We start from the raw sequence: 72089 nt of genomic DNA on the forward strand, positions 1-72089 counted from the left end.
TCAGCTGCACAAGACCTCTTTAGAGTACTGAAGAGCAGAGATGTTACTTTGAGGACTAAGGTGCACTTGACCCAAGCCATAGTGTTTTAAAATGCCTCCTAGCCAGATGAAAGTTGGGCACTGAATAAGTAAGACCAAAGAAATATGCGTACATTTGAACTATGGTGTTATCAAAGTAAATGGAAAGTACCATGACCTGCCTGAAGAGCAATAGATCTGTCTTGGAAGAAGTTTAACCAAAATGTTCCTTAGTGGCAAGGATGGCTCTGTCTCAAGTACTTTGGACACATTATCAGGCGATACTAGTCCCTGGGGAAGGCGATCACACTTGGTCAAGTGCAGGAGCTGTGAAAGAGGAGAGGATCCTTGATAGGACTCATTGACATGGTGGCTGCAGCCATGGGCTCCCACAGAAATGGTTATGGGTATGGCACCGGAGCAGGTGGTGTTTTGTTGTGCTGCACATGGGGTTGCTATGGGTCAGAGCCAATTCAACAGCATCTGACAGCAAAAACACAAACAATTCATCATAGTAGATTACACAATGGGCTGCTAATTGCCAGGTTTGCAGTTTGAAACCACCAGTCCAGAGAAAGATGAGGCTTGCTATGCCGTGAAGAAGTGACAATCTCAGAAACCCACAGGGACAGTTCTACCCTGTCCTACAGGGTCACTGAGTCACAGCTGACTCAATGTAGTTAGATGTCGTCGAGTCGGTCAGACACATAGCTACTCTGTGTCGGCACCATCACAACTGCTCAACTGCTCACCTTCTCCTGTCCACACTTGATTGGTGGCTGACCGAAGATCCAATCACAGAATCCACGGTATTCTGTTCGAGCACATCCTGAGAGAATCCTGGTCCAGCAGAGTTGACATAAAATCTAAAGATCACAGTGACCTTTGAGTCGGTTCCAACTCTTGGCGACCCCTTGTGTGCGCAGCAGAGCTCTGCTCTGTGGGATTTTCTAGGCTCTGTGATCCCTCCAACGGAGATTATTTGTGCCATCCTTCTGAGGTAGTTCTGGTTGGGTTTGATCCATCAACCTTTTGACTAATAGTCCAGCCATCAGCACCACCCAAGGACTCCTCCCAAACAGCTATGATTTGCTTAAAGTTATGTCTTCTACGGCCGAGTGAATGACTGGTCCCAAGCAGCATCATGGCCCCAAACCAGAGCAGAGAATAGGCTACCCTGTAACAACATATACACATGAAATCCAACTTGCTGTGCTTCGTTTGGAGGTGATAGCATTCCCCTTGTTTCTTGTTATTGATTTGTGGCCCGAGTTAAGCAAAGCGCTCTTGACAGCAAGCGCAGTTTGCAGCGCCAACCACAAGAAGGGAAACATGTAAATGCGACGCCTTCGGAAGTCCACAAGGATGTGGACCGTGTTGATGGATCGAGATGTGGCTCATGTTAAGCGAAACAGCCTGTACACGTTGATTGCCACCCGGCCAGAACCCAGTCTGTACATCAGCCAGGATCATACTTGAACTTGGGGTGATTCAAATAGCATTGAATGTGCACTGGGTTCTTGGTCTCCACATTTTTTCCAGTAGAGTTGTTTAAGCTCACAATACAAAGACATGAGCTCTGCTTCCCAGCCTTTGTAGGAATGAAACACATACCTACCGAAATCTGAGCCCGGAAGGATGACAGAGGAGCGAGCACAGCCAAGCAAGGGAGCTGCCCAAAGGCATGATCGGGAGGCTGTGGTCACCTAAAGTGGAGGGTCAGTGACACGGTCAAGGAGCTGGTCACTCGGGGCAGTGAACCTTCTGTTGGGATGGGAATTCCAGTCCCAGATTGGGACGGGGTGGGGTGGGGGTCTTCCTTTTCCTGTGCCTGTATGTCTCAGCACTTGTGGAGAGAGCAGCACTTTCCAAGGGACCAGAGGTGGAATAAGGATGGTCAGAGATGTCTCATCAAAATCCCAACGCTTGGCTTTGTCTCTGGAGTTCCTGGGTAGTGGCCATGGTTAAGTACTCAGCTACTAACTGAAAGGTTGAGGGTTCAAATCCACGCAGGGAGTACCTTCAAAGGCCCAGTAACAATCTACTTCTGAAAAATCTGACATGGATAACGGATGTGTCCGCATGGGGGTGGGGGGAGTGCCCCATGGAACATATTTGTACTCTGACGCACATGAGGTCACCATGAATTTTCATTGCCTACCCTGGTGGCATCATGTTTAGTCATTGGGCTGTTAACTTCGAGGTCAGCAGTTGGAAACCACCAGCCACTCCAAGTGGAAAAGACAGGGCATTCTACTCCCCCAAAGAATGACAGTCTTGGAAACCCTCAGGGACTGTTCTACCCTGTCCTGTAAGGGCATCAACTTGATGTCTGTGAGTTTGTTTTGTTGTGTTTTTCGTATGATGGATGCTGAGGTTGGCCCTGAGTTGTACTAACAGTGAATGCTGTGAGCTGCTAACCCAAAGGTGGGAGGAGAGAGTCCACCCATAGGGGTCTGAGGAAAAAAAGACCTAGTGATCTTCTTCCCCAAACTCCAGCCCTATGGGACACTGTTCTTCTTTGACCTACAGGGGCTCTAAAGAGCGGGTGAGGACCAGACACTGCCCACCTAGACTTTCTTACCCAGGCAGCCAGGGAATGTGGCCTATGCTGCTAGGGCCTGTCTGTCTTTCCTCCAAAGAATGCAGGCTAACATGCAGCTGTGTCTGTTAGGGGTCAGGCAGCTCTTGCTTGCTCCTTCCCTCCCAGAGTGCAGTTTCGAACTGCTAACCCACTATGCCAAGTAGTCACGAACGAGTAAGGTCAGTACGGTTTCTTAGGGCCCTCCAGCGGTGGTTCAAATGATTTTCAGGCCCATATTAACATAAAGGTTGTCGGTTGGATTCGATCCAGAAAAACTTTGGAAGGGCTGTCAAGCGATCTGTTTCCTTAAAGATTCCAGCCAGAGAAACTCTATGGAGCAGTTCTGCTCTACACCACATGGGGGCACTGTGAAGCAGAAACGAAAAGTTTGGCAATGGATGTGTGGCTTCTCCAGGGCAGGACTGGCCAGCCAGGTTTGATCTGAAGGTTGAGTCTTTGCTAGTTAAATGGAGGGTGTAGATCAGTGTGGCTAGTTCATGATAAATTTGTATCCCCGTATGGCTAGTTCATGTTAAATTTGTATCCCCGTATTAGTAGGCTCCGTGGTGGAGTAGTAGTTACGCGTTTAGCCATGATTCCCAAAGGTCAATAGTAGAGACCACCAGCAGCTCCCAGCGAGAACTCACTGCCATGGAATCGATGCCAATTCAGAGGGACTTCCCTCATGGGTTTCCGAAGGGGAATAGAAAGCCAGGTCTTCCTCCTGCTGAGCTGCTGGTGGTTTCCAACTGCTGACCCTGCAGATCTCGGCTTAACACATAACCACCACCCCACACCACCACGGCTTTCTACTTCCATAAAGAGTTAGTTTGGAAGACCCACAGGCAGTGGTAGGATTCAAATAATTTAACAACTGATTCGCTGCCCTAATGATCGTTTGAAGTGTAATATATATATATATATATATATATATATGCCAAAGGTAGTTTATTGATTCAGATAGTTAATACTTAAGGAAGAATCAAAGAGGTACACATAACAAGATAATGGTATAAGAGTTTTAAAAGATTACTGAAAAATATTGCATAGTACCTGACACAAACAATTCAATGGTTCAAGATATTTCCCTCTTACTTCTTGATGGGCATCCCCGCTTGCAATATTCTTCGCTTTAATTGGACCATCATTAGCTGTGCGATAAATGCTTAAACATCTGCACACTATCGCAGTAAGCTCCCATTCCTGCAGTGGCTCTCAACCTTCCTCCTGCCTCGACCCTTTCATCCAGTTCCTCATGTGGTGGTGACCCCGCAATCACCAAATTATTTTTGTTGCTACTTCATCACTGTCATTTTGCTGCTGTTATGAATCGGGCGACCCCTGGGAAAGGGTCGTTCGACCCCCAAAGGGCTGGCGATCCACAGGCTGTGCGAAACAGACAATAGTCATTGTGTTTGATAGATCAAAAACAGGCGACTGCTCTTCTCTGACTATAGCACGCTCATCTTGGAAAACCCCCCTCCACTTCTGCTGAAATCACAGCACGTGTTCTGACAATATTTTTAGCTCTTTAACACTTTCAAGGATCGCATTATTCTGGGAATTATTTTTAACTTTTACCATGAAATCCAGATTGTCATTCAGATCGATTTGGTCATGTAAATTGGCATTAAATATGAGCAATTGTTCTCTAGCTGCTTTCCATTGAGCTAGCACTTCTTCAATATTCCAGTAATCTGGCTTCAAAAAGATGACACATTGTAACCTATCCCTATCTTGAAAATGACTACAACTTGCTGTTAAATGTTCACAATCCACTGGTCTGTTTTGTCAAACTGTTTACGATGCTTTCCAGACATTTTTCCTAAGAAAACCTAACAAATCGATGGTTTTCTGCAAGTTATATATTTTTGAATGTTTCTGAAGGAATTAATTCATCAACTTATTTTTTGCATGACTCTTTTCCTTTCCAAGCCTTTGACCTGCTGGAATAGATCTCATTACAACTTTATAGGCTTTCTTATGTTTACATTTCTCGATTTCCGTGCATTTGAAAGAAGACACATTTTGTTTAAAGTGTCAATCATCAATACCGAATCAGTTATAAAGATATATATTTTTTCAAAACAGGCAGCTATACTGATGTACTTTGTATTTGAATGAAAATTGTGACGCAGCTCTGCATACGTAAGCCACACAGCTGGGGTGGACCGTAAACTGCAGGCAGCCCATCTTAGTCTCCAAGCGCTACTGGTCTGTATCATTTCAATTCCAAGTTGTTCAGATATTTTAGAAAGTGCAATTTGGTTCTTTTTTTAAACAGTTTTATTAGCACTTCATCCACATGCCATCCAATTCAATAATTCAATCATCTCAAGAAGAGTTGTATCAATTTGCTTCTTATGGGACTGATGAAAATAGTAGATAACTTGCCCGTGAATGGATGAAAAATAGTATATATCTTGCCCGTGAATATTTTAAAATGATTTACTTGCTCAATTTCCTTAATCAAATAATCTGAAACAAGAGGGTGGCGGTGGTTTCAACAGTGCCATATGATTAGGTTATTATGTTTGAAAACCCTTTTGCACTCCTAGTGCTCACTGCAGATCCCCCCACCCCCCAGCCTCCCACCTTAGAGAGCACCCTGGTTACAAATGCCATTTTAACAACCTGGTCATGGAACTCAACAAACAATTAGGTATCGGTTTTGCCGAAGCAATGCAAACCGGCTGAATCCCATGCCCACCCACAGGGGTAGTTCTTCGTGGACGCCATGGCAGTGGGTTCAGTTTGGGGTTTGTTCCCCTGATTCATGCTTAGATCATCTGTCTCCTTATTTATTTCCTCTCCATTTTCCCTAATAAAGAGCTATGGGAGCATCACACCTTGGTCTGTTAACCACGGAGTCAGCAGTTCAAAACCGCCAGTTGCTGTGCAGGGGAATGATGAGCTTTCTGCTCCAACAAAGATTTTCCCTTTGGAAATTCATAGGGGGAGGGACAGTTCGACTGTGCTATGCATCACAATGGTCTCTATGGTGACAAGTTTTCCATCGTACTTCAAGGCCACTGAACTCTGTTTAAATGAAAAATGACAACGGTATAGGTGAAGCACTGATAGGCAAGCAGGCATCTGTCTGGATCAAGGTACAGGCAGTGTTATGCGCACGCCTCCTGGGTGACTGGGAAGAATTGGTGGGGCTTTGTAGAGCACTCTTTGCGTCCTGCACAAACTGCCAGATAGATCAGAGGCACTGCTGGTCTTGGCACAGCACCTTTAGTGGTGCAACTGGCCATGATGGGAGAGGGGACCAAAAGGTGATTTTTGGCAACTTTAGGGGTGGAAGACTCCTGGTGCGGCAGCTCTGCCAGGGCCATGAATGATGCCTTTCTGCCCCATAACCCTCTCAGAACAATTGTCTCCACTGACTGCTTGCCACAGAATTAAAATCACTCTGGGGAGGCCCCCATTGGGCCACTCAGTGGTACTGCCCTGAATTCCTCGAACGGCGGCCCTGGTCCATTCTGTCTCGAGCCGCATGTGACTGGGAGAAGGCACCAAGAGAGCCTTCACCAAGGTCCATGCTTGATAGTCTGCAAGTTCAGGGAGCCGCTGACCTGCCCTAATCCAAAGGCAAACACAACAACTGAAATGGAAACACAGTCACTTAGGACGAATGCGCACAGACTGCTCATTGAAGTCCCTGAACTAGATGCACAGTGATGGGCCCAGACCAAAGGGACAACGGCAGGGAGAAATCGTGTGGAATAACTAACTGGCCAGCATAGCGGGGCCAGCTTGGTAGGCAGGGTGATCGCGCTGTCTCCCCTGCGGACCCTACAGTTCGCAGCACAGCTGCTGGCAGAGGTGAGAGGAGTGCGCTGAGTTGCACTGACACCCAGGCTAACCTAGGGCCTGTGGGCAGGGGACGTTGCCCTGGGAGAACTCCTTTAGGCCGCCTAGTAGAAGGGCTAATGCTAACTGAGCACTTGCTTTGCTTTATATTGAGGCAACTTTCGGATTATGAAAAAGGACAAAGAAATGTCCAGAATCCTATCACTGTGACAAGACACTGCCCTCTTTCAGTCAGGCGGGGCCCCGGCCCTGAAGCCAGACGGGGCTCTTTGGAGTCCCAGCTCTATATTCTGTCTCATTGCTATCGAACCTTTCTCACCAGCCTGGGTCAAATGAGCATCACATAAAGTCACGCCCGGACTCAATGAAGACCTTGTGAATGTTGGGCTCTGCATCGTCCACAGAGCAGGCCCTTGGTAACTCTGCTAGATAGTTTGTTTCCTTCCTGTCTTTTGCTAAGCAAATGCTTAGACTTAGACTGATAATCATGTATGCGATTTTAAACCTTAGTTTCCATGGCGCTTCCTAATCCCAGTGGCCATAGTTTTTGGACCTTCAAGTGGATGGACCCTAATTTATCGTAAAAAAAAAAACAAAAAGAAAAAGCATACACACCAATGTAAGGGGAAAAAAGAGCTCACTGCCATCTAGTTGACTGATTGTGACTCATCATGATCCTATACAACAGAACTGTCCGTCTGGGTTTCTGAAGCTGCACCTCTTTCAGGGAGTTGGAAGCCCCATCTTTCTCCCAGAGAGCAGCTAGTGGCTTCCAACTGCTGACCTTGAAGTTAGCAGCCCAACTCGTTACCATGAGTCCACCGGGGTACTCTATGATGTCTCCCTTCCCTTACCGGAGAGCAAGGCATCCCTGGGTGACACAAATGTATAAGCACTGGGCACTAACAAAAAAAAACTTGGGTAGTGTAAACCCACCCAGAGGCATCTTAAATTACAGCCTGGGCAATCAGCTTCTGCCAGGTCAGGGCTCAGAAAAGCCTATGAAGCACAGTCCTGCTCATTACACAGGCCATTGCCTTGAGCTGGAACCAACTGGGTAGCCACTGGTTTTATTGTCTGTTTTGGTTTGGCTCGACTTGTTTTCAGTAGGTAGGGTGGTTGCCTGGACGGGACTGAAAATCGACCAGGGGAAATTAGACAAGAAAATTGTCTAACGTAAGACAGAGTATGCTACGGGTCACAAAGGATGTCCACTCTAAGGCTTGTGAAGAGGGAGGAGCTGCAGTAGGTTCGTCGGCCAGGAAGGTTTCTCAAAAGAATGGCTGTGACAAGGGAACAGGGTATCCGAAGAAGGTGGACCCTGTGATAGCAATATAAAGGGACCCGAGAGAGAGGAGGCAGCAAGGCGGCAGGAAAACTGGCAATGCCCTCCTCTCTGAATTCATCTTTTCTGATGATGTGTCCGCAGCTAGGGAGTCAGAGAACATTCTGTTGTAATCCATAGGATTTCACTGGCATAGTGCTTGCAAGTTGGTCTGCTAACTATAGGGTCAGCAGTTCGAAACCACCAGCCACTCCATGAGAGCAAGCAGAGGCCTTCTACTCCTGTAGAGTTACAGTCTCAGAAACTCTGAGGGGGTAGTTCTCATTTGCTCTAAACTAAAGAGTAGCTTTGAGTCAGAATCGACTCCGTGGCAGTGCATTTTGCTTTGGAATCTCCAGGCCTCTCTTCCAAGTCTGTCTTAGTCTAGAAGCTCTGCTGAAACCTGACCACTGGGGGTGATTTTGCTGGTGTTTGAAATACCGGAGGCCGAGCGCAGGCCAGGCTGAGTAAGAAGGGCGAGAGAGAGTATTTCTTTGGGGCATGGCTCAAAAGAAGCTTATGAAGACAGGTCTATTCAGACATACCTGGAGTCCCTATGGGGGGCAGCTGGTTTGGCTTTCTGTGTGCCTCTGAGTGAGCCCTTCCCCCGGCTCCAAACTCTCAGGGGGTTCTAGAATAGAGACTCCGTTCAGCTCTTTGTACTTAGGAGAAATCTGGAGCCCTTCTCGAGAGGGAAATGAACAAAATAATGAGGAAAACCAAAACAGACTCAGGGCCGTGGAGTCGATTCTGACTCAGAGAGCCTATAGAAACAGGCTCAAGCAAGCCAGGAGGGGGGCGTGTCCAAGACGGCAACTGTTTACAGGAGAAGAAGAAGGCCCCCTGTGTCTCCCACCAACCCATCACCATGATCTACATGGAGCCCCTCCCAGGGGGACGGGCAACAGAAATGTGGGTGAAGAGAGACATTGGTCAGTGTAAGACAGGAAAAAGTAAAAGTAATTTATAAATTATCCAGGGAGGGAGGGTTAAAAATGAGGAGCCGATACCAAGGGCTCAAGTAGAAGAAAATGTTTTGACGATGGTGGTGGCAACAAATGTACAAATGGGCTTGACACAACGGATGGATGGATTGTGGTAAGAGCTGTGCTAGCCCCCAATACAATGATTAAAAAAATAAAAATCATTACATTTTTAAAAAGAAACAGATCACCAGGCCTTTCTTCCCCAGGCACCGCTGGGTGGCTTAGAATGCCAACCTTCCAGGTAGGAGTTGAGTGCGGAACCATGTGGGCATCCAAGGATGCCTCTCCAGCAGAACCCAACCCCGTAATCCACATGGCTGGACTCCGTCCCACCCTCTCCAGCCAGCTTTGAGAACAGCATCCCCTCCCCCTCCTCCAGTGATTTCCTAAAGCCAAGAAAGACCTTTGCCCCAGCAAGCCCTAAGAACGTATTTGGAAGATGCCCTTCAAGTACCCCCCTTTGTTCCATGGCAAAGCCCTGTGTAAGCTTTCGCAGTTTCAACACCCATCGGAACACACTCTTTCCTCACTTTTCTGTTCTGCTCTCGCTGCAGGGGCTTCTCTTAAGCACAATTTAATCACATTGCTGGGAACTACAATTATTTTGCATCTCCCGGAGGCTCCAGAGAGACAATGGTAAATAATGGCTTACTCTCTTCACCAAACAAGAAGGCAATTGATTCCCACAATTGCCCGAAGCCCGGGCCTGGGAATGCGCCCATTTGGTTCCCCAGGGATGCACTTAAAGGGGCTGGAAATCCACTGGGAAACTCCCCGGACGGAGGCTAGCCGGACCTTCTGCAGCCTTCGGTTCCTTTGGCTGGCTCCTAATTTGAATTTGCCTGCAATGCCTTCCACTCTGGCTTTCAAAGTCTCTTCTCAGGATGCTTTTCCTTGCTTGTCAGAAGGAGGAGAATGCTTCCAGTTGCCTGGGGGTCGCTGAGGGACAGGGTCCCTCTCTGAAACCCACCAAATTCAAAATAATCCAGGGAGACCTGCGAGCTGCCAGTTTACAAAACAGACCCAAAGGGAATAAGCTTGGGTGACTTCTCTCACCACGCTAGCAGTCAACTGGATGTTTGTTGAGGAGCTTCTTGGACTCTGCTCAAAGGCATCTTTTCTCCGTGCTTGTCTTTGGTTCTGGGCCTGAGAAAGGGGCACTAGAAGATTCTCTGCTCCCTATGAATACTCTTACCCCCGATCACTGCATTCCGAGGGTAAAGCTGCGATCGGTAGAGATTAACCACCAACAGGTGAGGCCTGCAGAGTTTTCCAGCTTGTCTGAATTCTGATCTAAAGCAGGGCAGACGGTCTGGATTTCATTCAAGCATGGCCTCACAGCCTGAAATATCGCCATGGATGCCCAAGGGAGTCGACCCACAGAGGGGTGGCTGCCTTTGCCAAAGTCCTGGAGAGGTGCATTCTGGGGGTGGGGGTGGGGACAGGGGCAGGAGAGAGCCCCGGGGGTGCAGTTACAGGGCTAGAAATGGTTCCAAATTCTCTCTTCCACTTCTCGGCTGCTTTGCAGGGCTCCCAACTCCAATCCCCTCCCGTCTACATGCTCTGAGACTCATCCTCCCAGCTTAGAAATGCCATTAGGAATTCCGACCTAGTGGAGGGGCGTCTCGGGTGGCTCACCAGCTCCTACACAAAGGTACTTTCCCTGAGTAGGATACGTGAGAAGGCGCCCCGGGCACGTCCTGGTTATGCTTTGAGCAGTGATTCCAGTGGTTGACAGTTTGAAACCACCAGCAGCTCCCTGGGAGAAAGACTAGGCTTTTTACTTCCCCAAACATTTATAATCTGGGACATCCATGGAGTGGTTGCTGCATCGGCACTGCCTCTATGGCAGTGAGAGAGTGGGGGTGGCATGGAAAAGTTGCCTTCTAAGGTGTAAACAGAACCAGAAGTTAGAGGTCCTAAGGAGACTCTTGAGAAGCACTCAGTTTCCATGGTCAAAAGGAGAAGGGACAGGATAGGGCCGAAGATGAGGGCTGAGGGCATGGATGCCGATGGGAAGAGGCTAATGGCTCAAGAAAAGCCTGAGCTTTGGAAACAGCCTTGGACTTTCAAGAACCGGATGCATTTCAAAGCCCCTACCTTGGGGAGAGTCAGTGTGCCCATGAATATGTAGAGTTGACAGAGGATATTTGTACACATGTATTTACTTGTGCTGTAAATATGTCCAGGAATGTGGTCAAGCATACAGGGCCAAATTAGACAGCAGGAAACACCTTGAGGGAATGTGTCTCTGGGCCTGGGAGATCTGGACACTAGTCTCAGGGACAACAAGATCAACTGATATAACAGAGTTCACAGTATTCTTTCTAACTTGGTGAGTAGGGACTGGGCACTTAAAAGCCCATACGCGGCTACCTAGGTGCAACTATTTGTTTCTCTCTCTCCAGGGGAAATGAAAACAATTATTATAGAAGACTATTGGACCACACAAACATCAGTCTTCATGACCCTGAGACCAGAAGAACTAGATGGTGCCCAGCTCCCACTACCAACCACTCTGAAAAGGATCCCATTCAGAAGTTCTACATAGAGTGGCAGAAACATGTGGAACAACACTCAAAATGATAAGCTACCAGGCTTACTGGTTGGATAGAGACTGGGTACACCAAAGACTATAGCCATTACCTCTCAGATTTTGGAATTGAACTCATCTCTGTGTTAGAAAAATTAACCGTGTCAGATCAAACGGGCAACATTACCCAAGGACAACGTTCAGAGGGTTAGGAGAGAGGAAGTGGAAACAAGACACACAGGGAGGGCACGGGATACATGATAGTGCATTGAGGGGATTGCGATGGATAGCTTGAACCAGAATGTGTGTGAATGGCTGAATGTGAAATTGTGATTTGCTCTGGAAACCACCAATGCACAATACAAAGATTGTTTAAGCCACCTCCTTGGCATACCTTCTCTTGCCTTGCATCCATCAGCCTCTCTACTTCACCTCTCCCCTCTACCACCTGTGAGCCAGGGACCATTCCCACCCCCAGCCCTGTATTCATGAGGAAATACCCATACTTTGGCGGTTTCTTTCTGGGCTCCACCCTTTGTCCCTTTGGAACATTTGACTTCCATTTCCTAGCACATTTTCCAGTTCCTTAGCCAGCTCCTTGCCAAAGGCAACTTTTCTTCCCAGGGATGAGCAGCAGATGGGGCTGGTAAAGTAGCTATGAGCCCAATTTACATTCTGAGGCTGGCATGTACAGGTGCCAATCAGAGGGTGGCCACCACATCTCATCCCCTTTGGACAGATTGCCCAGTGGGCACCTCCAACCCGCCTTGCCACCAAGAACACGTCCTGCAAAGGAACATTCAGTTGCTGCTGAGATCCAAGATTCGAGAAGTCTTTGGGTAGAATACAATGAGCAGAGAAGAAGATGTGTTAATGATGTCAAAAGAATGGGCTCCAAACAAAGCCCACATGGAAGAAGCACACCAGCCTGTGTGACCACGAGGTGTATAAGGGACCAGGTATCAGTCATGAAGAAACAAAAAATCATATCAGTGTGTGGCCACCTTCCCGATATGCTCACTGAAGATAAATGTGTGCATAAGCAAATGTGGTGAAGAAAGCTGATGGTGCCCGGGTATCAAAAGGTATAGCGTCTGGGATCTTGAAGGCTCGAAGGTAAACAAGCAGGCTTGTAGCTCAGAAGCAACAAAGACCGTATGGAAGAAGCACACCAGCCTGTGTGATCATGAGGTGTCGAAGGGATCAGGTATCAGGCAGCAAAGAACAAAAAATCATATCATTGTGAATGAGGGGGTGGAGTGCAGGGTGGGGACCGAAAGCCCATCTGTAGGCAATAGGCAACTGGACATCCCCTTATGGAAGGGTCGCGAGGAGGAGACAAGCCAGTCAGGGTGCAGTATAGCAACGATGAAACATACAACTTTCCTCTAGTTCTTAAATGTTTCCTCCCCACACTATCATGGTCCCAATTCTACCTTGAAAGTCTGGTTAGACCAGAGGATGTGCATTGGTACAGATAAGAACTGGAAATACAGGGAATCGAGGACAGATGACCCTTTCAGGAACAGTGGTGAGAGTCGCAATACTGGGAGGTTGGAGGGAAGGTGGGGTAGAAAGGGGAAACTTATTATAACAATCTACATATAACCTCCCTGGGGGATGGACAACAGAAAAGTGGGTGAAGGGAGACGTTGGACAGTGTGAAATATGACAAAATAATAAATTATGATGGGTTCATGAGCGAGGGGGTAGTGGGGAGGGAGGGGTAAAATGAGGAGCTGATACAAAGGGCTCATATGGAGAGCAAATGTTTTGAAAATGATAATGGCAACAAAAGTATAAATGTGCTTGACACAGTGGATGGATGTATGGATTGTGATAAGAGTTGTATGAGCCCCCAATAAAATGATTAAATAAAAAGAACAGGCTGCAAAATGGCTGGGGAAGAAAGAAACTGCGCATGCACGCACCTTACTGGCCTTTCCAGCCTGCCCTTTCCTCCTAAAGCATGTGAACCCCTTGTCATATTGCCGGGAAGGAAAGGGAAGGGAATTCACTGGCAAGGAGGGACGACGGGCTTCATGAGTGTTTGTGTTTCTGCACAGGGCAGTGCTTCTCTCCGGGAAAGTGCAGCCATCTGTGGGGGAGGTGAGGAAGGAGACGTTCGCTGGGTGGCTCAGAGCTCACCAGGTTTGTCTTCCTGGGGTTCCTCTTCCTGAATCTCGAAGTCACCGTTCCCATGCTCCTCCTTGAGCCCCAGGGGAGAGCTGATCTTCCCCTCCGAGCTGCCCTTCTGGAAGCCCTTCCCTTGAGAACACCCAATTATGGCCTCGTTGCAAAACCACAACACTGGCTACTCATTCTCTGGCCCCAGCAAATGTTCCTCTGAAACCCACAAATTGGATTGCTCATTGAACGCTCTATTTTCACTAGGAAGGGAAAGATGTTATCCCACTGTTGTTCGCTCAAGGTTGCTGAGCACAACACAGCATTGTTCGGTCCTCTCACCATTTGGGGGCTTAGGACACTTCTATTACCAAGTTGCCTCTCTGGTGAGTTCTGTTGCATCAGTGTTTCCAAATCTCTTAATCACTCCGCCAGCGATTATATCGAAGGATGGCAAATTCATTGGAGGGGAAACATCTCCGCCTTCAGTAAGACGTCAATGACCCCACACCACCTGCTACACCTGTGTGGAGTTATGTAAGGGGTCAGGAGTTGTGCAGCGAGAGATGGTAGGGAGAGATGGGCAGGAAATGTCATCCCCCACCCCTTTCTTACTCACACTCCATTAAAAAAAATTTGTTTTGCCTTGTTAAGATCATAATGATGCTTTCTTTACTTATTTATTTATTCATTTAAAAAATCATTTTATTGGGGTCGCATACAACTCTTATCACAATCCATACATACATCAATTGTGCAAACACATTTGTGCATTCGTTGCCCTCATCATCCTCAAAATATTTGCTCTCCATATAAGCCCCTGGCATCAGCTCCTCATTTTTCCCCTCCCTCCTTGCTCCCTCCTCTCTCATGAACCCTTGAAAATGTATAAATTATTGTCATATCTTATACTGTCCGACATCTCCCTTCACCCACTTTTCTGTTGTCCGTCCCCCAGGGAGAAGGTCACATGTAGATTCCTGTAATTGGTTCCCCATTTCCAACCCACCCTCCCTTCACTCTCCCGGTATCACCACTCTCACCACTGGTCCTGAAGGAATCATCCTCCCTGGATTCCCTGTGTTTCCAGTTCATATCTGTACCAGTGTACATCCTCTGGTCTAGCCAGATTTGTAAGGTAGAATTGGGATCATAATAGTGGGAGGGGATGAGGAAGCATTTAAGAACTAGAAGAAAGTGGTATGTTTCATTGGTGCTATACTGCACCCTGACTGGCTTGTCTCCTCCTTGCTACCCTTCCATAAGGGGATGTCCAGTTGCCTACAGATGGCCTTTCGGTCCTCACCCTGCACTCCCCCCACCCCGTTCAAAATGATATGATTTTTTGTTCTTTGCTACCTGATACCTCATCCCTTAGACACCTCGTGATCACACAAGTTGGTGTGCTTCTTCCATTTGGGCTTTGTTGCTTCTGAGCTAGATGGCCTCTTGTTTACCTTCAAGTCTTTAAGACCCCAGATGCTATACCTTTTGATAGCCGGGCACCATCAGCTTTCTTCACCACATTGGTTTATGCACCTGCTTTGTCTTCAGTGATTGTGCCTGGAAGGCGAGTATCATGGAATGCCAGTTTAATAGAACAAAGTATTATTGCATTGAGGGAGTACTTGCCTACTCGCACTTCAAATGCACCAGATAGGACATCATACTGAAGAGTGAAGGGATTTGAGGTCAGATACTGCTGAACTCAAATTCAACTACATATTTCAAGACAAAAGATATTACTAAGTTGCCCAAGGAAACTGAAGATGATATTAAAAGGGTAACTCCAAACCTTGCACCTCAGACTCTGGGGAAGCGGGGGCAGTATGAAGGAAAACCTGTGGTATGGAACCACTTCCAGAAGGATTCAACAGCAGTATATTGTCGATTCTAGACGAGTGGGGATTTTGAGCAAAATCTGGGGAAACTTTTCAAACATTTTGTTTTATTTAATCCTCACAATAACCCCTGTCATACTTGGTTCACCTGGAGATAAGGATACGGAGGGTCATAGGAAGTTGCGGACATGGTTAGGGTCACACACCCACTGCAGGTGGAATGAGACCTTGAATCAGTCTGGCTTTTCACCAAATCACACTGGAAGCCCATCAGTTACAGGCGTATGTTGTGTATGGATTAGATTCTCTTCGTTTAAAAAAGAGTTACATGCAAGCACTTGTGGTAAACAGTATGTCTCTTCCTCAAAAAGTTAGAAAGAGACATATCATGTGATCCAGCAATCCTACTTCCAGATATATTTCCTAGAGAAAGAAGAGCCAGGACACCAATGGAGGAGCGCCCCCTCGTGTGCAGCATCGTTCACAGTAGCAAAATGACGGAAACCACACAGCAACACACGAATGCATAAGCAAGCTATGTTTACAGACAGAATGGAATCCTACGAAACACTGAATAATCATGAAGCATTTACAAAGCACCTCATAATGTGGATGATCCCAGAGTGTACTGTGCTGAGCAAAATAACAAAGGGACGAATATTATATATGAGACCAATATACGAAAAAGTCACGGAAAGGTTTACACCGAGAAAGAAATGGGATGGAAAATCTGGAACTCTATAGCCAGATTCAAATCCACTGCTATCAGACCTATGCCAACTCATAGTGACCCTATAAGACAGGGTAGAACTGTTCCTGTGAATTACTGAGAGTATAGCTTATTTCCCCCCTCACCATTAAGGGGGTATATTAGGGAAGTCAATAAGTTACTACAATTCAGGATTAGAAAACAGTATGGATGTAGTCACTGGGCTCCTCAGCAGGCAACAAAGTCTCTCTCCAGTTTTCAACCTCTTACACACATGGGGCCTTGGCCTTTGCCTACATGGGACATGAAGGGAGCCCACCTGTTGCTCTGTCACAAAGTGTCGTAGTCTCAGGCCACATGAGGAGAAGGTACTCCACAGTTGACACTGCACTGTGTCCTGTCCTGTTGCCAAACTCTCTGATGTATCTGGTCTCAGTGGCCACTTCAGACATTGATCTTGAACATGTTCTTCCATAGTCCTTGGGTTTCTCTGGGACTGTATCTCAATGTGGAAGTAGAAAACTTCACTGTTCTCCCTGGGAGCAGCTTGTGGATTCAAACTGTTGACCTTGAAGTTAGCGGCCCAATAAATAACCAGGATACCACCAGGATGAATGCAGTGGCAAAATACAATAAGGAAGAGGGCCACACAAGCTTTCAGTAAGGCATGCTTCATAGGTTTAATTAGTCACATAGGACTATAACCTTGACCAAACATAGGTTTGGCAGATGATATTCCAAAACACACATAGAGGTACGTGCTGCAAATATATCTAGGAATGTAGTAGCGCAAACAGTGGCAAAACTATGAAAACTTATTAGCTATAACCAAACACCTTGATGAAATGAGTCACAGGGCTTGGAGGCTGAGGACCACAGTCTTAAGAGGACAGCTAAGTCAATTGATCTACCATAACCAAAGTCCAAAATCACTGCCATCTCATAGTAGAACTGCTCTTGTGACTTTCCAAGACTATAACTCTTTGGGGGAGCAGAAAGTTCCCACCATTTCCCCAGAGATAGACTGGTGGGTTTCAACTGCTGACCTTGCAGTTAACAGCACAAAGCATAAGACCATCAGGGCTCCATCGTTTAGAAAACCAATGTTGGATGGGAGTCTCTCACCATCCAGAGGAAAGAAGAGGGAAAATTAATTGTGGTGATGATGATACAACTCTTCTTGATATGATTGAACTGTTGAATGGTGGATTATTTCCCAATAAAACCATTTTTTAAATAAAGTTAAAAATTAAAAATAAAACTAATTTGGACTAATTAAACATGCGAGCCACAGCCTCCACCACCCTGAGACCAGAAGAATTACATATGCCCCGCTACCACCACCAATCTGATAAAGGTCACAAAAGGCCTTGGACAGAGAGGGAGAAAAAATATATGTAGAACAAAATTCAAAATAATAAAAAAGACCAGACTTACTGATCTGATAGACACAGATGGAAGCCTTTAGACTGTGTACACATCCTTCTAACCTGTAACTGAACTCATCCATGGGGGGTCACCTTGCAGCCAAACAACAGACAGACCTATAATGTGAACAGCAGCACTTTCCCCAGAGCTCAGAGGTAAGAAGGGGCAGATAGAGGAGGGTTGGATAAGGGGAACCCAGGGGAAAAGACGGGAAGGCGCTGCAATATTGATGGGATTTTCAATAAATATCACAAAACAAAATGTGTATCCAAAAGAAAACTAACTTGCTCTGTAAACTTTCACCCAAACCACAATAAAATAAAATAAAAAGTTACAGAACGGGGTTTTAAAATTCTGCATCTGATTAGTCACACGAAACTCACGTAATGTCAAAGAAAAAATTAGCAACAATTAAACAAAAGAGGTAGTCATAGGTCTGTCATTCTTATTCAAATACAAATAAAAGCAGATTAATAAATATAAGACAAAATCAAATGCACAGCAGATAATAAGTAAGGGAAGTGTTCTGAATTGAGTTGTGTCCTCCAAAAGGATATGTTGAAATTCTAACTCCTTGAACCTGTGGATTAAATGAGGTCATAACAAAGTTTAGTGAGTCCTAATCCCAATCCCTTCTGGGGAGTATTTTATAACATTAAAAACCCTCGGGGCTACAGAAAGTGAAAAGGAGAAAGGAGGAGCATCCTTGGAGATGTCAAGGAGAGAGAACATATGCCTGTCAATGCTAAATTCAAATTTCTAGCCTCCAAAACTGTGAGAAAACTAGTCTGTTTTTAAAATCACTTCCTTTCTGGAATTTTGTTACTGCAATTCTAGGAAGCCAAGACTGAGATAATGGTAAAGAATTAATCTAGCATTCTGAAGATATATGGACCAAACAACAAAGCAACAACATGAGTGTAAAAGTAAAACTGACTCAAAAATATCAGAAGAAAAAGTCACATTTAATTTAATTGGTGAGCTTAATAACTGCGATAAGATGGTTCAAACAGTATATTATTTGGGGCAATGTTAACTGCTGTAGAAAAAAGGACGTTCCAGCATTTCAGTGAGTTCACATAAGAGTTTTAATTCTCACTGATGTAATAGAATGTGAATGTTCTTGGTGGTGACCAGCTTCCTTTCCTTTGGCAATTAAGGGACCACGATGTCCTCTGCTTTGGGCCATCAGAAGGGAAAAGAAAGAGTGGAGGAGCCACATCACTTCTTAAAGACCCCAATCTGGAGGTGACACAGACCCTATCAGCTCCTGCTCCACTGGAGGGAACCTGGCCATGGTTGGATGCCAAGAAAAGTAGGAAATGCAGTTTCTGGATTTGCAGCCACTTCTCGGGAATCATTTCACAGTAGACAACAGGAGCAAGAATATTTTTGATGGACCAACAAGTCAAACATTATAGGAGACATTATCTGACCACATCAAACATGAGAGAAGATCAGGTTGCATTTGTCCATGAATACATTGGAAAATTGGTGAGCAGAGCAAACCAGCAGCTACATGACCCTAAGTGACCTAAAGGTGAGATAGAGTGTTTGCAGAGCAGCTGGAATTGTGAGGAGAGAAAGAAACATTCATGCATTCATCCACTCATTCATTCCCAAAGACATAATAAAGAAATAATGACTAACTCAGTGGCTAGGATAGTGCACATAAACAAATAAGCAACACATCCCAACGGGGAAAAGCAAAATCAGGACCAAGTGGAGTTCAAGTCAGACTCTTTGTTGATCGGTTTGTTCAGAAGAGGGGAGTATGGCCCTGGGAGTCCCTGTTCAGTGGTGAGGGAAGCAGGTCCGACCTTGACTGGGTGAAGGAACCTCACAGGGCCGGGCCGCACGACCAGCTGCAGACAACGTAAACTATCTTTGCTCAACCGAGAAATGCAACCAAAATATCTGTACTGTACGAAGAAGACATATTCTATAGAGATAATAAAAGCCACAGAGCACATTCTCAGACTACAGTGAAATGATATTAAAACTAGATTACAAGAATGGGATGAAATAATAAACAAGTGTTGCATTAAAATACACACATACCCCCCCCCCGCCCCGCCCAAACAAACCTCTCTACTGCTATTCCTAGGTCAGGGAGGAAATGCAGATCAAAATGACAGAACTGCTCCTTAAGTGAACATGTAAATACAGCATTTCATAATCTATGGGCGGATGCCAATGCAGTACTTAAGAGAAATTATCACCCGAAATGCCTCCAGTAATAAGTAAGAAAGAGCCACCAAGAGAGACATAATGAACTCAATCTCTAACTCCCTTTCAAAGGGAAGAAAACAGTGCCGCCCCTAAATAAGAAACAGACAAAAACAAGGGAAGGGCACAGGAGGAAAAGGTACACAAGATGAAAGCAACACACAAACCATTTGGCAACCCAACCAATAGTTGTTTCTTTGAAAGATTTTCAAAAGTTAGACCCGCTGACAAATGATGCGCAGCAGAGGAAAACAGCACAGTTTCACCAGTCGGAGACAACAGACTGAACGACGAACAGGAGAGAAACTCAGAATACTTGGAGCGAATGGAGGGCTGCATCCCTCCTCTCTATTTCTCCCGCACCCTGTGCCTATCTCTATTAAAACATTCATCACACTATACTTTAATCATATGTTTATTTCTCTGTCTCCTTGTATTCAGCAAGCTTCTGGCAGGAAGCAGATGGTGTGCTCCAAAATGTTTCACTCGTGATTTTAAAGGGATTGCTTGTGAGAGGGCAGAAAGAGCTAAGGGAACACTGCAGCACTACTGAAGCCCCCTGGGCTAGCAAGAGCGCCAAGCCCTCTGCGCCATAAAGCAGAAATGGCATTTTGGGAAGATGGCAGTAACTGAGAGGGGTCCATGAGAGGGGCTGTCTGACCAGAGTGATGATAATACATAAAAGAATTCAAGCCACACTAAATCTATGCTGTCAAGTCCATCTTGACTCATGGAGACCCCATGAATTACAAAGTCGAATGCAGCTCCACATTTTGTCTTGGCTGTAAGTTTTACGGGTGGGGATAGCCAGGTCTTTCTTTCGCTGCACCGCTGGGGGGGTTCAAACTACCAACCTATCACTTAGGAGTCAAAAACAAACCCATTTGGGCCATCCACATACCTTTTAGAAGAGTGTAGTCACTTCCCAGATATAGCCTGACTGTCAGGCAGCCAGCAACATTAATTTTTTTTAATCCTAAAATGTAAATTCACTGTCACTGAGTCAATTTTGGCTCATAGCAATGCTGTAGGGCAGGGTAGAATTGCTCCTGTGGGTTTCCGAGACTGTAACACTTTATGGGAGTAGAAAGCTTCCTCTTTCTCCTGCAGAGTTGCTGGTGGTTTCGAACTGCTGACCTTGAAGTTAGCAGCCCAACATGTAATCACTATACCTCCAAGGCTCCAGAACATAAATAAGTCCATCTTTTACCTCTCCTTCCCTGTCATTCCTCCCCCAAGCTGGAATCCCACCTGAAGTCAGAGAGCAAGAATCCACGGAGGTCACCTCCCAGGGCACAGGGAACAAAAGGACTAGTCACCAGAGAAGCCAGTACACACTAACCAGTACACAGCATGAGAGCGTCCACTCTGTGTGACTCATTTTTGTGTCACCAGCCCCAAGGAACCATCAATAACGATGATTCGCATTCTCAGCTATATGTCAATGAAAGTGATAACGGAGTGCACAAGAATGTTTCAAAAAGTTTGCAGGGACAAAAATCCATTACTTTTAATTCCACTGTTCCATACACTTTTGAAGCGCTCTTGTATATGAATATATACATATATGACCTCCCAAACTGAGCGATACCGCCCCCTTGTGGGTGCCAGAATGACCCAAGGGGCTGTAAAAGCAGAGACTTCTACATTATCGTGGATTGTGGGCTACAGTACAAAAGTCTTGCATAGCGGAGGGGACACTCTGTCATGTTTTGTTTTCTGAAAAGGGGGCAGTAGTCCAAATAAGTTTGGAAACCTATGAGTGTAGGAACAATGATAATGCAGGAACAAATATAGAATAAGCTATTCATAAAGGAATGGATAGAAAAAGTAATCGTAAAAAAAAAAAGGGGGTAAACCTACAGCCATCGACCTGACTGACTCAGAGCAACTCTTTGTCGGGTTTCCGTGGCTTTGCCGAGCTTTAGGGGCTCAGACACCTCGGCTTTCCCCTGCCGAGGAGCTGGCAGGTTTGAAGCACAGCTCCTGCAGGTAGCCATCCACTGCTTACCAGCCAGCACCACCGGGGCCGTCCTCAAGGACCAGGTTCACATCCATTCCCTGGAGAATTTTCCCAAGAAGCAATCCTCCGCTTCAATGATGTGCCCCCAAATATACAGCCAAGTACCCTGTCAAATTTGTTTCATGAGACCAATATGGGTCATGTTTCGATGCTGTGCAATAACAGTGCCAATAAAGAAAATGATGGGCCCGTTTTCGGAATTAAATAAAACAGCAACACAACCAAAACTAAACAGGACAGTTGTGGTTGAGTCAGCTGTTGAGTCAAGGAATCCAACTCCTGACGGCTCCATGTGTGTCAGGGTAGAAGTGTGCTTTGTAGAGTTTTCTTAGCTGATTTTTGGGGGAAGTAGATCACCAGGCCTTTCTTCTGAGGCACCTCTGGGTGACCTCCAACCTCCCACCTTTTGGGTAGCAGTCAAGCACATGAACTGTTAGCACCACCCACGGGTTCCAGTTGTATGAATACAGACATAACAATGCTAACCATGGAGAAGGCAACAATATCCCACACTGCTAAGGCCCTCGGAGAAGCCTCCTCACCCAGACAAACTGCCATCACCCTCGCTGAAACCGAACTCATTGACATCAAGTTCATGACAAGTCATAGCGGCCCTTTAGGGCAGGGTGGAACTGCCCCCATGGTTCTCCACGACTGGCACTCTTTACGGGAGCAGAACGCCCGTCGTCATCCAAGAAACCCTTTTCACAGCAGGCCTTATGTGAAAGGCAACAGATTCCTGGAGGTGGGCAACAGAGCAGGCACCATTTTCGGCCCTGGAGACCCAACAGTGCGGAAGGCAGACAAAGGCTCTGCTCTATGGGCGCTGCCGTTCTCATGAGGGAGTGAGGCAAGGAAGCGGACTTTCATCTGGTGACACGTGCGCAGGGAGGGAAGAAGGCAGGACGATGTGCTAGAGTGTGGCTGGAGGTGGTCGTTTCACTAGATGCTGAGCAGGCATTTCCCTTAAGGAAACAAACCGAAAAGGCCCAGAAGGCATCTGCCTTCCCAGAATCGTCGTGCATGCCCCAAATCAGGATGCTCTGTTATGAACAATGGAACACGCCACCTAGCTCATCGGTCTTAGTTACCCCCGTACTAAAATAAAACTGAAAAAGGAAGCCCGCATGACTTCAGAAGATGTGTGTGAAGGGGGAAATAGAAAAAAAAATCAGTCCTCTCGAATGACAGGATTACAGAAGAAGGAAGTTCCCAAATCCATGCAAAGCAATACATATGCTCAGTAAAGTAATAATCTGACAAAAGTCAATCGTAGTCCTAGTAAGAGTGACCTAAAGCTTGACAATATGATGAAAATAGCATTTTTGCACAAAAAATACGCAATAATAAATATCACTTAATTTTACACTATTTGTTGACATAAAAAAGGATAAGAACCCAATGGGAGAAGTAAAGAAAGACATAAATAAATGCTGTTATTTACCAAGAAGATATCGCATTGTAGAGACCAGATATCAGAGAGAAAGCTAGGTTTGTATATAATTGAATGTGATACATATGAGAACCACAGAGAGAAGCTATATTGAATGTGGCAGGTTGCTGGAAATTGTTTTTTCTAGAAAGAATACAAGAAAGGAGATCAAAGAATAATGTTTAAGGTAATGACTGTAGGCTTATCTTTTAAGATCTCAAACAAATTAAAAATGAAAACTTACCAAAAATGATAGATTGTTTGGTCTTTCAATGCTCAAGAAAATATCAATATTCTAGAAATAGATATAGTCTTTAGGAACTCCTGTTTGACCAAGCAGGAAAAACAGAGTAAGATGAGAAAAAGAGGTGACTCTTTAATGAATGCCTCTCCCTGTGGAGCAAATGTAACTTAGATCTGTAGCTTTAAAACATGTAGCACAATATACCCTAGATGGTTCAAAGAGTTGGCTATCATAAATACAGTAAGAAAAATGCACTCACAGTTTTAATCCCAGAGGCAGAAGAGGAACTCTTTTTGTAATCAAGTAAATATATGGGGGTGGATACCCATCACATTTTAATGTATATGGCTTATGCTGACAAATGCTTTAGGGTGGGAAAGGCATGTAGAAACATCATCGATTGGCATATACCATTAAAATGCACTTCACTCACCCACTCATTGCTGTGGAGTCAAGTTCGACTCATATCCATTGATAGGACAGAGGAGAACTGCAACGGCTGTAAGTCTTTACAGGAAGAGAAAGCCTCCTCGTTCTCCCAATAATTTCCTTAGAGTAAATCTGTAAAATCAACGCCCAGGTGCCCCTAGAAAAGTGGTCACGGGTGATGAGCAGCTTACCTTGGAGGACCACAGTCCATATGCTACCCACAGAAAGATGCATAGTCTCCAAAGACATGACAAATGTCTTATAAATGTGGGGCAGACAGGTAAAGTGGTAAAATCTTATGTTTAACAATTATATTGATTTAAATGATGGAGGTCAGAGTGGAGACCCAAAGCCCATCGGTAGGCAAGTGGACATCCCCTCACAGAAGGGTCACAAGGAGGGGACGAGACAGCCAGGGTGCAGCAGAGCACCGATGAAACTTACACCTTTCCCCACGTTCTTTAATGCTTCCCCCCCACACACACACTATTATGACCCCCATTCTACCTTACAAATACGTCTGACACTCGTACATATAAGAGCTCTCAACATACGGAATCCAGGACAGATAACCCCTCAGGAACAGTAATGGGAGCAGCAATACCATGAGGGAAGGGGGAAGGTGGGGAGAGAAGGGGGAGAAAGGGGCAACCGACTATAATGATCGACATATAAACACAACACCCCCCCTGCCCCATGGTGGGGATGAACAAAAAAAATGGGTGAAGGAAGATAGCGGATGGTGTAAGATATGAAAATAATAATAATTTATCAGGTGTCCACGAGGTTGGGAGGGGAGGGAGGGGAAAAAGAGGAGCTGATACCAAGGGCTCAAGTAGAAAGAACATCTTTTGAAAATGATAATGGCAACATATTCACAATGTGCTGGATACAATTGATGTAGGGATTGTTATAAGAGCTGTAGGAGCCCCCAATACAATGATGTATTACTAAAAGAAATCTTTTATTTGCGAAGCTATGGTGAATTATATACACTTACACGTTGCCAGCAGGGTCACTCTAAATGGACCGTTTTCGGCAGCATGTTCTGACTAGGAAGAAAGGCCTGGGAATCTTCTGACCGTTAATCAATGGAAACCCCATGAGTGGACCCCATCGGAACAGTGTATAATACAGTGCTCGACGAGCTCCTACAACAAGGAGCATGAGCAGCTCAAGTGCAGGGAAGATGTCCTGTTCTAATCCAACCATCATGAGCTGACTTAAATGCCAAGCATATAACAAGAGCAATGGCAAGGAGGGAGCGAGGGAGGAAGGGGAGGGGACAAATAGAAGAAACACCTTTATGAGGTTAATACTGCTAGGACGAGATGGGCCATGCAATTACACCGAATATGTTTTTCTTTTTAAAAAAATAAGTAAATAAAGTTAAATTTTAAAAAATCAATTCAAGGGGGGAAAAAAAAGAATGCTGGCTTACAGCCTTAAAAACCCTCTGACTCCTTACCCTTCGGATCTAAACTTTGTTCTGAGTGGCTATCAGAGGAGGGGAAAAAAACCCGAAGGGGCAAGATCAAGGCTGCACAATGAATGACTTCTCATTGGACAGTCCTTGCCGCCCTGAAAGAATGAGCAACATTCCTCCCCTCCGTCTCACCCGTGCTGTTGTCCATTTTCTTCAAGTCTCTTCCTGATAAGCCTCCTTGATTATCCTGTGTCCATTGAAAAGAAATTCGATCAAAACAACTTCTTTGGAATCCAAAAACCAATCACCTTCACCTACTGAGCTAACCCCTCTGATGTGAATTGAACTGGCCCCCACAGATGCCTTCAGATGTCAGCATTTGCATTAGACCTGGCTCTTTGGCTCCTATTGCTAAATCCAAGACTTGTCCCAGTGACAATGCATTCCACACAATGATCCTCATTAGCTTTGATCTTGCTTCGAAGACAGATGGAAAGATCAGGTCTTTGAGCGAGCTGATGATTCTGGCATTTCTTGAGCCAAAGAGTTACTGAAACCAAGATGTTCACTTAAAATTGAAAATGCCCAATGATGTGAGAACCCAGCTTCAGTAGCTGTTACATCAGTGGTGATTCTATGGTGTTTCCCAACCAGTGTCTGAATTTCTACATTCATTAAGACAATGAGCTTCCCTCTCAACTCATCTGTGAGGTCTTGCCAGCCCTCCCCCAAACACTTCTTTCATCTAAAAACTGTTGTTTATGGGAAGTATTGGTTGCAAAGTTTCATTTGTTTGAGAAAGGTCCACTTGAGTTGTGTAAAAATTTGGTATTGACCATGACTTCAAAAGGGTTTTTCCCATGGCACAAAGTATAATTTGAGGGGAAGCCACCCTAATGAGACTCAGGCAGGTGTATTACTGAAAGAACTTGTTTTCATCCAACAAGTGATCACAGAGACAAGTTTAACACGTATTTTTTAATCAATCCACGCATGTATGAACTAAAATCCTAGAAGTAAAACTTCGTGGCTTACTCTCACATATAATGAGGGAGCTTTAAAAAGTTCAAGGAAAAATGAAAATCAAAGACAATGCGATATTTACCATGAACTTTTTGAAGACCCATCATATATTTACATAAAGGTTAAAATGGATATGTACATAATATATGTAATTTAGTATATAATGTAATGGTATTGCATACTTTGGGCAGGCTGTCAGGAGAGAACTGGGCCTAGAGAAGGACATCATGTTTGGTAACATGGAGAAAGGCACTCAGGGCGAGAGCCTCACACGGAACCAGGCAGGATTTCACTCTGTTGTACACAGGGTTACTATGAATTGGAATCAACTCAATGGCAATAACAACAACATATATAAAACTTCAATAAAATTTTTATTTTTAAAATGAGAAACACGTGAACTAAGTTCATAAGCACTTGAAAATGTGTGTGAAATGATGGCAAAGAAGTATAACATAAAATATTGCATTCTCCCTGATTATTGTGGTTTCCTGTGGCTGTGGAGTCAATTCTGAGTCATAGTGACCCCGCCCATGCAGAAAAGGACTGCCTATAAACTTAATGGAAGCGGACAGCCAGACCTATCTTCCATGGCGCCGCTGGCTGGGTTTAAAATGTCAATTTTTGGTTAGCACTCAAGCATAAACTGTTTATACCCCTCAAAAACTAAACTCACTGTCATCAAGTCAATTCTGAGTCAGGGCGACCCTAGTGTAGAACTGCCCCCACTGGGTTTCTGAGACTATAAATGTCTACAGCAGTAAATAGCCTCATCTTTCTCCTGAGAAGGGCCCAGTGATTTTGAACTGACCACCTTGTGGTTAGCAGCCTGACGTGGAAGCACTAAGCCACCAGGACACCTTTGTATCCTCTGATTGCAGGTCATGGCCACTCTGTGTGTACAGAGCAGCGCTCCCTCAGGCTTTTAAGATTGCGACTTTTCAGAAGCAAATCACCGGCTCTGACTTCTGAGGTACCGCTAGGCAGGTTTCGACCATCAACTATTTGGTCGTACTCACTGACTACAGCTCTAGGAAAATACGTATATGTGTAAGCATTGATAAGGACTCGACTGGGATGATATTTAGACATTTATGTTCATTTATCTTTTATAATAACAGCTTACTAAGATATAATTCCTATCCCACAATATAAACCTTTTTTTCAAGTGTACCATTCAGTGGTTTTAGTATATTTGTACCACATCTATATTAGAATATTTTAATCACGCCAGAAGAACCTCTGTATCAACTAGCTTTCATTCTGTAACTCCACAAAAGAGAACAATGACAGTGTAAGATATGAAAAAATAATAATAATTTATAAATTTTGAAGGGTTCATGAGGGAGGGGGGTACGAGGAGGGAGGGGGAAAATGAGGAGCTGATATCAAAGGTTCCAGTGGAAAGCAAATATTTTGAGAATGATGATGGCAACAAATGTACAAATGTGGTTGACACATGGATGTATATATGGATTTTGATAAGAGTTGTACGAGCCCCCAATAAAATGATTTAAAATAAATAAATAAATATTTTTAAATGAGAGAATAAGGAAATACAGAGGGCACGGTGCAGCATCAGGAAAGGTACAACTCAAGGTTGTATCTTTTCAACCTGCACACTGAAGAGAGAGTCTAAGATGCTCAACTCTGCGAAGAAGAGTCTGACGCCGGGCTTAGAGGAGGGTTCACTAGCAAGTTGCAATATGCAGAAGACACGGCCCTGCTTGATGAAAATGAGGAGGACCGGAAGCACTTGCTGAGGAAGAGCAATGACTCCAGCTTCGGTGGACTTCTACTCAATGGTAAAAAAAAACAAAACACCAAACCCTCCCAACTGGACTGATACGCATCAGCATCATAATGAGAAAAGACTGAAGCTGTCAAGGATTTCCTTTTCCTTGGATCCACATCCATGCCCACGGAAGCAGCAGTCAAGGAATCAAATGGCAAATTGCACCGGAAAAGCTTACAGCACCAAGATCTTGTTAAAGCCTTGAAGAACAGAGATGTCCCTTTGGGGACGACACTGCACCTGCCCCAATCTTGGCATTTCCAGTCACTTCATAGGCCATTCAACAAGTTGGACAATGAATAAGAAAGACAGAAGAATTGTGGTGTCGGTGAAGACAACTGGTAAGTACTAGGTACTATTGTACATAGAATCATTGAGTTGGAATCAACTCCAAGGCACCTGACCACCACCAGCACCACCACCACAATTCCACCCTCCCCCAATTCTGGGTCACCATGAGTCTATTCTCTATTTGTATGGATTTTCTTTTGAGGAATTTGATATGGAAGACTTTAATATGTGGCCTTTTATGACTTCCTTTTTTTAATTTAGCATGACGTTCTCAAGGTTCAGCCAGTACTTCATTTTCTTTTGCTAGTTTGTTCTACCATTACAAACACACACATATACATACATAACTTTTTACTGTGAATTGTGTTAGGTGAAGATTGACAGAGCACATCAGCTTTCCATTCAGTAATCCATACACATATTGTTTCATGTCATTGATCACAATCCTCACATTGTAACATCACTGACCCCATTTTTAAGGACAACTATTCCATTGCAGAGCTACACCTTATTTTGGCTCATCCATTCATCAGTTGATAAACATTTACGTGTTTTCTACCTTTGTGCTATTATGAATAATACTATTCCTGGAGAAGGACATCATCCTGAGTAAAATAGAGAGGCAGCATTAAAAAAAGCAAGCCCCTCAACGAGGTGGATTGACACAGTGGCTGAAACCTTGGACTCTAACCTAAGAACAATTGTGAGGTTCCTTCTGTTGTCCACAGGGGTGCTAGGAATCAGAGCAGACTAGATGGCACATAACACCACCAACTCTGCATGTTCATGCACATGTCTGTGCGTGGACATGCTTTCAATACTCTTGTGTTTATGACGTTTCCAAAGTGCTCATACCATTTCACAGTATCTGCAATAGTGGATGAGAATTCTGGTTTCTCCAGAACCTCACCAACGCTTTTTATTATATTTCCTTTTTTTAAAAATCTATCTTTTTTTTTGTACACACCCTAATGGATATGAAATGATATCTCATTGTGGTTTTCATTTGCATTTCCCTGTTGACTAATGATGTAGAACATTTTTTTATGTGTGTGTTGGCCATTTGTATGCCTTCTTTGAAGAAATATCTGTTTGAATCCGTTGGCCTTAAAGAAAAGTAAGTCACGCTGTTTAAAGTGTTTGTTGTTGAGTTTCGAGAATTCTTTATAGACAAGTATTATGGATACTAGACACTTTCCAGATAGATGATTTCCAACAATTTTTTCCCGTTCTGTGAGTTCTCTCGTCACTTTCTTGATTGTGTCTTTCACAACACACATGTTTTTCATTTCGAAGAGTTCCAATTGATCTAAGTTCAATTTTTTTATCCAATTGTTTTAGGTTCTAATTAAATAAATGTGGACTGTGCAAAACACTTAGAAGGTGGGGCCAGGGAACAGCGGAATATAAACCTGTACCCTTCATTAGGAGTTATGTAGTCCTTAATGGAATCATATAGTATGTGGCCTTTCATGTCTGCCTTTTTAAATTTAGCATGACATCTTCAAGGTTGTAGTATGTACCGTGTTGTAGTATGTACCACTATTTAATTTTAAGCATTGGACTGCTAACAACCAGGTCAGTGGTTCCAACCCACCAGCTGCTCCTGGTGAGAAAGATGAGACTGTCTGTGCCTGTAAAGATTGACGGTTTCCAAAGCCTTACCCAGGGTTGCTAGGCATTGGAATCATAGCCATGGGTTGGGTTATTTGGTTGATTCAACAAATGTGCCCTGGTTACTACGACACGTTAAGCATTTTTCTAGAAGCTGCGGCTTCTAACTTCGGGCTGAGTGCAAGAAGCTTGCAACTACGTACACGACTCAGACTTCAAGGAGCTGACAAAGTAGGGGGAAGACAAGATGTACAACCTCATAATTACAACCCAAAGTATTGTGAGGAGACTCGGGGGCTTAGAGAAGAGTTCTGATTATGATCGAACACATCTGGTTGGAGGTTGTTCCTACATTTTATTTTCAACCAAAGGGGAAAACCCAACCACCACTAAATCCAGAAGAAAACCATAGCCACTGAGTAAACATCGGTTAAAGGAATGTTGCACCGGGGGAGATTTTCCTAGATGTGCCATCTCAATTCAAATGACGCAGGTTTCTCTTCTGGAGTACACCCTTTGCATGTTGATCTGCGTGACTGATTTGGAGTAGCTAGGTAAATTTCATTATGCACTGCTGATGAACGATTAAGAAACACACAAACCCTGCCATCTCATCTATTCTGATTCCATGTGGTTGTGGTGAGGTACCCTCGCATCCATTCCAACACACAGTGACCCTAGGGACAACAGAACACAACGCCGCCAGTCCTGGGCCGTCCCCACAATGGCTCTTAAGTTGGAGCCCATGGGTGTGGCTACTGTATCACTCCATCACCTTGAGGACCTTCATCTCTTTTGTTTTCCCTCTACTTTACCAAGCATGTGATCTCCCAGGGACTGGTCTCTCCTGACAGCATGTCCAAAGTCTGTGAGATGAAGTCTTGCCATCCTTGCCTGAAAGGAGCATTCTGGATGCATTTCTTCCAAGGCAGAACCGTTTGTTCCTCTGGTCGTCCGTGGTGTTTTCAATATTCTTCACCAGCACCAGAGTTGTTTCTCTTGAAGGGGGGGGGGGGGCAAATATTAGAGTAGAACTGCTCCAGAGAGTTTTCGTGCCTGTGATCTTTATGCAAGCAGAGTGCCAGTCCTTTGTTCTGTGGCACTGTTGCGTGGGTTTGAATAGCCAATCATCTGGTGAGCAAATGAATGCAAATTGTTTTCACCATGCAGGGACCATGGCTGAAAGACAGCCAATTTTGGGGGGAGGGGCACATGGAGTCTTTATGAGTATAAATTGACAACACCTAACAATAACAATAGCATCATTTTTGCAACAAATAAAAAGTTGTACAATAATCATCAGCAATTTTACAAGAGGATGAGTTTTCATAATTTCAAATTTAAAAACATGCGTTTTTTTTGTGTTGATACATTCAATCATTCATCCAAAATTACTTTTTGAACAACGGTTTTGTGCCAGACGCTATAAATTTATTTTATTTTATTGGGGACTCTTACAGCTCTTATCACAATCCATACATATATCCATTGTGTCAAACACATCTGTACATATGTTATCATCTTTTTCAAACCATTTTCTTTCTACTTGAGCCCTTGGTATCAGCTCCTCATATCTTTCCCTTCCCTCCCCAGCCAATTCTAAAAAAACAAAAAGTTTCCCAGATTATGAAGGTCCTTGGAAACATCTGAATTTGTGTGAAAAAGCTCTCCTTAAATGAGAGCTGTGGAGCTACAAAAACAAACAAACAACACATTCTCATCAAATTGATTTGAACTGAAAGCCACCTCAGGCTGTAAACCTTCTGGGAGCAGACAGTCTTTTCTCCTGCAGTGTGACTGGGGTTTGAACCAGAGACCTTGTTGTTTGATGGCCTGGTAGTTAGAAGCCCAATTCATATTCCATATTCCACCAAAGCTCCCTATTGAATCTTGGGGAAGTTTTATTGAGGTACTCACTCAACAAATAGTTTCTGTATCCTACTATGTATCAGGCACTGCGAGAACAGTGGACGAGGGGGATAACCATGAATAGAGTCGGCATTCGTTCTTCGCTCAGAGAGCTCACAGTCTAGGCAGTGGTTCTCAACCTGTGGGTCACGACCCCTTGGGGGGTTGAACAACCCTTTCACAGGTGTGGCCTAAGACCATCGGAAAACACCTATTTCCTATGGTCTTAGGAACAGAGACACCGCTCCTCTCCATTTCCAGGTGGGTCTGCCCACATGCAGATACGCCCACATATGAGTACCCGGAGTGATGACTGTTACCCATGCTATACCATGCTCCAAGACGAAATTTCATTTATTTGTCATTAGAGATAAATATTTTGCAATATATAATTACATATTATTTTGTAATGAATCACGATGCTTTAGTTATGTTCGATTTGTAACAATGAAAATACATCCTGCAGATCAGATGTCTACATGATGATTCGTAACAGTAGCAAAATGACAGTGATGAAGTAGCAACGAAAATAATTTTATGGTTAGGGGGTCACCACCACATGAGGAACTGTTTTAAAAGGTCACAGCATGAGGAAGGTTGAGAACCGCCGGTCTAGGGGAAGAGCCAGATACAGAATGGGCAATTGCAGTGTGGTGTGACAGCAAAAGTACAGGGTACGGCAAATGACCGTTGAGCCTGAACTGGGAATGGATTAGAGACTCTAGAGAAGGCAAGACTTGTAAGATGAGTAAGCATTATGAAGCTAAAGCCATCATCTGTCCATCTGTCATACTCTGGCTGGCATGTCACTGTGATATCTGAAGCTATGCCACTGCGATTTCAAATTACCAGCAGGGTCATCCATAGTGGACAGGTTTCAACAGTTTCCAGACTGAAACAGATGAGGAAGAAAGGCCTGGCCACCTACTTCCAAGACTTAGCCAATAACTACCCCATGGACTACAAAAGAATACTATCCAATGATGTGCTGGAAGATGAGCCTGTCAGTTGGAAGGCATGTAACACACAGTAGCCACACTGTGGGTTTGAGCAGACCTCTGCTGGTGAGGCTGATCCAGGATCAGGAAAGGTTTCATTCTGCTGCATAGGGGTTCATCGTGAGTGAGACCCACCGTGATGGCAAGCGCCAACAGCTTGAGACAGGGGCTGGCTTCCACCCAGCGGAAGCGTACAAGAAAGGTCTGGCAATCTACTTCTGAACAACCATAGTTACCAGGGACTCACGACACAAGTGATCTATATTTTGAGTTCCTGGTTAGTATTAACAGTTACTATGTTTGGCTGCTAATCGAAAGGCTGGAGGTCCCAGTCCACACAAAGATGCCTCCAAAGAAAGCTTGGTGGTCGACTTTTGAAACACCAGCTACTGAAAACTGGATGGAGCACAGTTCTGGACACACAGGAGTTCCCATGGCTGTGTTGGAAACTGGTTTGTTAGGCAGTAGAATCAACAGGAAATGACATGGTGGTGAATTGGAAATAGTGGCAGAAGAGGGAGGGAGGAGCTGAGCTTGATGGCCACAACAAGGCTTCCGGGGAGGCCTGCTCAAAGTGCTGGGGAAGGCACAATGATGATGAGCCTGTCTCTGCTCACAAAGAACTGTTGCGACCAGCAAGTTGAACTGCTAGCACTCACTGTGTCCTGTGTATTTAGCAACAGCTCTCCCTGTAAGCATGGCTTACTACGTGGTTCCAGAATGGATTTCAACCTCTGCTTGTCTCCTCAGACAGGCTCGTTTACGCAGGGCATAACCGCCCACTCTGTATTGGGTGGGCCACCTGCTCTAGATGGTATCAATAGTTGCCCTCAACTCCAAGCCGGTCTTCAGTCTCCCGTGGTGAGTGCCCATCTTGGACATGCACATGGGGCAATGGGAAGTACCATGGCTTGGGTCAGGGGCATCAAATTAACATGCTTGCTTTCCAACATTTTAAAGAGGTCTCGTGCAGCAGATTTACCTCATGCTATGCATCTTTTGATCTCTGCTTCCATGAGCATTGATTGTCGATCCAAACAAGACAAAATCCTTCACAACTTCAGCCTTTTCTCCATTTATCGTGATGTCACCTATTGGTCTAGTCGTGGGCATTTTGGTCTTCTTTACTTTGAGTGGTAATCCATATTGAAGGCTGCAGTCCTTGATCTTCATCAGCAAGTGCTTCAAACTCACTTTCGGCAAGCAATGTTGTGTCAGCTGCATTCGTACCAATGTTGTGTCACCAATCCTGATGCTGCATTCTTCTTCAGACAATCCAGCTTCTCTGATGATTTGCTCAGCAGACAGATGGAATAAGTATGGTGAGAGAAGACACGCCTGATGCTCACCTTTCCTTATTGTAAACCTTGTTCTGTTTTCACAACTGCCTCTTGATCCTTGTACACGTTTCCCCCAGTGCAATGACGTGTTGGGGAACTCCCATTCCTCTCAAGGTTCATTATAGTTTGTGATGCATTTGTCTTACTGTGGTGGCTTGTGTGTTGCTGTGATACTGGAAGCTATGCCACTGGTGTGTCAAATGCCCGAGGTGAACAGGTGTCAGCAACGCTTTCAGACTCAGAAAAGGCCAAAGGAATCTGCTGTCCACTTCAGAGGAATTAGCCACTGAGAACCTTATGTATAGCATCCTGCGTACATCAAAAGAACTCCGCCACTGAACAACAACCACTGCCCGCTTTGGACCAAACGGACTTCCTTTGAATATGTTCTGACTCATGGGAGACCCTGGGGGACAGAGAAGAATGGCCCACAGTGTTTCCAAAGCTGTCATCTTTAGGGAAAGATGCTGCCACATCTTTCTTCCATGGCACTTAACCACTGCACCCTTGGGACACCTCTCCATTTAGAACCAAAAACCAAAACCAAACTAAACGTAAGACTTGCAGTGACTCTGGAAGACATGGTAGTATCGAATAAGACTATAAAGATACCAGACACAGCCTTGACTTCTAGGTACTGTGGAATTGGGAAATGCCACTCTCGATTTGCTGTTTGAGGGCAATTAATCTGCTGGAGTGCTTGGATTGGGTTGAAGAATACTGAGGCAGAAAAGGCAGGGCAAGATCAAACTGGTTTTTGAGTGAAACCCCACATGAATTATTTCCACAGAGAATCTGAGTCAGTTTATAATGTGGAAGAAAATAGTGGCTTCACAGATGTCCATTAGACCATTGAGGCTATTGGGCCTGCCCTCATATGGTGTGGTTATTCATTAACAGACATAAAAATGCCTTGGTCAAATCCCCAAGAATCCCTATTGTAGGAGTTAGTGATATCTCTCCTTAACACTGATGGTATTTCCTTTGAAGAGACTATTAAAACATACTGTTTGTTTGTTTGTTTGTTTCAGCTACTCTTTTGTAAAATTGCCTTGGATACTTTGGCACATGAAATCCTCACTAAATCAATGGACACTGCGTGGTACACGTGGTTAAGTGTTCGACTGCCAGCTGAAAGGCCGGCAGTTTGAGTATATGCAAAGGCACCTGGGAAGACAAGTCTGGCAATCTGCTTTTGAGGCCAATAACCTTGAAAACTCAGAATCAACTTGGCAGAACCACCACCAACGATATAATACATCCATCTCCAGGAGCAGTGAATTATCTAAGGTGGTTCTTCTAGCCAACGACGTCTCTACCTCTCACCAAACGATCTTTCCCTGCATGGGTCTACCTAAGAAGGTGGGGAAAGATACTTGATAGGATTCACCTGTGAGTGAATGGGACTTGCATTCCCTGGAGGGCCAGCCTGCTTCTTATAAAATGAGCCCTCTGAGCAGCAGGAGCAGAGAGCTCATTAGCAGGGAGAGCCAGGAGGGGCGGTGCATTCCATCCCTCTGGACCCGAGATCTCTGCACAGTGAACCTCCTGGATCCAGAAGAGGAGCAGCAGCAGAACCCGGAGCCAGAGCATGGAACCACATGATGGACTTCCCAACCCCTGGAGCGAGTAAATTGAAGTGCTTTTGTCAGGGTGCCTCTGAGCACTTAATTTAGGGAGCTGGGCGTGTTCACCCAAGGAGTCTAAACTGACCGCCTTCAGGTTGAAGCTTAGCAGGTGGAGATGCCCTTAGGGTATGTGTTAGTTGACTTGACACAACTTTGTAACACGTCCTGAAAAACAACTCACTCGTGAGCCTTTCCCACTGGTATGACAGCATGTTAATTTCCTTAATAAACACTATAATGAATTTTGTCTGAGTCCCATGTAGCCATTGCAATAGATCTTAGAACCTGAAGATAAACGATAGAACGTTAATCAAGTCAGCACACCAGCCAAAAGAGAACTATGTATCCAAAAAGTTATATAGCAAAACCTGTGAAGGCTGGATCCTCTGGAAGGCAAGCCACACTCAGAAAATGAAAACGCACATAGTTTAGAGTGATGGAAAAGTGGTGAGTACACCCTGTCTTAAAACTTCTTCTGGAAAGCCAAGGCTGTGAAAACGCAAATAGTTTAGAGTGATGGAAAAGTGGTGAGTACACCCTGTCTTAAAACTTCTTCTGGAAAGCCAAGGCTGTCTGTTGAGTTCCGGCTCTCACAGGTTTCACTGCAGCTTATCTACAGACCCTTAAAAAAATCCTGCCCCTTCCTTTGTAAGGAAACCCAGGCAACCCAGGCCTCAGAGGCAGTAAGGACCATCCCCAAGTTCGCCCGGATAAAGTGGGGAAAAAAGAAACCTACTATCATCACGTGGATTCTGAATCACAGAAACCCCTTACACACTGACCAACCCCAAGGTCTCTGATTATCTTAGTACAACAGCCCCCCAGTACAATGGATCCAAAAGCAAAACCGAACTCACTGCCATTGCGTCCGAAGAAAGAAGGACATTCTGACTCCGAAGAAAGAAGGACATTTTGAAGAGGACCAAACTGAAGGTTAATCGGCATAAAGCATAACTGAACCCGGTTTCTTTGCGAAGACAGCAGCAGGAATCGGACTGGGGTGGGAGTGGAGAAGGCTTGGATCCACTCCCACCGGCGCAAACACACAGAGTGCAGCTGGTGATTCCAACAGTGGCAGAGATGGCTGAGTGGGTTCTGAGGTCCGGTCTTAGATACTTAGTGCTGGGGAAACATAAATCGGAGCATCACGTGCCTTTATAAAACAGAACTTTATGTTGTCAGAATTGAGGAGACTGTATGTCCAGATTCAGAGTGTGGCTGTAAGTCAGGTGGAGCGTCAGGTGTGAGTAGAGCCCCCCTCCCCTCGACTAGTTCCCTGCATGTGACTCTGTGACTATTCTGCTCTCTTTATAATGCATAAGGATCCATGCTACTTGGTATTCCCGCATTAACATGAAAATGAAACCCTCTATTTACAAAGAAAGAAGGAAGGAAGGAAGGAAGGAAGGAAGGAAAGAAAGAAAGAAAGAAAGAAATATGTGTATTTGACTCCCCTTTATGTTGTGTTTGCCACACACCGAAATCAGCTCAATATTGGAAGGCACCCATCTGAAGCTCTCTCTCCACTCTTCATGTAGAACATTTGGTGTTTCTACCACAGATCAGAAAAATGTTTGAAGACTCGATTGAGGAGGAGAGTGTAGGGAAAAGGAGGCCTGGCAGAGTGGTTTGCAAGTGCATTGGGCTGCTGACCACAAGGTGAGCAATCTGAAGCCACCAGCCGCTCCTCAGAAGAGAGCTAAGGCTTTCTACTCTCGTGAAGAATGACAGTTTCAGAAACCGACGGTGGTAGTTCGATCCTGTCCTTGTAGGGTCACTATGAGTCAGAATTGACTTGATGGCAGTGAGAAGGCTGGGACATGAGAAGTGTGGGCTGAAAATAAAGATAATAAAAATCTCCAAACTTCAATTCCACTAGCAATCTCACTTCCCATTGGTTCCAACCTCATTCATTATTGCCACAGAAGGGAAAATTGGCAGATACCCAACCACCTGCCTCAATCTTAGACAGACACAAAGAACAGACATAATGCGGAAACGCCAACCATTGCACGGGCCTTACTCTCCATCTCTAAAAGGCAGAGAAGAATGTATCGTATGTTCATTGATGAGCCCGCATAATGAGCAATAATGTAAATCATCTGAAGGGTTTTTCTTCTCATAACTCTTATGAGGTACCCTGGTAGCATAGTGGGTTATATGTTGCACTGCTAACCACAAGGTCAACAATTCAACTCTACCAGTGGCTCTTTTGGAGAAAGGTGAGGCTTTCAGATCCCACAAAGATTCACAGCCTCAGAAACCCCAGGGAGCAGTTGTACTCAGTGCTAGAGTGTCAGGGTACATCACCATCATTTTTTTTCTTTTCTTTATTTTTAAAACCATTTTATTGGGGGCTCATACAATTCTTATCAGAATCCATACATACATCAATTGCATCAAGCACATTTGTACATTTGTTACCCTCATCATTCTCAAAACATTTGTTCTCCACTTATGCTCCTGGCATCAATTCCTAATTTTACCCCCCTCCCTGCCCTCTCTCATGAACCCTTGATAATTTATAAATTATTACTATTTTGTCATATCTTATACTGTCTGACATCTCCCTTCACACACTTTTCTGTTGTCAATCCCCCAGGGAGGAGGTTATATGTAGATCCTTGTAATCGGTTCCCCCTTTCTACCCCACCCTCCCAGTATGGCCACTCTCACCACTGGTCCTGAAGGGATCATCCGTCCTAGATTCCCTGTGTTTCCAGTTCCTGTCTGTACCAGTTTACATCCTCTGGTCTAGCCAGATTTGTAAGGTAGAATTTGGATCATGATAGTTGGAGAGGAGGAAGCATTTAGGAACTAGAGGAAAGCTGTGTGTTTCATCATTGCTGCACTGCACCCTGACTGGTTGCGTCACAATCAATTTTATGGCCATTGGTTTTGGGTGTTGATATAGTTGTTAGGGAGAATAAAGTTCACCATCTGTAACATTTCATTTCTAGTACAACACTGATGTTATTGAAGCTAAAATTTGATCTCCCTTGTGATCCACTTAAATTTGTTCAAGTTCGTAATTCTTTCTGCTTTCTTCTCAATAGAGGCTTTTATGTATTTTACTTTGTCATTGTTGTAGTTTCTGACTGTTTTCCTGTATATGAGATTCAAAATAGGTAAATCTTTAGAGACAGTAACTGGATTAGTGGTTCCTTAGATAAGGCAGGGCAAGTAGGGGGAAATGGTGAGCTAATAACGGTGAATACAAGAATGAAGGAAATATTCTGAAACTGGTTGTGGTGATGATTGTATAACTCTTCTTGATATGACTGAACTATTGAATTGTATGATATGTGAACTATATGCTAATAAAATGTAAATACAACCTCTGGTTTGGTTTGGTAGACCACTTTTTAGTGCACAGAACACTGTCATATGTGTTTATCTCATAAAACCCTTAAGACATTTGTTAGGCTTAGAACAATGATTATTATTATTTTTGCCAGTTGACCTCTCTAAGCCTCAGTTTCCTCAACCTGAACTGAAGAAGATAATGGTTACTGTGATTATTATCATTCCTAGTTCATGCTGAAGAAACTGAGGCACAAACAATTCACTGACATTCCTAAGGCCATGCGGCGAGTAGACAGCAGAGTAGAGTAGCACTCTAGACCTGGTGTTGTGATGGTAAGTTGAGTTCATGTCTCCACAAAATCCCTCGCTGTCTTACCTCATATCTCTTCCTGCCAAACTGTTAACACCTGCAAAGCAGGGACTAGATCTCATATTCCCTGCTATCTCCATAAACCACCAAGCATTCATCCAATTCATTCCACGAAAATTTCCTCGAGCAACATTGTTACCAGACCATGTGAGAGAAGCTAGGAAGTCAACAACTAACCAGTCATCTACAGCCCCTGGCCACCAGGAACTTCTAATGTGTTCAAGGAAGTAGACAAGTAATCACTTTATGATTTCCCATGGTATCTTATACATGCCAATAACAGTGTCTGCTGCTTAATATGCTGTTAGTGTGTGTCAGATATTGGAACAAGCACTAGGCTGCATTTGATTTGGCCTCAGACTCATGAAGTCTCTGTGCACAATAGGATCTGACTTCGGGGCCTCATAGGTTTGTTTCTTTTTCTTCTTCTTCTTCTTCTTCTTCTTCTTCTTCTTCTTCTTCTTCTTCTTCTTCTTCTTCTTCTTCTAACAGTTTTATTGACACTTCATCCAATTCAATATTTCAGGCATATCACAATCAGTTTTAGATTTTTACCACAATCAGTTTTAGAACATTTTTCCTTGCACTCATTTTTATACATATAATTATTTTTTCTATTGTGGCAAAAATAAACACAACACATTCTCCAGTTCACCATCTTCTACATGAAGAATTCCCTGATACTGTGGTGATATTCGTCATGTTGTGCAACCATTGTTGATATCCTTTTCCAAATTGTTCCACCACCATTAACATAAATGCAATGCCTTCTGACCAAATGCTCTTCCTTCTTCACCCTTGGTAACCATTGGTCAAATTTGGTTTCTTTTTTCCCCCAGCAGTTATCTTGATAAAATATTCACATATGATACATTTCCATAGTTCAGTCACTTATAAAAAGTGTTGCATATACATCATCTCCATCAGTTTGAGTGCTCCCTCCCCCCTCCTGCACTCCTTGCTTGACCTCAATTCCCCACTACCTCCATCATCCCCAACCCCAATAAAACATTGCCTTGGCTATTGTCCCTATGCATCGACTCACTCCTGTGCTTCACATACTGGGACACCTAACAGACACAATCAGACACAAAAATGAAATGAAACAGGAAAAAAAATGATAATAATATAAAGATAAAAAGAAAGAGTAAGAAAGAAAAGACCACCGACAATATTTTTAAAACCAGAGATGATCCTGTCGTGGACCAGAGAAGAAGATCCTGTCGTGGATCAAGCAGGAACTATTTGTGCACGCCTCAGGTTTTCATTGGCTGCGTTTTGGAAGCCGGTCACAGACAGTTCTTCCCAGTACTTCTCAGACTGGAAGCTGCAGTGAGTGCAACCTGTTGAACGTCATAGCAACACTCGGGCGGCGGCCGTTGACAGATTGGGTGGCGGCTGCACTTGAGGTGCATTCCCTAGGAATCTATCCCAGGTCTCCCAGGTGGAAGAGGAAATGTCTGCCATTGAAGGATCAATGCCCTATAGCCTCAGGTAGTCCTCTAAATGACCCTATGATCCGACCCTTTCTTACTGTCCCCTTTTTACAGATGAGAAGACTATGACAGAGAAAGGCGAGAGAATGTCCTGTACAGTCACACAGCTAGCAACTGGCGTGGAGCAGAATTGAAGGCTTGGTCCCTGTGAGTTACCACTATTATCATGCTGCCTCTCACCATCAGCCCTTTTTGTTGGATGAGACGCGTTGCCTGAACAACAATGAGAGTCCCATGTTGCTTCTCTCCCACTTGGGAAAAGTCCAGTTAGTAAATGGGGACGGGCCCTAAGGGCTTAGCCCCTGTCACATGGACGTGACCGCATTTCTTGGGGGTTCTTTGTGCAGCTCTCTATCAGCAGCAGGCCATTTTCCCCATCAAGTCTTGTATTTCTACTAATATCATCACATAAATTAAAAAGGAAACACACTCAGGGCCCCAGCTTGGTCCCGGGAGGCAGGCACTTCTAAACTGGAATGACTGTCATGCATTAGTTCCCTTCTTTCAAACCCAAGGCCCCATAATCATCAGCACATATTTGACAGAAATGTGATTTCTGTTGTACGTCATGATGAAATCAAGACCACTCACACATGTGCAAAGAAAACAATTCTCAACTTACGTCAATTACCCAGAGACTTGATTCTGAGTTGGCTACAGCAGAATGAACCACACAATATTTTCCATATTTGATCCATTTCCAAAGGAATCTCAACTTTTCCAATGAAAATGACTAGTTGGAACAGCTGTCACATTAAAACCAGGGGAAAAGGCTTAATGTCACCTTTCTAAGTTTCCTCACATTTTATGGTAACAGATAAAATAATAGTAAAGACTCTGTTGGGGCAGAGAAAATAAGCTGGGACCCCTGTTCTTACAGTCTGAACTAAAATGTAGTTTGTTAAATTCTAACACCTTAACATTTCATCTCTCTTTTGACTCATTTTCAAGTTGTTCTGGTCTTTAATATTTTCTACCTTCTTTTCAGTTGAGGTTCTTCTCTGTTTCTTGTTATTTTTGTTCTTTTTCTTTGAGGGATGTGTGTTTTTCTGTATATGGAACCCAAGATAGGTAAATATAAAGAGACAGCGCTGGTAAAGTTGGAGGGAAGGGGAGCTAATAACAATGAGTACAAGACCAACAGAAATGTTCTAAAAGTGATTGTGGTGAGGATTGTACAACGAATTTATGATATGTCAATTATATGCCAATAAAACTGTTCAAAATAAATAAAATGATATTTGTGTGTGCTTGTTCTTCCCAGTCGTGTTCACCGGTAATAATGGTATTTGTTGTGAAAAGGTAATATGGTCTTTTGCTTTAATCACTTGACCTCATACCATGAGTATCCGTAATGTGGCTTCATATTCTTCTTAATGATCACTTAGAAATATTTATTTGTGTGGAAGAGTCAAGATGGCAGCTTAGTCACATACATCATGGGTTTTTAGTACAGCAAAATTTGAAAGAAAAAAAAGTGAACCAGAGGCAGCTGACCATCCTAGAGTCTAGAATGTCAAAAAAAAAAAAAGGATAAAGAATTGCATCAGACAATGAGGGCAAGAGGAGATGGAACAAATGCTATGAATGAGGGGGGCCACAGAGCGGAGAAACTGGGCCAGCCATCTGGGCTTGGCATGACCATCTTGAGACAAAGCCAGTAGGAATCCCAGATGAGAAAGACAACCTTCTAGCATCCCCAAGAAGCAATTGAGAAGCTTAGTAGACACACCTAGAGGTGAGCAGAAAATAATCTAGTTTCAAGGAGGGAAAGCACAGGAAATAGTTTCAGGGATCTTGGTAGTGGGTTACACATTGGGCTGCTAACCTCAAGGTCAGCAATTCAAACCCACCAGCTGCTCCTTGAGAGAAAGATGGGGTTTTCAACTCCCATAAAGAGTTACAGTCTACGAAACCCCCAGGGACCATTCTAATCTGTCCTGTGGGGTCACTATAAGTCGGAATAGCGGAGTAAGTGAATAATACCCCTAGAGGGGGGTGGGTGCTAGGAGTCACAGGCCTACACTCGAGGTGATCCATTACTATTAGGGTGGGTGGTGCACCTGAAGCAATAGATTCCCACCCAGCCATTCGACACAAAGCAACTCCCTTGCTCACACTGGAATGGGGTGAGGCCCAGCATGTTGATGGCAGCCAATGGGAAGTACCCAGACAACCTTGCTGTATGTACTGAGGGTCCCCATTTTTCCTGGTGACTAGAGTTACAATGACCCCCTAGTTCTTTACTTTGGGCCCTCCAGTTCTCCCTTAACCACCCTCCCAACCCCACAGTGGGCCTGACCAGCAACCCATCCGAGGAACAGCAGTGACCACACCTTCTCTGGACCAACTTCTACTTTCCCAACCCAGCACACATAGCATCCCCATCACCCCAGGTGGCATGAGACCAGTGGTAAGATTCACTCAGTTTGCATCAGTTCGGCAGAAATGATAGCTAATTTTTTGTTGTCTTCGGGTGAACCAGTTGGTAAAATTAGGATTCTCTCTAAAATGAGCAGCTGGGCAGCTACCCAATGTGAAAAATCACAAATGTACACTTCTTACTCTTTTTTTTACACTCATCTGCACAATAGCGTCAATGGTAATGCTCATTCTGTCTGAAGGTAGAAAAATTAGAACTATGCTTGCAATAAAAGTGGAGAATATTGCAAGTGAGGCCACCGATCAATAAACGATGTGGAAATATCTTAAGTAGCATTTTTTTAAAATCATTTTATTGGGAGGCTCTTACAGCTCTTGTCACAATCCATACATCCATCCATTGTGTCAAGCATATTTGTATTTATGTTACCATCATCATTTTCAAAATATTTTCTTTCTACATGAGCCCTTGATATCAGTTCCTCATTTCCCCACTTCACCATCCTCCCTCCCTCATGAAACCTTGATCATTTATAGTCCCCCTTCCCCCCCCCATGTCTTATATCAATCACAGTCTCTCTTCACCCACTTTTCTGCTATCCATCCCCCTAGGAAGGGGTTATATGTAGATCACTGTGATCGGTTCCCTCTTTCTCTCCCCACCTTCTCCTTCCCCTCCTGGTATCACTACTTTCATTATTGGTCCTGAGGGATTTATCTGTCCTGGATTCCCTGTGTTTCAAGCTCCTATCTGTAGCAGTGTACATGCTCTGTGCTAGCCGGATTTATAAGGTAGAACTGAGGTCATGATAGTGGGGGGAGGTGGGGAGAAGAAGCATTAAAGAACTAGAGGAAAATTGTATGTTTGTTTCATCGGTGCTATATTGTACCCTGACTGACTCCTCTCTCCTTGTGATCCTACAGAAAGGGATTGTCCTATTGTCTATAGATGGGCTTTGGGTCTCCACTCTGTACTCCTCCCCTCATTCACATTGATATGATTTTTTGTTTGGAGTCTTTGATATCTGATCCCATCAACACCTCATGATCACACAGGCTGGTGTATTTCTTCCATGTGGGCTTTGTTGCTTCTCAGCTAGATGGACAACTGTTTATCTTCAAGCCTTTAAGATTGCAGGCACTATGTCTTTTGATAGCCGGGAACCATCAGCTTTCTTCACCACATTTGCTTATGTACCCATTTTGTCTTCAGCCACCATGTCGGGAAGGTGAGCATCATAGAATGCTGAATTGTTAGAACAAAGTGTTCTTGCCATTGAGAGAGCACTTGAGTAGAGGCCCAATGTCCATCTGCTACCTTAATACTTAACATATAAATATAAGTACATAGATCTACTTCCCTTGTACATGCATGTATTTAGACCTCTATAAGTTTCCTTTACCACCTAGTTCTTTCCTCTATTTTCTTTAACTTTCCTCTTGTCCCACTATCATGTTTGGTCTTCATTTGGGTTTCAATAATTCCTCTCAGTTACATTGTCCTTGATTAAGCCCCACCAAGCATCCTACACCCTTCTCTCCATTGACTATAGATCACGTGTTGTTTCTTTGTCCCTGGGTTGGTTGCATTTTTATGGTTAAGTAGCATTTTTATTGTTTTTGTGTTAGATATCATTTAATATTTTTTAATCAATAATCTTTTAAATTCTTTCTTATACCATAATCTAATTTAGTGTGCCTCTTTTATTGTTCTTATTTAAATCTTAACTGAATGAAGTAATAGACTACTTTGCAGTATATAGTTTTTTAATACTTAGAGTGAGGAACTGCTTGTTAAATTATTTGAATCCCGCCACTGTATGAGAACATTCCATCGATCCCATGACCATCCCAGTGACTTGCTCCTCCACGCATCTGGGAGCCCTGAGTCCCGCCCAGTGACCCCTCACCGCTCTGATACTGGAACCCTGCCCTCTGGATCCTGGACCCCTGCCCAGTGAGCCATTACTCCCCTGAGCAGGGCACCAATGCTATGGTGACCCTGCCTACGAGATTCCACCTGCCGACCTGCCTCACTCCACGTCCAGTCACACAAAAGGACTGTAGCCCACAGGACCAGTAGACACCTCCCCTATCTGGCAAGTGAGGAGAGAAGGCCACCCTCCTATAAGCCCCTCCCACAACACATGAACTACTCTACTCAATAGAGAATACGCCCATCTGGCTCCATGCCACAGGGCTAACAGCAGAAGGCAACCAACCCCCACGCAGGCGACCCCAGCCACCTCAAGATTCAAGGTGGTGACTGTCTTTGCTCTTTTTCTATTTGTTTGGATTGTAGGGTGGATTCCATATTGGGTTTTTATCCTTTCTCCTTTTCTGATTTGTGCATTGATGGCTATGCGTTCTCCTCTAAGCACTGCTTTTGCTCTGCCCTAAAGGTTTTTGCTATGTGATGTGTTCATTCTTCTTGGATCCTATGAGTGTTTTCCTTGAATTTCCAATGGGGACCAGCTTTTAGCCATAACTAGGGAAACCAGGTGACATCACTGAACCTGGCAGGAAAGGAAACACCCTTTCTTGTTATGAATTCCTGTCCTGGACAAAAACTTGGATCAGAAAGCACTGTGTAGATGGCCTTGGCTATGAACTTGAACTCCTGAATTCATTTGATGATCTAATTTGGCTCCCCAAAATGATTATCCTGGTGGGGCCTAGTACTGGTACTCAGGTGGCCTGGAGGCCAGCCTGGGCTCTGGTAGCAGTGGACTGAGTGACACTGAAGTCACTTTGCTTATCTTTGACTCAGTTTCCTTATCTGCAGAAGCACTGGTCTGAAGAACCTAAGTTCAGAATAAGTCAAAAAGTCACCACAGTCTTCATGAAGTTGTAGAAGAGAGACATTTTCTCTCTTCTCCGAAAGAATTTTATATGATTACACTACCTGCTTCCCCTCAGTAGGTTTCCACAATGTCCTCTCAAAGGCCATGAACAAAGTTACTGAAAATCAAGCCTGCCTGTTCCCTGAGACCTACTGTGCTACTTCGTCAATAGATGGGGAGCTCAATTGTTCTTCCAGCAGCTCCTCAGTTTGCAGCAGGGAGCCTCACCTGTGGTCGGCAGGACACTGACTGATGCAACACATCAATCATCAGTGGGAAGCAAGGCGCATCCTTTGGAAGGAAAACTGGAACTAGCTTTGGAAAGGAGGAAACACAGGACTGAACGAACAAGCTATTCGCCCAGTTCACGGAAGATGATGGTCAACAATGAAAGTCCCCAATCCCTTTGTGAAGTTCCCCATCGAACTCCCTTGGACCTTTGACCAGGGAGGTAAATCATCTTGTCCTCAGACAGAGTACATTGGCAAGGGGATTCCTGAAAGCATAAGCAAACCAACCTCCCTGCCATCGAGCCGGTACCAACTCATAGCAACCCTATGGGACAGGGTAGAACTGCCCCTGTGGGTTTCCGAGACTCTCACCCTTTAGGGGAGTGGAAAGCCCCATCTTTCTCCCATGAAGCAGCAGGTGGTTTTGAACTGCTCCCCTTGCAGTTAGCAGCCCAATGTGTAACAACTTCACAATCAGGCTACCAGGGATCCTCCTTAGAGTTTGGTTAAAATTCACATCGTATCCATGGTTTTCCTTTCTGATCCTTTTGTTTCTTGGCGCTCCTTTCTATGACCGTCTGCTCTCTTTTGGATTGAGGTTGTTCTGTGTTTTGTTTTGTTTTACTGTTGTCATTGGTTTTATTTTTGTTTGGGGTGCCATTTTCTTTATATGAAATCCAGGCTAGGTAAATCACAGACACAGTAACTAGATTAATAATCCCTTATGGTTATGTCGGGGGAGATTGGGGGATCCCGGGGGCTAATCATGATGAATACAACCATGAAGGAACGGTTCTAAAATTGAGATGGTGGTGATGATGGATTTAACTCTCTTCCATATATTTAAATCGTTGGATTATATGGCTCACGGACTGTATGTCAATAAAATGGTAAAAAGAAAATAGAAGAAAACAAAAAGAACAGGTTATCCTACTCTTTGTCTAAAAGGGAGAAAACAAATGGTTGCTCACACGCTCACGGTGGGAACAAAGAAGGCCGCACTGCTGTACAGTGACCGACTGGGAGCTAGTAGGGCCAAAAAGCAGCTCAGATGGTCTTCAAATTATACCAGTTGCCTGGGATAGGGAAGGGTGAACCAAGAGGCAAGAAAAACATTGGCTTCTGTCTCTCTGCCAGTCCCACAGCACCGTCCTCTAGAAGCAACGCCTCTTAGATTTAGGCTTACTGACTAATCTGCAGCAAACAGATTTCACTACAGATTAGTCAGCAAACATACCTAAGCCCGGGCATCCTGGGTCTTCTGTCCCTGTCATGGATGGTAAACATGAAGAGTGATTGATTCTGAAGGAAGGTGCTGTGGGGCTGCGCAGAGACTGATGCTAGCCAGTCCTAGAAACCGAATCTTTGATGTGGTGAAAACTGTGATGTTTTCTACAGATCCGCATGTAAGCACAAGGAAACCAGTGGTGGGTGCGGCTGACAGTCTCTCTAAAGTATTTCCTTTTTATTTTCTCTTTACTGTAGATAAAAGAATGTTTTAAAATAGTAACCAGTCTCAGCCGTGCCTACATAGTAATTCCTCTCAAGAAACCTTCTGGCCACATCTGGGCCAAGCCACTAAAGGATGACCGCGTGATGTTCCATCAGTAGCCTTTGAGGTCCAAGACCCTCCAGAAACAAACTCATGAGTTAGAACCCCTGCCTCCTCAGAACCCATCTTTCAGCTTGTTTGGCTACAACCCAGGGGAAGAGGGGGAGCATTTCTTTTAATAACAGTTCCCACTGCCTCCTCTATCTACAAAGTCCTCTTTGAAGCCAAAGGAGGCGTGACCTTCCTGGATGGAATCGCACTTTTTTAGGTAAGCCAGTCTGTCTGTCTGTCTGTCTGTCTGTCTCTCTCTCTCTCCACTCTTCATTTATGAACATGGCTCTAGTTCATTAATGATAGACCATTCTCTGCCCCCAAATCACTCCTTCCTGCTCATTTCAGCATTTCAGGGTCGTCCCCAACTGGAGGTCCTGATCCCCACAGCTCCTTTCCCTGCGCCATCCTCCCCCGGCGTCACCACTATGTAAACCTGGAATCTTTTATGCCACTATCCATTCTGCTTTATAAAACAGAGCCATGCAACACATTGGAAAGAAAAATGGCACCTGTCAAATACCAAACCCTATGAAATGCCTGTGCAATTTCACTTTTCACCTAGTAAATATCCAATTATTTTCCAGAATCGCTCTTTCCAGAATTCAACTCTGTTTCCATGAATATTAAAAGTTTAGAGGTCTAGGAGAACAGGAAGGGCTGATTAAAAGCAGACGGGGTTCATTATCCAGCCTTTCCCACCCCCCTTACAACTCACCCTCAGCCCAACCCAGTGTTCGCTCTCAGAAAGGGTCCCATGAAAATTCTGCAAAGAAAACCTTATTGGCCAAAATCACCAAGGGTGGAGCTCTGTTTTTCGGATGCTTTCGGATGGGGACCATGATAAAGGAAATGCATTTCAGGCCAGTTTCAGGGAAGAGAACAGCTTCGCAAGTGCTGCCTGCTGTGGCGCTGCATAGCGGATCTGCCTGGTGGTCGAGGGGAGCTCTCTGCGGGAATGCCGCCATTCTCAAAACTTGGTAGTGCCCCTTGGAGAATACAACCCCTAAGAACCAAACCCACTGCCATGAGGTTGATGCCAATGCAAGGCTACCCTAGAGGGATGGAGGGAATGAGGGTACTTCTCCTTAGAGGTTCCCAGACGATCCTTGTCATAGAAAGAGTCCTTGTGGTATACTGATTAAACACTTGGCTGCTTACTAAAAGGCTGGCAGTTCGAACCCATTAACTGCTCTCTGAGAGAAATCTGAGGCCATCTATGTGCAAAACGATTGACAGCCTGGAAAACCCTACAGGGCAGTCCAACTCTGTCCTACAGGGTTGCTACAAGTCGGAATCAACTCAACAGTAGTGGATTTTGCTCTCTCTCTCTCTCTCTCTCTGTGTGTGTGTGTGTGTGTGTGTGTGTGTGTGTGTGTGTGAATTAAGATTTATGCAGGGAGATCAGTAGGCCTTTCTCGCATGGAGACGCTGGGTAAGTTGAGGCCACAGATTATTCACCAGTAACCCAGCACTTAAGCACCCCATCACTGGCAAGCTCTAAACTGAGCCCTAGGAGAGGAAGGGGTCGGCTAAAATCCTATCTCCTGTGAGTGGGGAGCTTTGCCTTGGACCTCCCTCCCCGCAGGCACCTCTCATGGGAACGCTGCTGAAAGAGTCTGCGCTGAATGGCTTGGAGTCATTTCTCAATACAATCCATGACAGCTCCAGGGGCCACAAGTTAATGAGTCATCTTTTACTGCTCCCCTGAGAAGTGACTCAAAGCAAAGCCCAAATGGGTATTTTAATGCAAAGCACATGAAGAGAGCAGGGGGCTGGAGGAAGTGTCCTCTCAGGCGGAGGGCTGCTGCTCTCCCACTCGGCTGCAAGAGCTCTAGGCCTCAAGAGCCGGTTCCATGACGAAGCCAGGGCCAAGGAGAAGGCTGGGAAAAGCTGCATTTGAGCGGGCAGAGGTCACTCTTGCCTGGAGTCCATATCGGACCAGAAAGGCAAAGGAGCCTTTTAACAACCCCACCCCCTTGGCCAGAGGTATAGGGCTTTGGAAGCATCTCAGAAATCTTTTAAGAATTGAAAACCTTCCAAAGTTGAGGCCACTTCGGTAAGACCGGGTTGAGCCGAGGTGGGGGAGTTGACGTTCGGCAGGATTTGAAAGGTAAGAAACAAGAAGAGTTGGCTTAAGCATCCAGGACCCACCTGTGCCTTCCTTCTCCCCACCCAGGAGTCCCTGGTGGTTGGTGTCACCTCTCCTCCTCAGACCATCTTCTAGAACAGCAGTTCTCAACCTGTGGGTTGAGATCCCTTTGGGAGTCGAACGACCCTTTCACAGGGGTCGCCTGATTCATCACAGAAGCAAAATGACAGTGATGACGTAGCAACGACAATCATTTTCTGGTTGCGGGGTGTCACCACCACTCGAGGACCTGTATGAAAGGGTCACGGCATTCAGAAGGTCGAAACCATTGGGCTAGAACCTTCATGCTTTGCTGTTGGGAATGTAAGTGGGGTCGCTGCCGAGGAAGAAAACCATTTGGCGAGGCCTCAGTAGGTTCAGGAGTTCCTGAGCAGTGCATAGGCTTTACAAGTCTGGTTACCACAACGGGTGGAAGGTATGAGGCCACCCAGAGGCACTCCACAAGAAAGGCTTGACAAGCGACTTCCAAGAAAGCAGCCACTGCAAACTCTCTGGAGCACAGGTCTACTCTGACCTACCTGGGGTCTCCACGAGTCCGAATCAACCCGATGGCACCTGGTGTGGTTCCACTGCCATCTCGTTAACCTACTGTGACAAGGCAACTCAGAGCAACCGGATAGGACACAGCAGAATTGCCCCACAGGGTTCCCCAAGGTTGAAATGTTTATGGAAGCAAACAGCCTCATCTTTCTCCCACAGAGCAGCTGCTGGGCTGGAACCACTCACCTTGGGGTTAGCAGCCCAATGCTTACCACACTGTGCCACCGAGACCCCCTTCAGGTTACTGTTTGATACAACAATTCCACTCCTCGGTTGGTGTCTGAGAGAACTGAAAACATTTGTACATACCAACTTGGACATGAACGCCCATAGCAGCATCTTTCACACTCACTCAACGTCTAAATAACTGAGGAACAGGAATGGATAGACATCATGTGGCCTAGTCATAAAACGAAATGAAGGACCAACACATTACCACATAGATGAACTTAGAAATATTATGCAGGAAGAAAGAAGCCAGACACAAAAGGCTACATACTATAATTCCTTTTTTTCCCCCTCAGTGTTCAGAATGGGCAGATGGACAGACTGATAGGTACAGAGAGAAGATTTCCAGTTGCCTCAAGCTGAGGAAAGAAGCTCTGGTTGCGCACACTGTGGGGTAAGTGTTGGGCTGCTAACCAGAAAGCCAGTAATTCAAACCCACCAGCCACTCCTCAAGAGAAAGATGAGGCTGTCTGCTCTCCTAAATATTTACAGCTTCAGAAACGATAAGCAGCCCATATAGTCTATTCTATAAGGTCACCAGGAGTCAGAATTGATGGCAGAACCAGTGGTGAGAATGGCGATACTGGGAGCATGGAGGGAAGGTGGGGTCAAAAGGGGGAACTGATTGCAAAGATCTACATATAACCTCCTCCGTGGGGGACGGACAACAGTAAAGTGGGGGAAGGTAGGCGTCGGAAGTATACGATATGACAAAATAATCATCATTTATAATTAACAAGGGTTCATGAGGGAGGGGGGAGCAGGCAGCGAGGGAAAAATGAGAAGCTGATACCAAGGACTCAAGTAGAAAGCAAATTTTTTGAGAATGGCGATGGCAACAAATGTACAGATGTGCTTGACACAATGGATGGATGGATAGATGGATTGTGATAAGACTTGTATGAGCCCCCAATACAGTGATTAAAAACAAAAATAAGAAAATAAAAACCGTTCCGAAGCTACATAATGATGGTAGCTGCACAATGGACTTCATGCCACTGACTTGTTTACTTTAAAATGCCAAATGCAGGAATAAGAATGGGAATAGAGAAACCAAAAGGGTAGGGGGGAGGGGGAAGAGGTGGGGAGGGAGGGGGGCACCGATCACAATCAATGGCACATAACCGCACACCCTCATCCAGGGGGGAGATCAACAGGAACCAGGGGGAAGGGAAACAGCGGCTGGTGTGAGAATTGAAAATAATTAACAATCTACAATCTATCAAGGAGTCACGAGGTTTGCGAGGAGGGGGAGGGAGGGGGAAAAAGAGGAGCTGATCCCAAGGGCTCAATGGAAAGTAAATGTCTAGAAAAGAAAGATGGAATATGTGTACCAATATCTTGGATACAAGTGATGTATGGTTCATAACAAGACTTGTAATGGCCCCCAATACAGTGATTTTTTTTTAAATGCCGAATTCTATGTTACATATATTTTCACACAGGTGCACATGCGGTCATCGCAAAGCGTGGTTCTCTCACCAGAATCAACTAGACTTAGCACCAAGTTCTATCAGTGCCCAGACATACAACTGCTTCTGCATTAAAGGTCACTGTTAGTTTTTAAAGGAGCCCTGGTGTCGTAGTGGGAAAGCACCCAGAACTAATGGAAAGGTCAACAGTTCAAGAGCACCACTCTGCTCTGTGGGGAACAGAGAGGTGGCAGCGTGATGCTGTAAAGACTACGAGCCTTGGCAACCCCAGGGACAGCTCTGCCCTGTCCTGTCGGATGGCTAGGAGTCAGGACTGACTGGATAGCCATAGGTTTGGGGTTCGGTTTGAGGCTGGGTAATTTTTCAGTTTCCTTAAAATCAGGAAACTGCAGCACAACTTGCAGCACCACTAGGGCTCCTGACCCAGAGCCAGAGGCAGGTTCAAACATCAAGAGCAGCTGCCTCGATGTCACGAGGAGCAGCCACTTCTGCCTGCCCTCTTGTGGACCTTGTGGCCTCCCATCTGAACTGATTATTCCCCTCACGTTTCGTCAGTTTGACCCCTGGGCCAGTGTCTGTCACATTGACGCTGATGTATCGCAGTGCCATGGGTGTCCGAGCCGAAATGTACACCGGAGGTTTGTCAATGGCTGATTGCTTTGAAGCTGATTGCCAGGTCTTTTTATGGAGGCCCCTCGGAGTGCGCTTGAACTTCCAGCCCAGCATACTGACCACAGAAGGACGGAATCCCCTCGATAGCAAGTGGTTGTTAACTGCAAACCAGCTCACATGTATCCGTCCATGTCTTAATCGGGTCTTTGAGATCTGTCACAATGGTATGCTACAACGAGCCCATTTCGGCTTGTTGAGTGCCAAATGGGAGCATCTCTTCCCAACTCAGAGTCTGTGACATCACTCTCACAGCTTGAAAGCCCCTGTATTTACACCATGGGGATTGGCCAAAGCTATAATCAAAGGTTTTCCCTTGTCTCTGCTTATCTCCACCCTGAACCAGCCATTAAGCATTGACCAGGACACCACTGGACAGGGGGCTGTGTTAGTCTGGGTACATTAGAGAAACAAATCCACAGAAACTCATGTATAAGAGAGAATTTTATATAAAGGGTAAGTGCACATCAAGAAAACATCCCAACCCAGTGCTGCCCAAGTCCACAAGTCCAATATTAGCCCATATGTCTGACACCAATCCACTAAATCCTCCTCCATCCCACAAAATGCATGCAATGATGCAGAAGGAAAGCCGAATCAATGGATGTGTAAGCATCTCAGCGCTGGCAGGGGTCTGCACACAGCTGCTCCAGTGCATCGGGGCTGCATCGGGGTAGGTCCATGTGGTTTCTCCTCAGGGATGTCTTGCAGGAAGTGAGCCTTGGCAGCTGAAGCAGGGAACAGGCTAAGGCAGCTGAACCCTGGTCCGACCATCAGAAAGCAAGAGACCCGAGAACTAGAAAGGCAAAGCTCATCGAGCCATTTATCTCTCCACCCTTCAATTAACCCCACATGTGTTTATTGGCCAGGTTGGCACAATAAACAAAAACTATCTCAGGGGCCATGGCTGTATAAGGCCCAAAGTCCCAGTGTCTAATGACTTTATCAAGACTGGCTACCAGATTTGGGGGACTTTGCACTAAAGAAAAATGTTGGGTCTCTTTCTCAACAAACTTTTGTTTGGAACAAGAGCCCTGCCAAGAGATCCTGGTCCCTAAGAGCTTCTCAGTTTTAGTCAGGATATAATTGGAGCCTTTCCGGCTATACTGTCATCTCCTATTAAGTTGCTACGGAGTGCATTCTGACTCCTGGGGACCCCATGTGCATCAGAAAAGAGAATTATGCGCCTTACCCCTCTAGGTGGATTCAAACTGCCAAACGTCTGGTTAGTTGATATCACCTGGGAATTTCCCTGCATGTGTCCCAGGGATAAGGTCAGTAAAGGTGCAGCCAGTGCTTCTACAGAGCAAAGCAGCCTGGGCAGACCCAAAGTAAGAAGGGAAGACAGAAGTAGGAAGAGACATGTCTTGACTTCTCAAAAGCGAAGTGTCATGGAACAAAGGGGGGCCGGCAAGCGGCACGCTTGCAGTACTCACTGTGTGGCTTGGCGAGAGTGGCATCCCCTCACTGTGCTGGTCAGTAGCCTCACTTGTAACACATTGAGCCTTGCGAACCAATTGAACCAGCGGCCCTGGAGTCGATGCCAACTCATGGCAGCCCTCTTGTGCACCAGAGCAGAACTGTGTTCCACTGCTTTGTGCGCGCGCGCGCGTGTGTGTGTGTGTGTGTGTGTGTGTGTGTGTTTTCTCCCACGAGCTAGTTTTTTTTTTGGGGGGGGGGAGTAGGGGGGAATGAATGACCAGCCCTTTCCTCCGAGGCCCCTGTGGGCAGATTCAAACCTCCAACCTTTCCATTAGCAGCTGAGCCTGTTAACTGTTGGCACCAGCCAGGGACTCTGCAGGTACAAGATACAGACCTCCCTTTTTCAGCTTGTCGCTAGCTCTGGGATGTTTGCTTGGTTTACTATCTGCCATTATCAATTTCTCTTCAGAGGAATTTCAAGACCACCCAAGAATCCACACGGTTCAAATAGAACGCAAGTTGTCAACACAAAACCCTCCTGGCCCCTCCGGATACATAAGGGAGGGCTGAGGGGGCTCCCTGAGAAGAGAGTGGGGCTGGTACCTTCCCCACCCGCAGACCCAGGGGCTCAGGGCCTTGTATGTGGTATTGTGTGGATGACATTCCGGAGCTCCTCTTGGGGAATATCAGAGAGAAATCCCACAGCCCCACGGCCCCTCCCCTCCAAAGCCTGACCATGATGTTCTCAGCAGGGGTTTCTGGGACTGGGGTCGAATTTGATGCTAAGGAGGAAAAAAAAAACACTAAAACACTGTTCTCTGGAGAAGGGGGAGACATGATAAGAGCTGTTTTCCAATATCTGTGGACGAAAGCACAAACTCCTTCTTTGTAACTCTCGCGGACAAAACTGGGGGCAGCAGCCCGCAGACGCTACCCAGACACTGAGCCCAGCTCAATTTAAGGGGAGTCCTTGCTAAGGACAAAAGGTGATGCACAAGGCAAAAGCCTGCCCAGACAGGTCCCATTTAAAGCAGGAGCTGCATGTGACAATCCAGATACATGGTCTCACTAAAGCTCCTGCACGCCCCAACAAGACTCATGAATGCCCCGGACGGACCCATTCACACTGGAATGAAGTCAATCTACAGAATTAGGAACTCTAGGCTGGCATGCCGCTTTGGGGTTATGGAGTGGTCTTTCGCTCAAAAAGCTCAAAACCTGTTGTACCTGACCCTATCATTTGCCATGGGATAGTTTTCTACATGATCCTGGGACAAAGACCTCCTACCACTTCCCAGAGGATCTCTGCCATTTCTGGAAGGATTGGAAGCCACCAACAGGTTTCCTGATTCAGAAGCCCCACAGGGCCCCCAGTGGCAAGTGTAAGCCCCACTGCTCTGGGAAGGATGAGGCTCACTTGAGCCATTTGAAAATCCTCTCATTGTGTTGAGATTGAGGAGAGAACAAAATGCCGAACTTTCCAAGTTCAAAGTCTATTTGCTACTGAGGGGGAAAGAAGACATCTGGTTCATAGTTAAATAAGACGGATCCTAAGGGATCTTGGCTTGGGCAATAAATTGCTTTTCTAAATGTGCCTTTTAACAATTTAAACATACATGCGTCAGAAACGCATGGATTAAATGTTTAAAAACAACAACAAAAAGAAACCACACAGAAAAACTTAGAGACGCTGTTGGATTGGCAAACAATGGAGACACTAAGAATAATGGAAAAGAGCTTTTCAAAGGATTGCCAATCAATCCTGTCTCCCCTCCCTGCCTAGCTATTCTGTGTCCATCAAGTAAGAAGCATGCGCTGAGGGACTACTGTGCCCTCGGCATCTGTTGTGTTGGTGACAGCTAAAAAGAATCACAGGCCAGGAACAAGGCAGTCTTCAACAAGATAGCCCTTTTATTGTGAAGAAGAAGAAGAAAATATATTCCAGGCCTTATGACCCTATTCTAAAACATGGTGAGAGGCAACTTCAAGGAGCCAAATCATGGACTGTGAGCCCCATAACCTTCTGGACAATGGAATGCCCTTTCATCCTGCACACCCATACCATATAGGGTTCGGATGGGAAGGGTAAGGGGAGCCAAAGTACACAAAGCAGAGACACAAGGACTCCTCAGTTATGGATTGTTATAAAACCTGTAGGCGCCCCCAATAAAAGATTTATTTATGTTTTTAATGGCCTGCCATTTACAAAATGTTCTGAGGAACTCTCTGTGGGTGATCTATGTTTTTCCTGAAAGCTACCTGGACCAAAGCTGGGCAAGCAACGGAGTCCTCACAAGTTCAGGTTCTGTCTCTCTGAGGGCACATATGTGCAAGTGGTGACTGAGCCCTTGTGATTGGATGACTGTACATGGAGTCTTTGGCCACTACTAGGTTGTCAGTCTTGTGGCCCAACCATCAGCTCTGGTATGGGCTCACTCAGAAAGAAGCTCATGAAGTCTACCAAAGCCAGGCCCCTCTGGTGGCCGTGACTGAGCAGAAGCAGGCTGGGCAGAAATCAAATCCCCCCCCTGTCCCTCCCCCCACACCTCTCTCTCTCTCTCTCTCACACACACACACACACACTTCAAAGAGGCAGAGAGCGGACTGGTATCTAGGATCCAGGAGGAATGAAAAGAAGTTCAATAGCAAAATTTAAGAAGCGATATCTATTCGGGAAAAATACTCAGGTCACTGGAAAATTGGGATGTCAGATTGAAAAAGGCACTGATTCCATGTGAACCTGAAATACCACAGGACCTTGTCATTTAATGACTATCGATTACAGGCCAAGTGTATATTTTGCTGAAATTTCTGTACCTTAAAAAAGAAAAAAATGGAGAAAAACAATAAATAATTAATTGCTTAGGGAAAATTAGAGACAGAGGTTAGTGGAAGTAGTTATAATGGAAAATACTATATCACTATTTTTATAAAGGCAATGGTGTCTGAGTGAAGAATATGCAAGAATTATTTAAAATATTTTTGCATCCAAGTCTAAAATGATTTCCCCCTAAATAAATAATTTAAAGACTGAAACCAAAGTCTACCAAACTCTATGAGAAAGAATGCTCACAGGATTCTGACTTGGTTTAGCCTCAGAACTGAAAACCACCCAAATGTCCATCAACACTAAAACTGACAGTCTCATACATTCGTCATATGAAATACTACACACTGACCTATAAGCCACCCAACAACATGGATGGATTTCAAAGACACAATGTTGAGCCAAAGAAGCCAGAAAGAAACAAAGGGAATCTCTCTTATGAGTCCATCTATATGAAGTACACAAAGAGGTGACGGTGGTAAGAATAATGACTGCCTGCGATGGTGCTGTCAGGTAAGCCTTGGGCTGTTAACCACAAGGTCCGTGGTTCAAACCCATCAGCTGCACTGCAGGAGAAAGATGAAACTACTTGCTCACCGAATGATTTGTAGCCTCATAATGAGTCAGTCAACTTGATGGTAGTGGATGGCTGGAAGGAGTCCTTGAATGGTACAAACACTTAAGCCATCAATTGAAAGGTTGTAGGATGGTGATGTCATAGGAATGCATTGGGCTGCTAAACACAAGGTCAGCAGTTGAAAAGCACCAGTCACCCCCTGGAAGAAAGATGAGACTTTCTACTCCCATAAAGAGTTACAGTCTAGGAAACACAAAGGGGGGCGGTTGGGCCCTGTCTGATAGCGTCGAGCTGAGTTGGAGTCTACTCGATGGCAGTGAGGATTGAATACACCCAGCTGCATCGTGAAAGAAAGGCCTCGCAATTGCTTCCGAAAGGTCTCAGCCTTGAAAACCCTCTCGAGGGCAGTTCTACTCTATACATACAGGGTCGCTAAAAGTTGAGTCAACCCGATCGCCCGATGAGACTGGTTAGGTCTTGGCGTGCAGGGGGTGGTGTTAACAGGGGGAGGGAGATAGGGGAACGTGTCATGTGCTTGGAATCTACCAAGTCCTGAAGCTCTAAGGTGGGATTTGAGCGCCTGAATGGATATAAATTTCACCCCCCAATTCCAGACCAACTGCTGTGGATTCTGACCACGGGCAATCCTCCATGTTGCCTAGTAGCACTGCTCCCCCCCCCCCCCCCGCCCTGGTTTCCTCGTCTGTAATCTTTAAGGACGCAGATCACCAGCCCTCTCTTTTGTGGCACCCCGGGGTGGATTCAATGGCAAGACCCTAAATCAGTCATGGAATGCCAGACATTTCCGCCACCTAGAGACCAACATGCAAATTGCAGCTCAATAAAACAATTTTTTAACAATAAAAAGGGAAGCAAAAAAAGGTGTGGCATTTGAGTGCACCCCTACCTGGCACCTCTTCCCTTCTTTGCTGTTCCTCAGAAGCTCATTCCTTATCATTTTCTGGGTTCTAGGTTCAGAGAGAGCATTGATTTGCCTGCTGGCACAGTGGGCCAGGCTAACCACAAGGTCAGCGGGTTGAACCCCCCAGCCACTCTGCAGGAGAAAGACGAGGCTTTCTGCTTCTGTAGAGATTTACAGCCTCAGAAACCCAAAGGATCGGTTCGACTCTGTCCCAGAGGTTCATTGTGGGTCGGAATTGAGTTGAAGGCAGTCAGTTTGGTTTGGGTTTCGGTGCCTGGGAGCTGACAGTGTACTGTGATGATCCCTTTAGCCGAGCAGTTGATACTGAGACATGTGCTCAACCAGAGTGCCTGCTCCTTCCTTCTAGTGCTTTCTCTAGATTCTCCGTGCTCAGGGATTCCCTACCCACTTCCAGGGCCTGTGCTCGCCTCTGCCCCTAGTCTGTCTTCCTAAGGGGGTGCATTGCCACCAGTGTGCATGCCCCATAGACAGGAAGACCCTGGTGAAAAGGTAGGTACAAGGTGAGACTGGGGGGTCTGGGACTGGTCCTTTCTGTCATGCTTCTGCATGGAATTCCAAGGACTCCAAGAAGTTCACATCTGAACCTGGACTTTCAGATTGTTATGCAGCTGTGTATTCTTTATTCCGGTGGGCAGGTCAACCCATTTTAGCACTGGTAGCTTGCGTTGACTTGTCGATGTTCAGACATATTGTTTGTGGGCTTCCATTTGTACCTTTTCTCCTGGGCTCTACAGATGTCTGAACACCAACCCCATTGATGTTGAAACCGTTCCGACTCATAATGGCCTTATAGAACAGAGGACAGCTGTTTCCAAGGCTGTCATCTTGACATAAGCAGATCAACTCATCTTTCTTCCATGGGGTGGAGCAACTGGTGGCCTGGGACTGCCAAGATTTAGGCACATCGTTGAGCGTTTCATCACTGTGCCACCGTGCCGCCTTGTCTGACATTTAAAAAAGCCTCAAATCACTGCCATCTCGTTGATTCCAACTCAGAGGGATCCTACAGGACCGAGTAGAGCTCGCCCTGTGAGTTTTCAGCACTAAATTTTTATGGGAGTAGAAAACCACATGGACAGGCTGGTACTTTCCAACTGCTGACGTTTCAGTTAGCAGCCCTTGTATAGCCCCTATGCTATCAGGCTCCTAAGATTATATATAGATTTGTTCTTACCTGTCTGCTGTGGGTCCCTTCCAACTCACAGCCACCCCCAGGTGCGTCAGAGGAGGGCTAGCCACCAGAGGGCGTTCAAGAACTCCTTTCTAAAGCACAGTGCCAGCACTTTCTTCTGAGGTGTCTTTAAGTCAGTGGTTCTCAACCTTCTGAATGCCTAAACCGTCTCATACAGTTCCTCATGTTGTAGTGACTGTCCCCCCAACCATAAAATTATTTTTGTTGCTGCTTCATCATTGTCATTTTCCTACTGTTATGAATCATCATGTAAAGATCTAATCTGCAGGATGTATTTTCATGGTTACAAATTGAACATAATGAAAGCATAGTGCTTCATCACCAAAACAATATGGCATTCTATGTTGTGAAATTTTTATTTCTTTTTTTTTAATTTTTTTGAAATTTTTATTTCTAATGACAAGTGACATTTTGTCATGAAGCATGGTGTAGCATGGGTGACAGTCTTCACGTCAGGTACTCAGAGGTGGGCATATCTGCATGTGGGTGGACCCACCTGGAGACGGATAGAGGATCGATGTCTCAGTTCCTAAGACCATTAGAAATAGGTGTTTTCCAATGGTCTTAGGCGACCCCTGTGAAAGGGTCATTTGACCCCTAAAGTGGTTGCGACCCACAGGTTGAGAACCGCTTCTCTAGGTGGACTTCACCCTCCAATGTTTCAGACAGCAGTCAGGCATGCTAATAACTGGCCCCGTCCAGGGACTCCAGACTGTGCACATCTGCTGAATGAAGAGCCCGGGATGCTAGTTCTGGCTACACATGTGCATTTCTTTCATGGGGTGCAAATGGGACTCCATTCGTCAGCCTCAGCCACTTACTTGAAAGCAATTCAGATACTGGAGGCACCAAGCCTAAGGTGGCTGGAGTGTTGGGTTCGTCAACCTGAGTGTCACTGACCACCACTGTGCATTCCTTCTCTTAAGCCAGAAACCAAACCCGCCGCTATCAAGTCCATTCCAACTCATAGAACCCCTCCAGGGGCAGAGCATAATGGGCCTTTCGGGTATCTGAGGCTACACACCTTTCTGGAAACACACAGCCTCAAGGTCCCCCTTCAACTGCTGACCTTTCAAATAGAAGCCCCGAGTTACCTCAGCAGCACACACAAACACTCACAATAGCCAATGTGGAGCTGTCATTCCTATTGCTTGTAGGACTTGGTCAAGCCTAGGCCCGAGAATAGTCGCTGCAAAAGGACGTCACGCTCGGCACAGTCGGAGGGCAGCATACAAGGGCACCATGCTGAGTCAAGGGCAATGACAACGAAGATCCTTGATGAGATGGATTGACACAGTGGCTGCAATGATGGCACATGATAGGTGTGCAATGGCACGTGATTGGGTGGGGGGGGAGGAATGGATGCATCGGGGAGCTCGGGAGGACAGTTGTGAAAAGCAACTGGGCAAAGTCCTAGAGGCAACAGGGAATCATGGAAATTCCTTGAGCAGGAGAGTGACTTGCAAAATGAAGAGGGTTCAGAAGATGTGTCTGATATAAAGGGGAGACTAGCGGCAAGGACATCAGTAATAGGAGGTGATCCCCTCCACTTGGCTCATGGCAATAATCTCACCTCCAGATTTTTCCTCCGGTGAAATCAGTGTAGGAGGGTAAAGGGTGATTGGGAAACTTCATTCCATTTCCCATGGACTAGATTTTCCATCAGTTCTCTATTGCAGTGGCTAGATCTGGGGACAAGTGCAAGGGCCAAGGGTCACCTAACAAGACATCTGCCTTAACACTATGGGGGTAGCTGCCCATCAAAGGACCCAAACCCACTCGGTGGAAAAGTGCGCATGGGACACCTTTTCTCGCCAGCCATCTGAATCGCCAAGGGCACTTCATAACCCAGTTTCTTTTTGTACAAACTGCTGGATTGGTGAAGTTTGCGCATTCCCATAGGGTCACTTTGCAAATACACAATACATTCCAATAGGAATATTCCATGAATGCTTTAAATTGGCAAGAGATCCCCACCCAATTTACCGGAGCTAATGGAACTGTCAGCTGCTCCTAGCATTTCTACTGGACCACGCGCACCGCTCTACCAAATGAAGGAGATGCAAACAGAGGTGGGTTCTGGTAGTGCAGTGAGACCTGCACATGGTCAAGCACGCAGGCAATGGCAGCACTCTGTCTCCTCGCCTGGGAACCAGGTTCAGCAGAAGAGCAGCTACCGTTTCTCAAGTGTTTACTATATGCTAGACGCAGGCATCCTCAAACTATGGGCCGTGGGCCACATGCGGCCCACCGAGGACATTTATCTGGCCAGCCGGGTGTTTTTGCCCCATTTGCTTTTTTACTTCAAAATAAGATATGTGCAGTGTGCATAGGAATTTGTTCATAGTTTTTTTAAAAAAAAAACTATAGTCCGGCCCTCCAAAGAGTCTAAGGGACAGTGAACTGGCCCCCTGTTTAAAAATTTGAGGACTCCTGCATCTGAGGTGCTAGAGACCTTCAAACATTTAATTTTCCCACAAACTTTTGAAGCCTCCCTCCTACTTGGCAGACACTCTCTACCTAGTTCCATCTGTACCACAGCCCTGAGCAGGAGGAGGTTTATCCTTCTAGTTTATAGCAAAAACGACAAAGACTAAGTAACTCAGCAAGACCCAGAGAGGACTCAGCCCCCAAGTCTGGCCTATTTCACTCGGCTGTTGGAACAATCAGACTAGCAAAGTGTCTGGCATCATATAAGCACTCCACAATGGCAGCTCTGGTGAGTACTGGAGCCCCAGAAAATCCCACCAGTCAAGTTCTTGGCTGCAACCGGGAAGATGAGAGGCTCCAGTCCACCCAGAGGCACATTGGAAGAAAGGCTTGACAAGCTACTTAAGGAAATCAGCCATTAACACCCAAAGGAGCACAGCTGTACTCTGAAGTTGTCAAGGATCGTGTCTTGCTTGACTACACAGCCAATGCTCACGGCAGCAGCATCAAAGAGGTCACAGCCCCCATTGCATTGAGTGAAGCTGCTGCACAAGATCTCTGTAAGGTGTCCAAAAGCAAGCACGTGACTGCGACGATGAAGGCGCTCCTCACCCAAGCCCTGGTGGTATCAATTGCCTCCTATGCCTGTGAAAGTTGGACCAGGAATAAGGAAAACCAAAGAAGATTCACTACGTTTGGATTGCGGTACTGGGGGAGAATCCCGAAGGTGCCATGGACTGCCAAAAGGACAAGCCGATCGGGCTTGGAAGGACAGTCAAAGTGCTTGGAGAGGCCAGGCCCTGGAAACGGACATCCTCCTTGATAAAGTGGAGGGGCCGCGAGGAAGAGGAAGACTGTCAACAAGATGGACGGACCCGTGGCTGTAACAGTGGGCCCAGACAGACGAACAATCATGAGGACAGTGCAGAGTCAAGCAATGATCTGTTTTTGGTTTGGTTTGGTTTTTAATCAAGCTCATTTACTGTTTAAATGTTCACCTAAAATGAAAAAAAATTTTAGTGTTTAAACACACACACACACACACACAAAGAACTCTCTACCTAAGAAACACCCCATAAAAGTGTCTACTCTGACAGGTTCCCACCATAGACAGGTTCCAGCTTTTTGTAGTTTTCACTGTATTAACTCAAACCAGTCCTTCCTTTGACTTCCTGACCTGCTAAGCAGGCCAGAGAATTGGTGGCAATTGTTGTAGTGTGTCTTCGCATTGCCCACATCCTCCCCAGGCCTCATGCTTCCATCTGCCTGGCCTCCCTGTCCCTCCTGAGCATCTTTCCTTGGGCTTCAGGCAAAAGTTATCCTTGCCTTGTATAGTGGATTGTTCTGGAGCTCCTCCCATGGTAGGATTCTTTTCTGCCCCATAGAGAGGGGCAGAAAAGCGGTTCCCGTGGAAAAATAGGTGAGACCCAGAACAACAAGGCTGTCCCGTCAAGTTCTGGCTCTCACAGATTTGACTCTATTACCGAGCAATGAACCAAAACAAGAATCCTGTTCCAGCCTGATATGTTGCTGGGATTAAAAGCGAGATGCATCCCAGTCCACGACTGGCTTGTCTTGTGCAGTGTGAAGATGGCAGCTCGAGCTGAGCCCACTAAACATAGTCACCAACCCCACCCAGCTTGGAAACCCAGGCCTTGGCAGGTCCTTTTTCTGGCCAAACTTGAAAAAGAGACCCTGAAGCCTCTTTCTTCAAAGCTTACCTGAGCGGGCAGAGGCCATCATCCTCCTGCACCAATATGCCTGAACTAGGAGCAAATTAAGATTGCTATCAATTGCTCCCTTAGGCACCGGGTTCTCAGGAAATACTGGGTACAATTCTTTTGCTAATTGTTGCCTAACCCCTATGCCCAGTGCAACCAAACTCTGCTGGCTCCTCTGCCGCCTTCATGGTCAGTGGTGATACACTGGCTGCTTCATAGATTATTGATGACCAGATCTGTCTTCCTAGTCTATCTTGTGGTTCACAGCCCAACAGATAACCACACCTCGTCCTAGGCTAGCTTAACCTGAGAGTTCCACTGAAACTGGTTCAGTATCATGGCAACACATAAGGTTCCACTCACAGAAGAGAGATGACTGCATACGGAAGCGCACTGGGAGGAGCATGGAGGAATCACCTGGAGGTCTCCAGCATGCAAAGTGAGGATTCTTCCACTGAGCTACCACCGCCCTCAGTCAGCAACCTGGTGCTCGTGTGTGGTCTGGAATGGGTAAACACTTAGAATGACTGACTGCAATATTATCACTGCCATCAAGTCCAGACTGATGCATGCAACCCGATAGGACAGGGTAGAGCTGCCCCTATGAGTTTCTGAGAGGAATGGAGAGCCCAGTCTTCCTCCGAAGGAGCAGCTGGTGGTTGAGAATTGCTGGCCTTAAGGATCACATCCTAACTCTTAACCAGAGCTTAAAATCAAAAGATATATGTAATCTGAGAGATGTGTAATAATCATGGTCTAATGTAGTTACTCACTTTGTATTAAATAATTCCTCTTTACTAGGCAGGATATAAGGAGCTCTGGTGGCATAATGGTTAAGCACTCAGCTGTGAAACAACAGGTTGGTGGTTCAAACCCATCTAATGACTCCCATGAAGACTGTTCTTGTTGTGAGCTGTACGTGGATTCCAACTCTTCAAGACCCTATAGGACAGAGGAGAACTACCTCCATAGGGTTTCCTAGACTGTAGATCTTCATGGGATGGGGCCCTGGTAATACTGTGGTTAAGTATTTGACTGCTAACTGAAAAAATTGCAGATTGAAACCCACCAACTCACCAGCCACTTGATGGGAGAAAGACATAGAATCTGTACAAATTTACAGCCTTAGAAAGCCTATGAGGCTTTCCCTGTGCCCTAGGGATCTCTCGGAGTCAAAAATGCTTCAATAGCAAAGGGTTAGCTTTACAGAAGTAGGTCTCCCACAGAACCACTGCTTCTGGTTCAAACTGCCAACCAACGGGTTACCAGCTGATCACTCAACCACTGTGCCACCAGGTGCCTTCTCTAAAGATGCCGGCCTAGGAGACCCTGTGATGCAGTTCTACTGTGTCACCTGGGATCACTAAAAGTTGGAACCAACTCAAAGTTCCCTAACAACCCCAGTAGACATGGTATCTTCTCTGATTGTGATCAGAAAGTCATCAAAGAAGGTAGGAAGCTTGTTTACTCCCAATGTTCTCCTTATTTCCAAGGCCAACAGCTTGGCCTCTACCACGGTGCAGACCTAAATCCTTGAAGGTAGCGGTCCAGTGACCATGCCACAGGTTGAGAATTGCTGACCTATAAGCTAGTCATCAAAGGCAAACCAGGTGCGTCCCTCTGTCAGCCAGTGTGTTGGGCTTAGTTAGCGAAGAAATGAACCCAAGGAAGTTTCTCTATGTGTGAACATAGAAAACCATTGGCATGGAGACGATTCCGACTCAGAGCAACTCCACAGGACAGAGACCTGCCCCCGGGAGCTTCCAAAGCGGTTCCTCTTTGCAGGAGCAGAAAGCCTTATCTGTCTTCTTTCTCTTGCAGAGTGGTGGTGGGCTTGGACGATTGCCCTTGTGATTAGCAACTCAATGCATAATCCATGACACTGCCTGGACTGTGTGCGTGTGTTCGCTATGATTGGGAAGATCCCAGCGTCCCTGAGCAGTGCGGCTAATGAGCTCAGCTACTAACCCAAAGGGTAAAGGTTTGTGTCTATCCAGAGGCACTTGGAAGAACTGCCTGGCGCTCGCTCCACAGCTGAAAATGTAGCCACTGAAATCCCATGGAGCACTCTGACACACATGGGGTCACTATGAAGTAAGTCAATGTAATAGCAACGATTTTGCTGTTGTGTTTTGAACTTTGTGAATTGGGTGAAGATAAAGTTTAGATAAAGCAGATCAAGTTTAGAGTATAGCAGATAAAGTTTAGAGTCAACAATAGATACATATTTTGCTTCATCTCATTGACTGCAATCCCCTCAGTGTACCTTCACTAGTCCCTCTTCCTCCCTGGGTTTCCTGTCTCCTCTCCTCCTTCTTTCCCAACCCTCTGAACTCTGACCTTGGGTTCATGCTGCGGTTCTGATGAAGCATGATTGCCCACTCTAAAGTACTCATATAGCCCTAGTGTCAATGCTTCCCTTATAGACCTGGCTTTTATTTGGGACAAGTCAACTTTGGTAATGAGTTTGGTTTCAGACCTGAAGAGTGATTGCAGACCTCAAAATTTCACTGGTTTCAACCTGACCAGTGACCCTGGTCTCTTTTATGATTCTGAGTTCTTTGTTACATTTTTCTCCCACCATCTCCAGGACTTTCTAACGTGATCTTTTTCAGAGCAATTTGTAATGGTAGCCAGGCACAATCTACTTCTACTGGTCTCAGGGTTGTGGAGACTGACACTCACATGGGCCATTAGACCATTGGACTGATTGTTTCCACGCATTCTCAATGGTCTTCCCATGAACAGGGGCAGCTGGTTTGCATTAGGCAGGAGCCACTGATTGGGAGATTAAAAATAATAATGGTCTACCACAGCGGTTCTCATCCTGTGGGTCGCGACCCCTTTGGGGGTCAACCGACCCTTTCACAGGGGGTGCCCGTTTCATAACAGTAGCAAAATGACAGCGATGACGCAGCAATGAAAAGAATTTGGGGGGGCGGGGTCACCACAACATGAGGAACTGTATGAAAGGGTCGCAGCATTAGGAAGGTTGAGAACCACTAGTCCATCAGAAAGAAATCAGTTAACACATTGGTCAAGATAGAGTTTATTTTATGTTTACATCAGTCTAGAAGCTGAGTATTATTTCCTTCTCAGAACACTGCCTCTCAAGAAGAGCCTCACTGTTCATTGATCAGAAGTGAGTTTGACCAGTATAAAAGAATCGAAATGACTTAGAAGATGATTTCTATCAACTAAAAGCAGCCATAATCCCATGACTCTGAAAACATGTTTTTCCGTCCTTGTATTTTCCTTACCTCCAAGCCTCTATCTATATTCCTACATAACCTCTATTATATTCATATGTGATCTTTTAATAACCATTGGTTATGTCTTATGTGCAAGAGGTATGCATGCACAGAATAGAAAAGTTATTATAAAGAAACAAAATGAAAATGGTCAAAAGCAGCAGTCAGAGATAATGGCTTTGACTTGATGCTTTGGTGCTCCCTTCCCAATTAGATATTTTGATCTTAAAATGTAGGCTACAATGAGCTATAGCTTCTCACCACTGGGCTGGCTATTTTTAGAAAAATGAGAAATAACAAGTGTTGGCAAGGCTGGGAAGAAATGGAAATACTCTTCGGTTACCTGTTGCTGATGGGAATGTAAAATGGAGCCGCTGATGTAAAAAATAACCTGGCAGGTTCTCAACAAGTGAAGCATGGAACTAGCAGATGGGCCAGTACTTCCACTCCTCGCTACATACGCCAGAAGAATGGAAAGCAGAGCTTCAGACAATGGCGAAAGACAAATATTACCTTACCAGCTGGTATGAAATCTCCAAAATAGGCAAGCATATAGAGATTGAAGTTTGTTAGTAGTTACGGGGGAAGGGGGGAGGGGATCTTTGCTTCAGGGACACTGAATTTCTGTAAAGAGTGATGTGAATTTTGGAAACAGATATCCTGATAGTTGCCCAACATAATGAACATAATCAATATCATGGAACTGTACATATAGACATTGTTAGAATGGAAGACATGTTATCATATGTACTTCACCACAATAAAGTGAACATATGTCTCTATGAATATATATAGATTCACACAGGAATATACATTTTAGCAAACATGCAGGTAGGTCTCAAACATCTTATTTAACAAAATACCTTTTTTGGTTTAATGATATCTTCCTGCAATTTTTGCTAACCATGCAACTCTAGAAGAACAATGTTGTCATCCAATGTTCAAAGCCAGGCTATTAAGAATAGACTCAGTAATTGAGCCCCAATTCATTACCCACTGTTTACTCAGACTGTGCAATACTGTGGGGAAAGACATATAGGTCTTGCCAATTTCAGGTTGTTCCTGTTAGACTGAAACCCTGGAGAAGCAGTAGACTGTTCACCATAACACTGGAGGTTCAAAACCACCTGGTGCTCCCAGAAAGATGTGCAAAGCCTTGGCAACCCAGTATAGGGTCACTAAGAGTAGGAATGGCCACGATGGTAGTAGGGTTTCTTGTTGTTCTTCCTGTTAGAAGAGTCCTTGAATGGCACAAACAACTCAACCACTAAGCACAAAATTAGCCCTCCAAACCCACAGGAACCTTGGAAGAAAGGCCTGCTGGCCTGTTTTCAAAAGGTCACCTCCACGGCAAACCATATGGAATACAGGTCTGCTCTGCATACATGACTAGGTTAGTTGGTTCCTGTTTGCTAAAGAGCTGTAGTGACAGAAGAAGGCTCAAACTGGTTTCACCACGAAAACCTGTGAGTGAGTGAGTGAGTGAGTGTTTGGGTTGGGGATGGAACCCACATTTAGGAGCTGAGCCCTGATAGTTAAGATATGATCAGAGTGAACTGCAGCAGAGGGGGTGGGGCAGCAAAACCAACAAACAGCCTCGGATTATATGGAATGGGCACCGTGCCGTGGCCCATAAGACCTAGGAGAGGTCCCTATTGGCTGGTGGAGTCTCCGGAAGCTTTATGGGAAAGGTAGAATGGGAAAGGAATATAGGAAGCTAAGAAAGGAAAGCGCTCTCTATGGGGGCAGTAGCATGGGCAGAGGCTTGATGGAAGAAACGCAGCTTTTAATGGACTTGACCTGGTAAGGAGACTAATTTTATGGGAGGAAAGGGTTTGCCCTAGCAAGGGTGTGGCAGCCTGCACGTATGGTCCTGCACCGTGTCTATGAGAGTCACTCACACTCTGACAGTATCTGGGAAGCCAAGATGTAGAACATTCTGTTTCCCTATGTTTTGTTAGTTATGAATTCCAGAACTTGGAAACCTTGCAACCTTTGGAAAGAACCAGACTACATATTAAGGGATTAGAGTTTGAAATGTCATTTTCCATCTCTGTCCAAATGAGGTTGAGGCTTTTCTGATCTTTCTCTTTTGATGGAAAAAAGGCGGCTTTCCATGACTAGTTTCTCGCACGACATCGGAATGATTCGGATCACCTGTTGACTTAAGGGCAGCCAATGAATGCTAAGACACAATCAGCTCAGATCACTGGGATTTCCACATCAAAGGCAGATCCTGGGGCTGAGTGGCAGGAGCTGGGTTTCAGAGTGAAGCACACTGCTTCAATCTAGTCTGATTACTTCTGAAAGCTCCATCTCTTTTGAAGGTGAACTTTAGGCCTGGTTTTCCAATGAAGAAAGGGAGGTTCTGTATTGTTGTGGTTAGCTGCCATCAAGTGGTCCCCCAACTCATGACAACCCGTTCAGAGTGGAGCCAAATGCTGCCTGGTCCTCCGCCACCCCCATGATGAGGTGCAGACAGGATCATTCCAACCCGCTTGTAAGAAGCCCACCACCAGGCTATCTTACCAGTCTGTCTGGGGCCTGAAAGGTCTGCTAACACTTGTTCAGCGCCATTGACAAGACTGGTGGTGCCTGAGGTGCATCGGCAGAGAATCAAGCCTAGGTCTCCCACCTGGAAGGTGAGAATTCTACCAAGAAACCACCAATACCCTATTTCTTCTTAAAGGGCGTTCTACCTCTTGGATTTGATCCATCAGTCATTTCTAAAGCATCCAAATGAAGTGATTTTCTTTTAAACGTACTGTGTCAGTGGTTCTCAACCTTCCTAATATACAGTTCCTCATGTTGTGGTGACCCCCCCCCAACCATAAATGTATTTCCTTTGCTACATCATCACTGTCATTTTGCTCCTGTTATGAATCAGGCGGCCCCTGTGAAAGGGTCATTCAACCATCAAAAGGGTCGTGACCCACAGGTTGAGAACCGCTGTACTATGTGTTGAACTCTCCACATTCTAGGAGCCCACTGTGTGGTGCCACTGGCTAAGTGCTTGGCTACTGACCAACAAGTTGGCAGTTCAGTGCTACCCAGAGGCAGATCAGAAGAAAGGCCTGGCAATCTACTTCTCTAAGATCATTCTGGAAGCCATTGAAATCCCTATGGAGCACAGTTCTACTGGGAGATCCAGGACCAGCATGAGTTGGAGTCCACTCCAATGGCACTGTGATACACATTTTACAGTTAGTCTGTATCTTGAGTACCAAGGAATTTCTTGAAGTCTGTGTGCTGCTATAAAAGGGGGTTCAATCCATTTTTTAGCCACATGGTACCCCCAAACTGTATTGGCCATGTTTTCCATTTTCAACAATTATGTTGGCGATAATTAGATCAAGCCTGAAGATAGGCCATGATCCTTGGTTTGGTTCTGTGTCAACTCCCCAGTGTCAAAGGGCTCAGTAAAAGACTAGGTTTGGTTGCAGAGTTCTCCTTGAAGCAGGAGTGAACACCGTGAAGCACACGGCCTTGGTCTGTAATGTTTGGCGTGCACACGAGTAAGAGGCTATGCAAGAGAACCACCAGGGAATATGCTGGTAATGGGCATTTCCCCAGTTTACTTTTAGCATCCGATTGCTGCTGTTGATCAGAGTTGGAGGAGAAGATGGAAAGAACCCAATCCTTTGGGCCCGCTCTGGAGGGTGGGAGGAATTGTTGGAGAAGTTCAGGAGGTGATTCAAATTGAGGAATACTATGTTCAAATGACTTGGATGACTATTAATCCTGCTGTCTTTGGATGGCGGTAGGTGAGTCATCTTCTAGAATGCAATTATTTCTGTTGTGTGGCAATGGACTCGACTGTATGTACTTGCAGGGGTCCTCAAACTATGGCCCGCGGGCCACATGCAGCCCGCCAAGGACATTTATCCAGGCTGCCGGGTGTTTTTGCCCCGTTTTGTTCTTTCCTTCAAAATAAGATATGTGCAGTGTGCATAGGAATTTGTTCAGTTAAAAAAAATATAGTCCAGCCCTCTAACGGGTCTGGGGGCCAGTGAACTGGCCCCCTGTTTAAAAAGTTTGAGGACACCTGGGCCTCCAACTTTATACTACATAGCATACTGCCCCTGGAGCTCAATCCACTCTCTGTATTGATTCTTAGCTACAGAGCATTCTACCCACTTTGAAACCAAATATTTCTATTCATGCCATTTTCTTCTAACAGTTGGCTTCCCTTATCAACTTGAATTAACTTGGTCTGAATCTACTCGGCGGTTATGAGTTTGTTTCATGTTGGTATTTAAAAAAAATAAGGCATGACTTGAAAGATTGGAAAGCAAGGCAGACCCTTCCACTCCTTGGCTTTATGATCCTGAGCAAGGCATTTCAGTTTTCTGGGCCTCCATCTTCTCATCCATTAAGTGGTGTATTTAGGTAGATGCCCCACCTATCCCTTAGCATTGTTGAGTCAAATAAGATTACCCCCAAAATACCTAAAGTACACATAGAAGTCCTTTGAAAACCATATATCTTTGGCAAGTACAGGAGCTTATGATGATTACTTCGGTTTTGTGGCCGATCTTATGTTTATGTTGTGAAGACAACCAAATGAAAATTTCCAGCACAGAAATGATTAGCTTTAAAATTAGCATGCAGTGCACTGTTAAGATTGAGAAATCTGGGCAGAGAGTTTGGCCTCCATATGGGAAGCTGAGCCCCCCGCCCCCCAAGCTCATTGGAGATAAACCAATACAAGAAAGGATGCTGTAG

The sequence above is a fragment of the Tenrec ecaudatus genome, chromosome X (genome assembly GCF_050624435.1).
Source record: "Tenrec ecaudatus isolate mTenEca1 chromosome X, mTenEca1.hap1, whole genome shotgun sequence".
Taxonomy (NCBI): Eukaryota; Metazoa; Chordata; class Mammalia; order Afrosoricida; family Tenrecidae; genus Tenrec; species Tenrec ecaudatus.